Genomic DNA, 72,089 nt, shown 5'->3' with positions numbered 1-72,089 from the left:
ATGTCAAATGAATATCCATCTACTGTGCACTTCATGGCTCAGTCACACTAGAGTAACTACAGGACAACAACCTCCTTGTGTCTCCGACAAACTGGTGGTTACTCAGTGATTTTACCGAATTTGGAGCAACCAATCAGATGCCCACACACTAAGCTTGCAACACCATCAATACGCTTAACTGCACATGTCGCATGACGCAAGGCAACGTGTAGTGGGCCTCACTGCTTCAAACAATAGTGGGCTGACTTGGGACAGTCTAAGTTGGGGACTTGAGTCAGACGGTTGTATTCTGGTTATGTTTCTTTGCAACCGCAAGGCTGCTAAGCTCTTATGTTGCTTTGCAGTTAAATCACTGCTCTGCAGCAGTTACGTCACTGTTTGTGGAGAAATGTATGTTTCAGTTTTATGAGGTTCTGTCTGGATTTTTACATACCGTCAGCGTTGCATTATTTTGAAATGTGTTACTGTAATCACATTACATTTTTCAGTAAGACAGTAGTGTAACATGCTACTGTAATAAATTCAGTAATCACATTACAGTTACAATTAAATTATGACTTGCTTAAAAGGTTCTTCAGTCATCTGAACAGGTGAAGAGAATGAACCACTGTTTTCCCTTGTGTAACTGCAGCGTTACTCTTTTTACCCACTGAGCAGAAAAATATACTAATTGTAATGTAATCAGCAGTGGTTTCAGGGTATATTAATCTATCAGAGAAACTACACGTGAATTTACATCAATGTAAATGTGCCATAGATTTGGCAAAATACCTTTTTTTTTTTTCATCTTGGGTCATCATCCTTCTTCAGTGTTTGGTCACATTCATAGACAACATTGGTGTCTATGAATGTGGCATGAATGTACCATTGGTTTAATGGTAGACACATTTTGATTTACACCAATATTTTTTGATAGCCACAGTTAGCATCCTTACAATGTCACAGTGAAATAAGCTTCCTAAATGAGCTCACTGTCAAGCACTAGCATTAGCTGATTGCCCCCATTTTTCAAACTGGTTCATGTCAAAAACACCAAGCTTAAAGAAGTGTGTATAGTATCCTCACAGCATCACTTAGGCAGATGATAAGCACCTGGTACCTCCTGAGGTAATAAATGTTTCATCAGCTAAATACTTTCTGCTTTACCATCTTTTTATAGTAAATTTATTGTCACGATCCTGGGTCTTTTGACCCAGCGTTTTGAGTTTTAGTTTATGGATATTCATGGTTATGTTTTAGCTCATTGGGTTTTCTAAGTTCATTTGTTTATTAGTTTCCCCTTGTGTTTTCAACTCCTGTGTTAAGTCTCCCTTGTCCTTATGTGTTTCATGTCTGCATGTCTTTTGTTAAGTTCATGTTGTCATGTCTGCGTGTCATTATGTTTCCTGTTTTATTTTGAAAGAGGTCCAGTGTTCCTGTTTTCATTGTGTTTAGTTTTACACTTTAGTTTTACACGTCCCCCATGTGTTGCCACTTCTCCTGATCACCTCGTGTGTATTTAAGTCCTCAGTCTTCCTGTGTTCAGTGTCGTGTCATCCCTCATATATGTCTGTGTGTTTTGTTTGCCAAGCCTGCCAAGTTTATTTTGTATCGCCAAATTTAGTTTATTTTCTCCAGTGTTCAGCAATAAAGCTACCATTTTGAGTTTCAACTTGGCCTCTGCAAACTTCTAAGTGTCACGGCTAGACATTTTAAAAACTCTCTGTTCTTCATCACAGCACTTCAGAAAGAAAAACCTTCATATGTATCTTGTGTTTGGTCCTCATAATATAGCATAGAGGAAAAGTCCTTTATCTGAATGTGTGCAGTTTGTTTTTTCAGTTACTCCCCTTTGGTGAGATCATCACTCTGCGTCAGGTTGGCGGTGAGTTGGGTGCTGTCCCACAGCTGTGCAGCATCAGGCTGGAAATCCCCGCATCCTCAGTCCAGAGCCTTGAAGAGTGTGCATACATAAGCAATAGCATAAGCATTCACTATGTGGGGTGGTGTGTGTGTGTGTGTGTGTGTGTGTGTGTGTGTGTGTGTGTGTGTGTGTGTGTGTAAGGGACCGAGATAGAATGGCTGGTTGTGCCTGTGGAGTTTGGCTGCTGGTGTGTGTATTTAGGTGCTGTTTTGTGTGTCCGTGTGCTGTTATGTTTGTGTGTAGGTGGATGGTTTGAATCCTGGATTCTTGCAGCACATGTGGGCCCAGCATGTGGTTGTGTGTGGCCTGCTTGGAGGAGGCGTGTGGCATGTGTTAAGTGGAGAGAAAGAGGGACATAAAGAACAGAAAGCCAGTTTGTGGTAACTTTCAAAACTGTTATCTTCTTTAGCCTTCCTGTGTCTGTGTGTACTTGTTTATACATCTTTGTGAGGATCAAAAGTTGCCATGCCACTATACCTGTGGGGACCAAATGACATCATCACAAAAATTAAGTCATTTTTTTATGCTCAAAATGTGGTTTTAAGATTAGGGTTACAGTTAGGTTATGGTTAGGTTCAGGGTAAGGGTTGGAGCTAGGCATTCTTTTCTGATGGCTAGGATTAAGGTAATAAGCTAGGGAATGCATTATGTCAGTTTTTGTCCTCACAAAGGTATGAAAACCAGTGTGTCTGTGTGTGTGTGTGTGAGCTAGAGCAAGAGAGGGGAGTGGGCAGAGAAACTAAGGACAAGGCCTGTTTATAAAAGAAACACTGCTAACTTTCCTTTTCCTTCCTTCCCTTCATATTCTTATCATTGTCGAATTCACCCTGGTGCCCCTGCACACATTCATACACTGGCTCAATATTTACACTTAGATCTACGGAGCCAGTTTTCCCCCTCCTTTTTTGTTCCTACCTCCTGCTTTAATGCCCCCTCTCCATCTCTCTCTCACACTTTTGCCCTCGTTTTCTAAACTTTGCTGCACTCCCCTGGAAAGCCTTCCTGCTCCCCTCGAGCTCCAACGCCCACACTTTCCCCACTGCTTGTTCACATAAGAAACTCCACACACGCTCTCACATATACTCATGACAAGTACCATTTGCCTCTAGTTAGTGTTGCGTTTTTGGCTTTTCTGCAGCTTTTAGTCAAACACCTCTCTCTGTGTGATTCGGAGCCTCAGATAATTGGTTAACAGTGACAAAGTACAACTAAACTAAGAGGTTCTACAGGATGTGGCCTTTCAAATTCAAATTAGCTTTTAAAGTGGTAATACACAATAGGCTAGTTTTGCCATTTAATGCCCAATTTTTCTTGCCAATCTCTCTAATTAGTCAAACACTTGTCAATCAAACACTGTGGGTGGTAACGGGAAATGTTGTTCTTTTTTTAGGCGAGAAAAAGCCATCAGCGTGAAAAATGTGAAATTCTTAAATAAAGTGGGAAAATTTACAAGCCGCTACAGTGAACCCTTGCTTATTGGTCCTTTGTTATTCAGCGCGGTGCCATGGTGGTTAGCACTGTTGCCTCACAGCAAGAATGTCTTGGGTTCAAAGGGCCTTTTTGTGTGGAGTTTGCATGTTCTCCCCATATCTGCGTGGGTTCTATGCAGGCACTCCGTCTTCCTCGAACCGTCCAAAATGCTGTCACAGACATTAAGGTTAGAGTTCCTTTTATGCAAAGCTGTGGAAAGGGTCATGAAGTTTGGGGGTGCTAGTGTGTGTGGGTCCATGCCGCCCAGTCATATGGCTTGAAGATAAACACTGACAAGACAAAGGTGTTGACAACAGATGGGTTGCCTGACAACGTCCACCTCGAAGGCATCCAGATAGAGCAAGTTCAGCAGTTCAAATACCTGGGCTCACTGATCGAGCAGAAGAAAGTCGCGTCCACAGGGGATATCCACAGTAGAATAGACCAAGCAACCGCAGCATTTGCTTCTCTAAATGGTCCTTGTAGAAGCTAACCAATATTTCCATCTTGACCAAAATCTGCCTTTTCCGGACGCTGATCCTGCCGATTCTACTCTATAGATCTGAAATGTGGATGGTGCTCAAAGTGGACCTCAACAAACTCGAAGTTTTCCCTTCGTCAGATATTACGAGTATCACTTCAAGACCACCTTTGAAATGAGGACATCCGACGGAGTTGTGACAACCAACCGCCAATCGAGGAGCAAATTCAAAAACGTTGATTGCGATGGTTTGGCCACGTGTGCTAAATGGACGCGCGCCGACTACCATACCAAATCCTCTGGTGTAAACACCACCCAGTGGAGAATCCAACAAACGGCACAGAAGAAAACATGGCTAAAACAGGTCGAGGATGACATCAGAGATCGCAGAATAAATCTCGACGAGGCCAGGACAATTGCGAACGATCGCAATGCATGGAAACGAGTTGTGAAGGAAATTTGACAACCATTGGCACCCACAGCAGCGTATGGGCTTAGGAGTTGATCCAGGCCTAACACCAGCTAGGGATCAAAGAAGAAGAAGAGGAAGAAGTGTGTCTATGTTTGCATATATGTAAGACAAGAACCAAATTGTGCGTATTATACTTAGCTTAAAAGACAAATTTGCAGTCAAGTTCCAAGTTGCACCGAAAGTTTGCTTAATGAGAAAACATTACCTTCATCTGCATGCTATGATACTCCAAATGTGACTTGGCACTGAGAGGTTTCTTCATGACGGGTTCAAAATGTCTCTGAGAGCATTTATCAGGGACAGGTCTGTGAGTCTTTTTTGTGCTCAACCACAATTTTAATCACAAGTTGGAGAATGATTATTTGGATGAGGCCAACATGGGGAACATGTCCATGAAGTGGGATGAATCTCCTTATTGTGCTGGTCTCCTCCTGTCCTCTTTTTATACACTGGCAGTATTCAACTGATTAAAAATAATAAAAATGTTTTTGTCTTACTACTATGGCTTATGATAAGACTAACGCAATGGGTCATTTTGAAAAATGCATGACTTTTAACTATCAGATTACTTTGTTACATCATTTAACTATAATAATTAAAATGTCATTATTTGGTGTAATTCTTTTATTTTGCATTTGGCAGGGATTTTTATGATATTCAGCTTTTGTGACAGGGATGGCTGCAGCACCTCCCAGCACATCTACTTCCAACTGCCTCGTTTTTATGATTTTCTTAAATTTCATATTCAGCGTTAGTTTCATATTTAAAGGCTACACAAACTATAATGTAACCGTGAAATCATTGAGAATACATCAGCAAACATAAAGTTTGTGTGAGAGGCTTTTCAACTGTCTGTTAGGGTAGGTTTTGACACAAAAATTACTTTATCAAAGTTAGAGAAAGATCATGGTTTGGATTAGTCTTGCATTTTGATTAGGCCATGGGTTTCCCACTCTTATAAAGTCTTCACTTCGAATAATTTCAACATGAATAAGTACTTGATGACAGTAGTGAGGAAAAACTCATTTTTAACCAGATAAAAAACCTCTGAAAAAAACATTTACATCAGCATTTTGCAAACTGTTCCAAGCCAATAAGTGTGCTTGCAGTGCAATCTGATGATAAAGCAAGAGCTAATATTAGAAGAAGTACTTTTTTTGAATAATTGCAGGACAGTTTTATAGATTTTTTCCCACTGGCACTCAGAGATACTTCCATTATTGGAAAAATAATTTACAGCTGTAACATATCCTTCCACTTTCTTACCAATGGCTCTAAATAGTTAAAACATTTTCAATCCAAAATGAATAAACACCTGGTATTTTATTATTCAGGAGAGGGCCAACCGCATTTTTCTGCCAGTGAAAAGTGAAACGTGTTTTGGATTCCGTTCAGCTACTTGGAAACTGCACTGTATACAGATAGAAATCTATATGCGCAACATGGACGTGACTCATTCATTTCCTTCTCAGGGCCTTTTAATTGGAAACAGCACTCCACACTTCCTCGCATCCCCCCGCCCCCTCATTTCTGTCCTCATTATTTCCATATCTCTCTTTCTCTCACTTTTAACTACACCCCCACTAAAGTTTCCTGCTGAAAAAGCCTTGCAGCCAAGAATCGTGACTTACTTTTTGACAAGTAATCACAAAGAGAAATGAATCTTTCTCTCTCACATTTCTCACACTGGAGCTTTAACCTCTGGGCTGATGCAATGCTATGCCGAGCATCTTGCTTGAGGACATTGCAGCAGGATGATGTGTTGCTGTCATGGATGCCAGAAAAGTCTCATTTGGAATGAACTTAGTCATTAAACCTCTGTGGAGTCAGTACTTGACCTCCAAAATACTATAGAGAACAGTGCTGCACGCTGAGCTGGCTGATGATCTTTTGATGAGCATCCCGGAGGAAGCTGGGAAACCAAGTAATAGTGAAACTTCTTCCTGCATTTCCTCTTGACTCTCAGCTGAATGCATTATTCCCTATAGTGTGTGTGTGTGTGTGTGTGTGTGTGTGTGTGTGTGTGTGTGTGTGTGTGTGTGTGTGTGTGTGTGTGTGTGTGTGTGTGGGTGGGCAAGAGAAGCGGGATGCTTGTAAAATAATCCATACTGCTATACATTTAAAAGAAAACAAGCAAGACCTTCAAAAAAGTCTTTGACAGTTGATGTCAATCTGACTATTGACTTTTTCCTGCTATTCCTACTATAAGGCCCCTCCATCTGACCCTTCTTTATCTGGATCTAAATGTGGAGTTGATTGCGATTGGATGGTTTTCTGCATTTTGCGGTGTTTGAATTGGTTAACTCTACTATCTTATCTTGTTTTATTTATCTGTTTATTTTTCTTTTCAGTCAGGGGTATCTTCCCACGATCTGGCTGGGATGGAGCCAGAAATAGGGAGATCCTCGGCAGCCAGAGGGGAGGCAAGAGGAGGACAAGTGTCGCTAATCGTTGTCTCCCTTTAACCCTAATACCACACACAGACAGATAGCAACATTCCCATCAGTTACTAGGACATGAAATCGACTTAGTCACTTAACACTTCCTGGATATTTATCCTAAGCCCAACCCTACTCTAACCTTAAACCACATATCCACTCTAAACTTTAGTTATCTACATAATCAGGACTTTCTGTCCCCCAAAAAGTGGAGTGTTCTCACAATTTGACTGTATAAACAGATTTAGGTCCCCATGGCTAATACAACCGCACACTTTGCACACTTGTAAATCCCCATGATACTGACAGTAAGCCACATTCATCTCTGAGCCAAGTCCCAACTGGCTCCAACTCATCACCCCATTCACATTATGACTGATAAGACTTCAACTGTGTGACACTGGTAAGAAAGAGTAATGATCCCTCAAAAAGAGAAAAAAAAGGTCAGGCCAAGAAGACATTAGTGTTTATCTAGTATTTTCATTCCTTAGCCACAACATCAGTGATGTAGCAGTGATGATACAAATGACAATTAAAGACACTTTGGGTTAAGACCCATTAGGTGATCGTTGTGTGCAAGCTTGATCAGATTTCTTTCCTTATTGCCCAACCCCCCTAAAAATTATATTTTTTTAAAAAAAGATCTTCTTATTGTGTTTACAAACACTGCCTAATTTCTTCTTCTTTTTTTTTCTTTTCGCCTGTCCCGTTTGGTTCTTTTGCCAACAGAATTATTGTCTAAAGGTAAAGAAAGATGCCCAACGGATTTACACTGCCTAATTTCATGCCAAAATGGAGTACAGTAGTTCACATGACTAATACAGTAACATGTTAGGCATCCTTGAGGTACCAAGCAATTCTTCTGAATAATAAAGTCTAAACACAGTTTATTTGTCTTGCAGGAGACCTCAGGGTGACCTTCGGCTTCCTATTCATATGACACGGTCCATGGAGGAAACACTTGGATATTTACTGAGCCAGACAGGTTAAGTGCTTCTCTCAGTCCAGTAGCTAAAAGTGGGATTGTCTAAAGGGCCAAGACGCAAACCACTGGAAAGTGCCTAAATTTCTCCAAAACTTTTATTGCTTTTGGAACATGAAACCCATGTTGCCAGCTGAGCAACAGAAAAAGAAGTGAGCTGACTGTTGTGCAGTTCAAATCAGAATCAAGCTGTTGAACTCTTAAGAAGTCAGTCAGTGGCATTTTATTCATTTGTGCCATCATTCTTTTATCAAAATGTGAATTAAAACCTTTCAAACACACATTAGGCTGGGCCAATGCAAAGACTTGTTACCATTAGTGTGCTGAATGTTAGCCAGAGTTAAATACACAAACTCTTGCCATTAAAAAATAAAATCTGTGTGATATACTACTACCAAAACTTGCTAACACTCGCATCACTTTTAAATAAACTTGTGTCACACTTCTGGTCAAGCTGAGTAATTCATCTGTTGGCATTGTTTATAGATCAGTGAGGGAAAAACAGTGGAAAGTATGGGAAAACTGGGTGGAGAGGATTGCGTGGGTGGGTGGAAGGGGCTCCCAAATCCAGAGAGGAGATTTATCATAAACCTGGACAACATTCAGGAGTAAAGAAGAGGATGAGGGAAAGTCCCAAAAGGTGGAGATGAAGTGAGAGAGGAGCAGGCAGGAAGGAGTGAGTCAAAGCCTGGCCTTGTTTTCATTGGAAAAGATTGGGAGGAAAATGAGTTGCAGAGTTTATATGAGTGTGGTGATGCATATGAATAACGTTGTCTCATGGATCTACTTGGGATCTACTTTCCCCAGACATCTGTTGGTACAAGTACAACTGAAAACTAAATACTGGCAATGTGGCATCACAAAGTGTTTGGCATTTCATTAAATAGAAACCACCTTTCGACGAGAAGATTGATACCACTCTTGGGACTTTACAGTAGATGTAAAGCTATAAAAACATTAAGGGAGATTTTTGTGGTATATTTGAACTGTGTTTGCACCTAGCAAAAACAGGACATGTATCCCTAGTAACATCTGGCCTTTCCTTTATCTAATTAAGTATAATCTGTTGTGTCAGAAGAAGAAAAATGTGGTTTTGGAAGAATTCAAAATCTATGTCTCCAATGAATCTCTGATATACTAGTAGCCAATACAAATATCGATCATGAATTTTAACATCAGCAAGACGCTTCAGTTTAATGTTGCTGGAAACTTACAAATGTGTTTTTGATTAATAAATCAAGATAGGCAAGTTACACAGATTCAAAGTTAGTGCTTGGATTCAGTGGGTGCATAAAGAGATCGGGGACGGATCAAGCCAGGGAACAACACTGAGCAATCAAGCATGCTGAGGTAAGATCCCGGCTGTACTTCTCCCTAAGCTGCTAAAAATACCTGTTCGTATGAGAGTGGGCGGTCTGGCTGAGCCCGGTGGTCTCCTCTGCTGATACAGTGGCTGTGCCAGAGCTGCTTTCTCACCAGTGTTGTCTTTCAACTGTTGGCACAGAGTCCCAAATAGACCACTGGTCTCAAACTGCTGAATCACTGTAGTACTGCTAGATGTCTTAAATTTAATTGCTGATGTTTACGGAGAAAGTGGTGGGAGAAACAAAGCTGGTCGTAAAGTAGAAGATAAGCTATCTGGTCATCACGAAGATGAGTAAGTTATAGATTACCTGTATTATAGCTAAGGATGCCAATTTTTTAAGAAGCATTTTGTTTTATAGCTCTTAAAATTCCCAGTGGCAATCAGTAAATAAAATTCGCAAGCAATTTTATCTACTTACAGCAGTTTGAAGATACCCTTACAGCCTTATTTATACTCACTGGCGACCCCATGGCAACCACTGACCAGACTGATTCAGGTCTATTCCTCAACCTGATGGCAGTTGCTGGGAAATTGGCTTCAAAGAAGTATACAGTGTTGTAACAAAACCTCTCGGTAATTGCATTGGTCACAATGCAATGAACAACTGCCAACACTTGCCAACTACTCTCTGAGCAGTACCTTCTTCGCAGCCAGTTTCACCTAGCAACAGCCATCAACCTCAAGCAACCACTCGCAAACCAGTTGGGAAATACATTTTTTTCCTAGTGACTTGTGGTTGCCAGGGGGTCACTGACTGGTCTCTAGGTCTGTGTGACTGGGGTCTAACCTTAAACCTTCTGCCCATGTACTCATTATACACGATCAGAGAGTTCCAAAAGGCTGGACAAAAACTTGCTAAAACCATAAATGGCAGTGAATGTTAGGCCAAGAATTTCCACTTCCATCCATACAGTACCTATAATGACTACCAATAAAATCCTCACCCTTTTGCAGTTGGGGTGAGAGCTGCGTACTTGGAAAGTAGTTCCTGCACCTTGCTAAGGTTCCAAGTGGTTACCTTGGATAAGCGTAGCCTACAGCTAATCCAAAATGCTTCAGGAAAAATACTTAAAGGAGACTTAAAAGAGAGAGCATTTTTCTACTGGTTTCTCTTCATTGTTTTAAAATCCTTCTTGTCACATACAAGGAGCTCTTCCTGTTAAATGAGTTTTTCCTTCCCACTGTTGCCAAAGTGCTTGCTCATAGGGGGGGTCATCTGATTGTTTTGGATTTTTCTGTTTTTGCTATATAAATAAAATCAACTGAAGTGAATTACACTGGTTCCAGTGCACATTTCAGTTTAAAATGCATCACTACACAGAGGTGGTAGGGAACACGAGGTTATCCAAATGGGAGTAAGGCCAAGACTTGGGGGTCTGTGTTAAGTTCAAAGCCTGTCTCGTAGGGCAACAACTGGTTTCTGCAATTCAGAGCCTTTAACAGTTGGAGGTTTTCAAATGAGGGCAATGAAAGCCCCAGGCAGCAGTCGATCCAGGACTCATGCACAGAAGCCACAAAGAAAAAAAAACTGCAACAAAATGACAACTCGAATAACACAAACATACTGTGCTTAATTTTTCAAGCTTACGGACTTGACTTTCAGTCTGTCTTATTCTTGCTGATTTCACATCAATGTTTTCTTGTCTCTCCTATTTCACAAGCTTATTCATTTTTAAGAGTTGGTAACCTTGCTGAAACAAAAAACCATTTCATCATGCTCCTGTGTAAATTAAGAAGTAGGGCATTGATTATGCCAGACATGCAAATTTATCATTTTAAGCTCCTTGGTAATTAAAAATGTTACACTTCATTACATTTTCTATTTCCCAAGCAACATGAGAAAAACAATAGCCAAGCAAACTATTTAAAATTAAGAGGAAACCCACTAAAGGCAGGGAGGAGGAAAAGCACAGAAGAGAGTCAAATAATAGAAGTTGAAGAGAAAGAAAGGGCGTTCTCATGTTTGATTCCAGCAAACAAAACCTCAACAAGATCCAAATGGAAATTAAATGAATTAAAGTCATTAGAGGTCTTTCAGCTCTTTGCAAAGGAGACCACTGACTGACACTGGGGACTTTGGCCTACAGTATGTTACATAACTATGGTACCAAAAAACTTGCTGATCTGTTGGTATTGGTGTGATGGCATGCTAGCTCGGCTGATTTTGTCTTAATTCTTGAAGCAGATGGTGTGCATTTTTAGAGGAGATACAGACTTTCCCAGGAAAATAGCAAGTGCATTTCTTCATCTGTTTAGTTATACAATTACACTCTCAGGAACTCTACAGCACAGAAACCACAGCTACACAATAACCTATATAACATATCTTTCCCCAAACAAACCTTGGGCTTTGTATAATAAGTGTAAAATACACTTTTTTGTTCATCAAACAAGGTTAGAAATAACACCACAATGCAGGAATTTCTGTCAAATAAGGTTATACAGAGTCACTGCTTCAACTGTACATGCATGAGCTAGACTTTGATGTGACTCCCCCAAAACCCTATTCCTGTTTTACAGGACTATTTGCCCAGTCCTGAACAACATCTGTTGTTGTGATTTGGTGCTATTGTTATTGCAAATCAGGATGCACTGATCCAATGTTTGGATCGGACATTGGTCCACGGCTGACCCAACTAGATCAGATATTGATGACAATCAACCAGTACACCAACCGATTCATTTTCTTCACTCCTACATTTTTCGGTGTTTGCTTTGCCACTTGATAGTAGCAGTAGCTAGCAACAGAGCTAACATAGCGAGAAGGAAGCTAATCAAAGCTAAGCACCAGTTTGGCTATTTCATGGCTGCTGTAACAGCAAGGTTTTGTTTCTACAGTGGGACAAAAAAGTACAGTGGAACCCCGACTTACGAAATTAATTTGTTCCCGAGGGTCTTTCATAAGTCGAAAATTTTCGTAAGTCAAAGCACCCATCGCGCCTTTTGAGTGAACAATAGGCTATAGGCTAATTGCTAACTGCAACAACAATACGTCGTTCAAATGGAACAGCGAAGCGCAAGTACGAAAGCCAATGGGTTGTCACATGATTCGGAAGGCATTGTGGGCTCAGCCAATCAGAGCCAGCGGATTTCGTTACGCGGGCATTTTGCCATAACACGGGCAGAAATATTGCCGTTTCATTAAATGGGGTGTTCGTAAGTCGGGGTTCCACTGTATTTAGTCAGCCACCAAGTGTGCAAGTTCTCCCACTTAAAAAGATGAGAGAGACCTGTAGTGTTTCTCATAGTTATAGCTCAACTATGAGATACAAAATGAGAAAAAAAAATCAGAAAATCACACTGTTTGATTTTAAAGAATTTATTTGTAAATTATGGTGGAAAATAAGTATCTGGTCACCTACAAAAAAAGCTATATTTCTGGCTCACACAGACCTGTAACTTCTTCTGTAAGGGGCTCCTCTGTCCTCCACTCGTTACCGGTGTTAATGGCACTTGCTTGAACTTGTTATTAGTATAAAAGACACCTGTTCACAAACTCAAACAGTCACACTCCAACACTCCAAACACCTCTCTCTGGGAGAACTTACACAACTTGTAGCTGACTAAATACTTTTTTGCCCCACTGTATGTTAACAAGTTTTCTTATTTTCACCCGCAAATTATGATCAAAGTGAATGGACATAACTTTGCTTTCACTCTCAATATGTTCAGTTAAAGGCACATAATAGAAGGTAGAGGAGCATTTGGTTTAATACTCGTTGGAAAGCTTTTTTTCCCCACATACAGTAACATAAGGTGTTTCTCAGAAAATAAATTCACAGTCAACCATTATGCACACACACACACACACACACACACACACACACACACACACACACACACACACACACACACACACACACACACACACACGTAACAAAGAAAGATGGATCATATGCAAAATGTTAGTCTGCAAAACTTCCACAAAGGATGGAGTAGCTGGAAGCTGATTAGTATTTCAAAAGAAAACCTGACTCATGTAGAAACTTCTTAATCTCACAAACAGCTGCAAAACTTTGTATATACAAAGTGAATATTGGATGTATATAAACTGAGGTTTCCTTCTTAGACTGGCTTTTGTCACATTTGAATGAGCATTTCCTATTGTTTAGAAACACTTTTATTTTGTAATTTGCCCTGAAAGAATAATGTAATCCATTGAAAATCCCATTTAAAATAAAATCAAAACAAACCATCACTTCACCAAATACTGAACATTTTGCATCAGCAGCTCCACGCAGTTCTCATGACATGGATGTGTTTAGATTCTGTGTTCTGATAAACCTTACACACAAACAGAACAAATGTGTAAACACACACATAAAGGCCCTCATTTACTAATATTTGCCTGAGAACATTCTGGAAACACATGTTCCTCCAGGTGAAGTCAAAAAAGTGGTGAAGTTAGACAACTTGGCAAGAAAATGAAAACATAAGAATTTTAAGCCGTGCAGTTCGCTTCTCAAAGCAGCAGGAAACTGATCTGCACGCCTGCATCCTGTCTGATCAGTTATCCAAAACCAGCTTCTCATCTGGATTTTCCAGAAGCAACAAGCACAATGTACATTTTAAAGTATGTTATTTACTTTAGAAATTGTTTTTATATTATTATATATATTAGAGGCTTTAAAGATTTAAAGAACTTAAATGAACGAAATGAAAGATTTTTTTTTCTAATAAATTATTGAGTTTGTCATTTGATATTCAACTACTCATCGTTAGAGGCGCTGAGGTAAGTCTTGGCTGGCCTGAATTGGAGCCATCCCGTGAAGTTCCCCATTTGGTTCCCCATCTCGAGGCCAAAAGTGGTGGGTACTTTCTGGCCAGCGGGCCACAAAGTTGAGAGTCTGGCAACTCAGTCACAGAACCTGAACATTAATTGAGTGGTAATTTTTACAGTTCATATACTAAATGAAGCTTTGATGCATACATGGGTACAGCCTGTTGCTTCAATAGTGTTTTGGCATTCCAGCAATGCCTAACACTAGAGGAATCCTTCTTTTTATTTTGCTCTGAAATTATTGAAAAAGACCAAAATATATAAATTTAATGCTTATTTTTAACTAACTGGCTACGCTGCAAGTGTGCATATACATGATTTACACATAGATTTGTACAAATACACTGCTTGTAAGTGAGTAGCAGCGTGTCTGTTCCTGCCAGTTGATAGAGAGTGAGTCTTTACAGGGGAAATTAGTTGGATTGGTCACAGCAACATGTATGTTACCATGAGAAAGTGTAAACACCCCAACACCGCACACACAAACAAACACACACAGCTGATTTACACACACATTTCTGTCACTATCCATGACTGAGCTATGACATACAGACTATTATTTGGGGTAAATGTGTGATTGTATTGGCCCCTATATTGTATGTTACACATTCTGTCTGTCATGAAACTTTTGAGGATGATTGAACTTGGCAAGAAAGGTTAATATGGGGGAAAAGTGATGAGAGAGTGAAAGTCAAAGAGGGTTTGCCAAAGAAGGGAAGAAAGATGGGTAGAATGAAAGAAAGAACGAGATGAACAGTGGTGAAGGCCAACGGTCACATCTGGCAGGAGTTAGTTTCTAAGAGTAAAACCAATGGGCCAACAGAAGGTCTTTCACATACATGCACATAAGTGCGTTTATTACAATAAATGTCTCTGTTCCCTCTAATTTTCAGAAACTTTAACTAACTGAGGAAAAAAAAACGTATATTCAGTGTTTAATCTGCACTCCATTACAATGAATAATGAAATGTTGTCATTACAAGTCATTCACCACGTGGTCCAGTATGCTCATAGCCAGTCCCAGAGGATATCTCAGTTCACCAGGAGTTCACAGGCAGAGCGAGGTCATGTCTTTTTATATATATTCCAGGAAATACTGAAACCAACCTCTAAATTAGTTGAAACTTATGAGAAATGCTTGATCTTTTTTAAGGTCTACACACATTTTGGAGTGGAAAGGCATGAAAGCACACACTCACACACATGCACACGAACAAAAATCCGAAATAAAAGCCATATATTAAAGAAATGTATTTATACTTTTAGGGCATAGGACACATTCTGATCCCTTCTGGTTTTCCAGTTAAATTATACATTGTGAAATTTGCTGAGATGAGCCATGAATCACAAAATTGTCAACTCTTTGATGGTTAATGACTTTGTTAAAATCCAGTGAAGTTAAAACTCGAGTTAAAAGTCTGATCCAACTTGTGTCACAATGAGTCTGAGTAATGTTTATGGCCCAGAGGGTTTCAGTTGGATTCAGATGTGGGGAATGTAAAGGCCAGTCACTAGAATCAATGCCTTTGTCTACAAGGCCATAAAATCTGACAGTGGGTCAATTTATTTTCAATTTTATTTATTATTTTCCCTAGGCTAACACGTGGAGGTCTGTGTGACCCTCCAAATATACTCCTCCGCAGACCATCAGTGACCCAGTGTCAAAGGGGTCATGCTGCACGATGCTGCAGGAAGCATAACGTTTGCCCCTCCAGACTGTTTCATGTCTGTCACATGTGCTTTGCGAGAGCCTCCTTTCAACTGTGAAGAGAACAGGGCACCAGTTTTTGTGCTGCCAGTTGTCAGGTGTTCTCTGGCAAATGTCAGTCAATTGTGAGCACACTTCCCACTAAAGGAGGACAGGCCTTAATGCCACCATCATGCAGACTGTTTTTGACACTTTGGTCAGGAACCTCACTGGAGGTCGTTTTGTACGGCTCTGTCAGTGCTCCCTGCCAAGCGGAGAGGCTTGCTCCTAAAAAAAATTGGGATTTTTTTTCCCACTGTTGCCAAGTAGTTGTTCATAAGGGGTTGTGTGATTGTTGGACAATGTATTATTGTAGGCTCATTTCAAACACAAAGCACTTTTTACTAGTTCCTCTTTCCAACTTTGACAGTCCCACATGTTGATGAACCAGCCAGCTTCCTCCTGTTTACCTGCATGCCAAATTGTGCACAGAGCAAACACCTGTAAATCCTAAGAAGTGAATCATAAAATGAATCCCACCCGTGTGTGGTCTGGCAACAAATGAAACCTGGATTAAGTGGTCTCAGCAAACAGGAGGATAGCTTGGTAAACAGAAGAGAGGTGTCATAAACTCTTCAGCATACTGGGCTCTGGTTTAAAGCTGTGAGAACTGTTTTCACTCACTGTTTACAGATTACTGGAAAGAGGAAGGACGGATGTTCATCTCACAAACAGGAGAAAAAGGTGGGCAGTAAATCTGTTTGGTTTGGTCACTACAGAAACAGTCAGTGTGCTAAGCTGTCTCTGTGAAGACCATATATTCATTAATTGTGAAAAAACAAGTCACACCATATCTATCTTTCTATATGATCTTCTATAGTTAAAACAAATCCCTTAAGCTTTTCCTTTATTTACTGTCATCATTCGCGTCCACTTATCCTCTTTGAGGGTCGCAGAGGGGCTTGAGCCTATCCCAGCTGTCTTAGGGTGAGAGGCAGGGCACACACTGGACAGGTCATCAGTCTGTCGCAGGACTAATACATAGACAGAGACAAACAGTCACACTCACATTCATGCCTATGGGCAATTTAGAGTTTCCAATTAACCTAACCTAACAAACTGCATGTCTTTGGACTGTGGGAGAAAGCCAGAGTACCCAGAGAGAGCCCACGCAAACACGGGGAGAACATGCAAACTCCACACAGAAAGTCCCCAGCCTGATGGTGGAACTGAACTCAGGTCTTTCTTGCTTTGAGGCAACAGCGCCAACCACCATGCCACTATGCTGCAGACTTAAACATATATGAATGAATTTGAACCATTGTTGCCACCAGCATAACCATTGTTACGTTTGCAAAGCCAAGGGCAAATCAGAATGAAAGCTAAGAGAAGGGGCCTTAAGAAAGAGTACTAAAATAGTCTTTATTAATTAGTGAATAAACCGAGGGTTTTCATCAAGGCTCAGTATACTAATATGTTGAGCCTCAAAAAATAGGAATCATGTAGAGTCAAGAATGAAAATACAGTGGAAATCTGTCTAGCAGTTCCACTTTAAGAAAAAAACATGATTACTATTTCATTTGGCAATCTTTATCACGCACAACTGTTTCTCATACAAGATCAACTGAGTCTTGTAAGTATAATGATGCGTGAAGCAGCAGGCCTTTTGGAGAAACAAAATACACAAGAGTCAGCATTGCGCATGCTAGGGAAAAAATCAGAGAAAAATAGCAGCATGTGCCAAATCTCCTGTTGCTTTCCAAAAGTGGAAAGGTACTACGTGTCCAAAGAGTTGCGTTATGACCTCGGACAAAAGTCCAACCAAATCTCACATTCACATCTCTTGATTGCGGCACAAAACCTTTATCCAAGTCCAAAGCAGCATTTGGCAACAGTCCTTGCAGTGTGAGCTGAGACTGATTTGAGTGTAAATGGACAGGACAGCTTTTCATCAGGTTTGCAGGTCGTGGGGGAGCGGGTTCATACTGACTTAAAACTTTCCTTCCTTCTGTCTTTCCCTTATTACTGTTATTACCGCTTGTTTTCCGTCTTGCTTTCTGTCATCACAGTGAGTAATTAACATGTATCCTCTGCACACTCAATTTACAAAGCCAAAACCTTCCACTGCTGGGACTCAGTGGAATGTGCACTGCATAAACAAACTGTAAACAGTGTATTTCTTTCCTCATGAGCCGTCATGCTAATCAGAACCTCTAGCATATAGAGACCCGGTGCAGCAAGATGTTAATATGTGGTGATGACTCTCTTTCTGCTTGACCACAGCTGTAACAACACAAGGGAAATAAACCTCCCTCTGTTTCTGCTATGCAGCACATTTTTTCTCCTGTCATTTGCTATTTTTTTTTCTTTTTCACATCTCTATGCTCATTTAGAACTGCTGTTTTCTTTTTGTGTGCCTCACACATATATATGTTTATTCATACCGATTGTATATTTTCAAATTTGCACAGATAAAAGCTTGTACAGAGGATGATACATTTTACAACGCTCACAATCATCATTACTTTTCTTGTCCATGATTCTCCTACCACTGCTGTCAAATCTAAAATGCAAGTACTTCAATTTGCATTAGTGAAATGAGCAATTAAAGCGAACAGAGAACATTCTGGGTCTGTATAACTAATTTGTTTAGCTTAGTCAGCCAAGAAATAGTTTGGCACATAATTCTGCACAATGTGTATCTTTCATGGTTCTGATTTTGAATTGATTGACTAAATGGAACACAATATAACAATTACTGAGCTCTAAAAACTTGTCCAAAAAGACGTTGCTACCTTTGTACAAAGCTAGTCTGGTTTTCCTTCTCCATTTCTTTATTTGTGCTAATTAAGCTAAGTGACTTCTAAGTCAGTACAGTATAAGTCCATACAGACAATAAATGCAGACAATAAAAAATAAATTATTTATGAAAGTACATAACAAAGCATAAAGTTCCCATAATGCTCAAAGGTAGGAGGGGACTCCCCCTCTAACTGATCAGGATAAGGTGGAGATAGGATGGAGGTGGGATGAAAAGCAGAATGATAGAGTAACCCTAAGATTGAAAGCACATGGAATACATAAAGTACAGGATGATTTGCTCAGGAAAGAAAATTACTGTGGAAGAGTGATGATAACAGAATTATGTTTGACAGCATGGTAAAGTGGAAGAGATGTAAAGAACATATTACAACTGTGCCCTTAGAGAAAAGGAGTAAGCGCCATTGAATTAGGTTGATACTCAGATTCTTGAAGTGAACACTGGTAACAACAAGCACAAATCCACAGAGAAAGAGAAAAGGAAATGGACTGTACAAAAATCAGACGCAAGAGTTTATTGGGTGCTGCTTATTGGGTAATGTCCAGTTATGTTTAAATTTGAAATTATCATTGTTGTATCATTGTATCATGGTTTAAAATTACAGCATTTTGATTCTGTTTGTGGACTGTTATCTGGGAACCTAGTGCAATCTCAGAAACAAGTGCAAACCTATGTGTCTGATTATTATAAGCAAGTTGAGTGGTTTTGCAAATTACATGAGTTTGCCTAAAGAGCAGATATACCAGAATCTGTAAACATGTATGAACTCTTAAGTTCTATATAGGTGATGAAGACTGTTGAAACACGCTTTCCTTTGTCCATACAATACTAATCTACTTTCTTTCTTCACAAATCTCACACTCCTACTCAGCTAGTCACTCATGAGCTGTCACATTTTTCTTATCTTACCCACCTACTCCACGTTCTCCTCTTTCACTTAACAATCCCTAAAGCAGAGCAGCAGAGGCGGTGGGGAAATGTTGAAACATCAGGCCATTTCCAGAACTTTTTCTCTGGCCGCCTGCCTCCCCTCACCCTCTGTTGTCCAAGAACAGGCTCTATCCCTCCTGCCAGCAAAGCATCAAAGCTATGAGGAGTGTTTCAAGCAGACTCCGCATAACTTGAACACATGCACACTCTCACACTGCAGCTAAGCAGATTCTCATGCATGCATGTGTAGGGTAATCTGTGATAATTTTATGTGTTAACAATACAAATGAAAACACATAAAAGTTTATGTACAGCATAAACAGGATGAAAATAACCCCTTTTTTTCTCTCCTTGAGGAAGCACTGTTGGACTGAGATCGCTATCATAAGTTTTATGCCATAAAGCAGTGCCAGTGCTCACCAGTCTCATTTGTTTGAGGAAAATGTGGCAATGCCTGCTGTTCTCATTTCACAATAGCAGCACTTGTAAATGAAACAGTGAGATGGTGAAATTAGAAACAGAAAGTCAGCTGCAGAGTTCTGGTAAAAAACCTATCGCCTCTTGAGGCCCAGTGTCATATTGTTAAGAACCATTTTATGTAGCACTGCTGCTTATTCTCATTGTCTTTGTTCTTTCTCCTCAGGCTGTGGTCATTCCTGTAAGGTTCCAGTCTTTATCTCCTCTTCATCAGTCTTGTTTGAAAAAAGAGGTGAAAGTGCTTCTCTGAATGAGAAACTGTCTCTCTGTCACATATTCATGGCCTGTGGATACTTCTTTAAGACACTGCAGTTTGACTGCCACACCCCATCACTTATAAAGCACATATGCACATCTCCAAGCAGCACAGTGTAATTGTAGGTTTTCTATAATATCAAGACTATCTCTCCACCTCATTATTGATTCCATGTGTATGGGTTGCACACCTCAGGTGCAGATGGTGCAGCCCAGTAGGGCTGAAGGGTTGTCAGACTAAAAAATGCAAGGCTGGAGTCAATGAAGATTCTGCAAGATGCAAGGACAAAATCTGAATTGAAAGACTGCTCTGATATGTCCACAAGAGGCTAAAAAACCTGAAGATAATGCCCAGTTGGATTTAACCGAGACACACCCAGCAGCTGCTCTTCAAAGGACAGGCTGACTGCAGTATTAAGTGAGAGGAGTCTGGAAAAGGGGGACACAAATGACCATGTCACATCTGCACAAATGACAGAAGATCATTGACTGATCTTACGTTTCTACCAAAAGCAATCAGATGTTCAAATAATATAAATAAATGAATGTGTTTAGAAGTAACATGAAAAACAAACACTCTATTCTGCCTTAATGGCTTAATCCATAGGAAAGTTTTGTATATACAACAACTATAAATATCAATGGTAAAGTTTAAAAATAGAAGCTAAAATGACACAGCCTTTGAAACCTAATTTGAAGACCCTAAGCAAGACAGGCGTATACTAAACAGTTGGGAACCAATTCACTGGTCAGCAAGGAAAAATGAGTATATATTTATGAGTGGTTACTGATCTTTATGAAAATGCTAACGCCTCAGTTGTACAGGTCAGTGACCCACTGGTAACCATTCCCTGTCAGGGAAAAATATATATTCCTGTTTGGTTGGTGAGTAGTTGATTTTTTTTGCCAGTAGGAACTGCTGTAGGTGAAACCAAGTACAAAGAAGTAAACAACAGTGTATCAAAACTTCTTTAAATTTGCCTTTTGTTGGCTTCAGGGTAAGGCACAACATTTACTTTGAAGTAACTTCTCACAGTTTCACTAATGCTGGGTGATTATTTAGCAGGTGTTTGCAGAAAAACCTCCAGCGACCGCTTGCCAACTGGTTGTGAAATATCCTTTTTTTATAATGAACGAAGCTTGTTACAGGGTTGCTGTCTTTAGGCCTGTGAGAATGAAGCCTAAGCATTTAGTGTATTTATTTTTTCTTTTTTAAGCATCACAAGCAAAGACTGGCTCTAACTTATACACTTAATTTCAAGGTATGTTCACTCTTAAGCATATCTGTATAGTCATCTCTTTTACTCCAAATGGAGTCAATATTTAGAGTAGCAATGTCATGTATATTAAATAAGACCTAGTAACATAAGACCTAGTAAGTAAGACAGTAACTTTTGCAATTATTAGGCAAGTCTTTATTACAGTTATAGCACAAGTAAGCAGTTGTTTAATTTTCTGATAGATCTCTCTGTATTCTATCAGACAGTTTATGGTTCAGCAAGAATCTTTTTTAAAATATTACAAGTACCAATTACTTACCTTTTTATTTCAACCAAAACAAAACCTTACTAGAGATTTTGATATGATAATTGAATCATAATCACAAAAAATTAAAATACATTTTCCCATTAAGGGTCATGTCAGTGTAATTAAGACTAAGAGGAAAAAGTAACAATTACAATAAGACTTATTATTTTGGCATCTGGTGGAAGGAAATATCCCGTGTAAGCAATGTGGAAACTATACAAGAACAAAATATTAAAAAAACAAAACAAAACATGTTTGCCCATTTTGCAAAAAAAAGCTAACTTGTATAGCTGTAGCCAAAACACCAGGCATAACTGGAAAAAATGGCTGTGCATTTCCACATCACTATTAAAATGCACTCATTGTTCTGGTTTTTTTTTTTGCTTAACTTAAAATGAAATTAAAATTGAATTTCTGCTCTTTTCTTGCAAGCAGCTCTTATTCTGTTCTTTGTCAGTCAAGCAACATGTCACGGCGGGGTGTGCCGATAAGTTTAGTTTACAGGACCCAGAAGCAGACACTGAAAGGCGGAGTTGCTGGCTGAACAGAAGATGATCCTTTATTTGGATGTTGGCACATGAAAAAACATGAAGCTATGAAAACTAAGAAAACTGTGAACACTCAGAAAACTAAAGGACTAAGAAACTCAGTGAAAATACTATGACAAAACTATGAACACTGAGTAAACTATGACGAAATACTATGGGGATGCAAACAGACGACCTGACAACGAAACATAGAAAACAGAGGACTTAAATACACACATGAGGTGATCAGGGGAAGTCGAGACACATGAGGAAACAGCTGACAAGGATGAACATAACAATGCACAGGAAACGTAAAGTCAAACACAATGACATGAAAACTGGACTTTCAAAATAAACAGGAAAGAATGATGAGGCAGACCAAACAACATGGGCTTGACACATGAGACACGAAACACAGAGGGCAGGTGGGACCAAAGCCCAGGGAAAGGGGAAATGAGGGGATCCAATAACAGAACTAAGGCTGAACCACTTAGGGGTTTTACGGGAGCTAGATGAGCTAAACCCAAACGATAAATGGCAAAACATGAAGCCTCAAGTTCTAACTAATAATACAAAACAAGAACTTAACATTACCCCATACTAATAAAAGAAATAAACAATATATCATGAACTCAAAATGCTGGGTCACAGACCCAGCCCATGACACAACATTAATTACAGTATGATCTTGTTCGAAGTTGTTCTAAGAGAAGAACCAAGTGCACAAGAAAAATGAGCCTTTAATCACCTGAAAGGAGATTTATACAAAACAAGCTGTCAGAGGCAAGGCAATACAAGTGGGTAAAGGCGCTAATGCAAAAATAAGCCAAAGCAGGACAAGAGGGAGACGTGCTCAAGGTAAACTCAAACCTGGAACTAAAACCCAACAAATGGAATAAAAAAATCACCACTAGACTCACCAAACTCAGTAACATCAGAAGAACTAAAACCCAGTGTCTCTACCAACAAGACAACAAAATTAAGTTTGGAGCTACAACTCAAAAATACCACAAGCACTAAAACAACTATCTAAAATTGTTATTACGACACCAAACTATGAGTTTATAGAAGTTTATAGAACCCGTGATGGGGATCTGCTGACTCAGTATCTTACCCTCTGACTTTTTTAATAGCTAAGGTCCATTTCCCCTTGAACAAGGCACTTAAAGTTCAAAAACTGTGGAGTGGAGTGGCTCATTTGGCCACAGTAGTATAGTAGCTCCCAGGTGTGAATTGGTTTAGCTACAAATGTGAAGCATGTCTGTACACTCAGTTTTAACTGAAGCACACAAAGTCTCTCACAGCTCACCAGCTCGTCTCCATCACAGGACCTCATCTTGATCCTCGGTTTTAGCTGTGTTTACACCACGGTGTCAACATCTGTGTATGGATCACCCAAACAAAATCTGTGCAAGCGCTCTGCAGAGCAGGGATAAACGCAGACGTCTTCTGTAAAGCTGACAGGAGAGGAGAAGGAGAGCAGGACCCTCTTGACCTCAACTCATACTGCACAGACAGAAACGCACTCTTTGTCGAAGTCAACAGTGGGACGCCTACAACCTGGAAACACTCACACCCTCCATTTAAGCCACTGACATGTTAAGTGGACTTAAGTAAGAATCTCACACACATGCCTACACAAACATACACACACACTCTATTTTAAACAACAAAGCCACAAGTGTTTGTGTTTTCTGTGGCACAGTTACTAAAGAGGCGATGATGCACCAGCAGTTACACCAGTCTAAACAGTCATGGAAGGCAGATGCCAAAAAATAGCCTCATGGCATTTTAGCATTTAATGTCTGATTTATTTATCCCAAAGTGGAATGTAGAGATACAGTAAGGTTTGAGTCACAAAGTTTTTTTATGATTTTATTTTTTGATGATATCCTTCATGTGAATGGATAATACACAACAGACAATTGCTGTTACACTTAAATTGAGCTTCGGGTCAATCCTGAGAATAAAGCATAAATAAATTGTTTATAAAAGTTGTCCCTGTAGCCTTGTACAGACGTACTTGTGAGTAGATTGTAATGATTTTAAGTTTTGATTGTCAATAGATGGAAAAACAATAAAAGGATCCAGTAAATAATGAACATCCCTGTTTTGTGGTATGTGAGATAACATAAAACAGGAATTCTTCTTGAGTAATAGCTACAGGAAAACAAAATGGAGATTTCTGGTAAAACTTCACAAAGTTTCAAGGTGCATGGAGAAGCGCATGAGTCTAAAGCTCCACCAACACTTGTAATGTAAAGAACACCTTTATTACCTGACCAACACATTTTGGAGTGTCGCTTAATCAGATTTAACAAAATGTTGAAGACAGTACTTTAAATAGAATATGTGTTTGAGTAGAAAAAAAAAGAGTATAAACAACCAATCATATGCATCCAGTAGATTTATCCACAATGAAGCACTTACGGCATGGTTGGGCAACTCCAGGCCTCGAGGGCCGGCGTCCTGCAGGTTTTAGATGTGTTTGATCCAACACAGCTGTTTCAAATGGCTAAATGACTTCCTCAACATGTCCTGAAGTTCTCCAGGTAACGAACTAATCACATGATTCAGGTGTGCTGACCCAGGGTGACATCTAAAACCTGCAGGGCACTGGCCCTCGAGGCCTGGAGTTGCCCACCCCTGACTTACTGGTTCTCCATTGGTGGATAAATGTACTGACCATACAAGGCCAGTTGGGCAGTGACTAATGTCAGACATACATATGCAGTGTATATATAAGACTAAAACTATACATATTAAGAAATTAATATATTATGCACCTTGAGGCAGCTGTGATTTGGGGCTGTATAGATAAAATTAAATTTAAATGAAGAAAATAGGAAATTAATTGTATCATGACAATAAACTGATTTTCCCCCCTACTCTGTCCCTGATGAAGATCATATGTTGAAATGCGCTGAAGTAATAAAGCTGTTCTTTATACTACAAGTGTTGCTGGAGATTTGACATTAATAATTCACAGCTGTATAAAAAAACAGGCCATGGAAAGGTTTGGGCCTACAGATTTAGGCAGTTTGCTCATACAACTAACACATAAAACAGTTTTTAGGCCTTTGGTGTATTTAAACAACAAATTAAAATGAAATAAAAAAGAAATCATCACTCCTAATGAAAGGGTAAGTACACCTTTATATTGATCATAACTCCTGAAATCATTTCACAGTTGGGTGGTAGGTGGGTGATGAAACCATTCCACAGGGTTCTGTTAGGACCAATTCCATTTACATTATACATGCTTTCCCTAGGCATAGCATACATTTTCCCTGCTATGCTCAGCGTCACCCAGGCTTGCTTACTGTAATTTGTAATTATCAGGATGTCCTAAAGACTCCCTGAAAAGTGTTCAGTTGATCCAAAATGCTGCAGTAAGAGTACTGACAGGGCCTACAAAGAGAGAGCATATTTCTCCTATATTGACTTCTCATCATTGGCTCCCTGTTAAATTCAGAATTTAATTTAAAATCCTCCTCCTCAAATACAAGGTTGTTAATAATCAGCCCCCATCTTAATCTTAATGACCTTATATTATCATATTGCCCTAATAGAGCACTTCCCATTCATATTACAGGCTTACTTAGGGTTCAATCCTGCAATAGGTCAAGGCTGCTGGGGATTCCCATGAATCATTGACTGTCTCTTCTTCAGTCACCTTTTTCACTCACAATATGTTTATACACCTCTCTGCATTTAATTATTAGTTATTATTCATCTCTGGCTCTCTTCCACAGCATGTCTTTTAGCCTGTCTTCCTCCTCTAACCACAACCAGTTATGGCAGATGCCTCCCTGAGCCTTGTTCTCAGGGGCGTAATTTCCAGGGGGGTTAGGGGGGTTATGACCCCCCAATAATCAGACCCAACCAATATAACCCCCAATAAAATTATGAATTATCTTGCATAAATAGGCAGTTGATTTTCTTTACTCATTTCAGGTATTACCAGCAAAATAGTTGCATCTTTAATCATCTGGGAATTTACCCAGATTTATTTATTTATTTAGACAGAGATCTTTTCCACTAACTACAGTCCATGATGTATGACTATTAAAGACACCACAAGTCAGAGGTAAGAGGTCATTTTAGGGTCCCAAGGTTGTCCCAGGCCACACTGTCCTGTTATATCATGTATAATTCCCACGGCCATGAACGCTACACTTTATTCAAATCTAATCCAAAATGTGAGAACGTTGAATACAAATAAATTGGAGACATGGGCACAACTTTCTTATATAAAGAAGCAGTGCTGTAAGTGTTGAAGGTATAATATGTTTATTAAGAAAGAAACGTATTTGAGAATCAATAAAATAGAAAAATGGTGGTCATTTTTGCACTTTAGAAGAGAGATAATTTAAGAGCTGAGACACAGAGATTTAGCCAAAATCACGGTTACTGTATGAGCTAAAAGCTGCACACTTCCCGAAACTGTGTTGACAAATTGAATCTGTGTCTGCGTCTCTGTCAGCAACTTAAACATTTATACATGCCTGACCACCAAATGACAGAGTTTAGACACCAAAATGAGAAAGTAGGAGAAGTGTATTTTGACTAGGCATTCTGACACCTTTGTCTTAAGTAATCTATTCACAATAACACAGCGTGACTCTATTTCTGTCTCAAGTAATTATAGGCCACTTGTCTCTTTGTGCTTGCGTGTTCCTGTAATTAAAACAAAGTGAGGGCAAATTGAGAAAGATTCCCATCCGTTCTGAATCCAAGGCAGCAAAGTGTTGGTTAAACTGGCACACTACTTCACTCTAAATCCAATAATTATCACAAGGAAATGGAGTAAACCCAAAACAGAGCGATGTTTTTACTGAAATAGACAGAGATGGCTTTCTTTTTTTGAAAAACATGGCTTTTGAGTGTTTTCTTTCGAGCTCTGCACAGTTTCTAAGAACTCCCAGGCTCTATATTAAGGTAATATTCAAATCTGTGCTGGAATCTTACTCAAAACTGTAACAGATGGTCTCTGTTTATGCTAATCATTTTCTATAGCTATAGCTTGCCATATTATCAGGCATATAAACACTGGAGACTACATAATATATCTTCACTGATCAAAGTCTAAACATGAAATAACATTTTAAAAAAAAATCATATACTCTAATGCATAGTGTTTGGTTAGATGGCTATTCCAGAGCAAGTGTTACAAATCTACATGGAGGTAAATATTAGATGAAAATCTTGTGTTGACCTGGTCTCATGTTGCACTGCTGGAGTTGAGTGTTCCACTTCACCACTGATGACGAATATTTAAAAAAATTGAAGTAACGCTTAATTTTCATGAGGTAACATTTAACTTTTAATCTGAAAATGCAGTCAAAGTTAGGAGCAACACAGTGATGTTTATCCAGCTTCTGAAACACACCAGCTATCTAACCACTCTAGGATATTTGAGAGGGAATTTGGGTTGCCCAATAAGTCTACATGTGTTTTACAGATTTGGAGAAGGCATCCATCCATATCCCTTGAGGTGTCCAGTGGGGAGTGCTTACAAAGTATGGGGTATCAGGCCCATTGTTGTGGTCTATTCTGTCTATTCTGTACAACGATAATAAGAGCTTGATTTGCAACACCAACAGTCTTGTTTCCTGTTGGTGTTTGACTAAACTGGGCTATGCTTTGTCACTGATTTTGTGGCGAAATTGTATGGACATTAGTTTCTAGGGGTAGCCAAGGGATGGTGGGCAGAGGATCTCTGCTTTTTACAGATGATGGAGTTCACTGAGTTGAAGCAGTTCGATCTTCTGACCAGGATGGGTCCAAGGCTAGGTGTTTTTGGCATGCCCTTCTGTGAGGAGAAGAGATAGCATAATGACATAATGCAGAAGAGATTATGCTTATCAGTTGACTTGGGAATGCCCCAGTGTCCCCCTGGAGGAGCTGGGCATTTTTGCTTAGATTGCTTCTCCCACTATAAAGATGAGAAGTGGAAACTGGATGGATGGAATCAGAGTCACAGTTCTAAATGAAATATTTTCCCATAAACCATCAACAATACTGCTGCTGGAGACATAGTTGTCACAACAGTCTGATATCAAATTTGTTCATTTCAGTGAACATAAACTCAAAGCAGACTACATTATTTTCCCCCCTTTTAAAAAAATTCCATTCCATTTTGGCAAATAAATAAAAACAAGCATCTGTATCTGAAAATAAGAAAGAAAAAAAAATAACTTTTTGTTCTGTGTTGTGTTTTTGATTGAAAAGTGTTACTGTTGTTATTTATTTTTTATTTTTTTGCTCCCTTGTCCTCACTACTCCAGGAAATGTCGTTGCTTCCTGCCAGTCGATTATTATAAAAAATGTCTTTTTAATGGACTTTCCTGGTTTAATAAAGGCAATTTACTCGCACTGTTCAGTGACACTTTAATGGAACCACACCTGCAGCATGGGGATAGTTATACCGGGTGGGGCTGTGTTTCTACCCCAACAGAGCAGTTCTGGCTCATTGCAGAGAGAATAACTCATACAGACCCCACCTGCCAAGTCACAACATTTATTGGCATTTTTTTGTATCTGGCATAGGCAGCTGCCAAAAGACATTTAGAGCTTGTCTATCTGCTTGAATTAAGATGTTTGTATGTAGCCAGAGCAATAAACAAAGTAAACTTATATGCTCATAAAAAACATTCTGAGCGCTTATAGAGTTTCACAGAGCATAAACAGAACTTCATGTAAGCATTGAACTGTGGACGTGGGGAATTTCTTGATCTGCTTGGATAGGAGGTGTGCATTAGTCGCAAATAAATATTCTGCTGACAGCTGGGTCTATGGAGGGCCACAAATGCCAAAACAAATTAATAATAACAAAAGACGTTTTTAATGAATAAAAATTGGAAATAAATACTTTTTGAAAATGTTTTACATGAAATCAATTGATGTTAAATTATTTATATATTTAATTAAGTAATTATTATACAATTATAATTATTTATTCATTAATGACAGAGTTATTTAACCCTGTGGGGTCGCTGGACAGACAGCGCTAGCAAACACTCTCCCTCTGCAAGTGAAAAAAGAAAAAGAAAAAACACCCCTTCCCTATTGGTGTTAGAGTTTAACATGTCAGCCAATCAAAAAAATGATATGGCAACATGTGACACCTGGTTGTTTAGGGAGAAGGGGAAGTTTTTAGGAGTGACACCTGCGACGGAAAGCGGGCGAGCGAAAGAAAGAGAGAGAGCGAGTTTTCATATGTGAGACATTAGTGATGTTTAGCGTGTTTGGAGGCTTTAGTTAGTTTGTTGTGTAGTTATTGTTTTGTATTGTGTGTCAGTTAGACTGCTGACTTTCATATTTTCTCCAAAAAAAGCCGTCAAAGGCAGATTCCAGTGTAAACACTGTTCCCACATGGAAAACAGGACTGATACACCTCCTGTTGTCAGACCTGCAGGGTTTAGTCCTGTGGTGTTCTCCTCTGTCTTATACTGAACACAAACTACATTTTTTGGACTGGCACAAATAATTTGTGTGCCTTCTTATTTGATGCAGCACACCTGATTGTTCTGTAAATAGATTTAAATGGTTATATAAAAAACGCCTGAGGTCTTTGCTGCATTTTTAGGTAAATAGTACCATATAACTTTGTTGTTTGCAAAACTTGTGCATAATTTTTAGAAATGTACAATTTCTATTTGCATTTCAAGTTATGAAAATGATTCGTTAAATATGTTTGTGAGTTTTACAGTAAAAAAATTTTGTCTGAATTTAGATCAACTGTGCTAATATAGTATACCAAAATGAAAAAATAACTCAAATTTCAGATATTTGAGGTTGTGCTGAAAATAATGGTACCAAACAAGGCAAGAAAAACATATTTTAAAGGTGAAATATAGAGGTAAAATCAAAAGTAGTCAAAAACAGCCAATTATACCCTGGACCCCAGAGGGTTAAGTATGTAACGATGGATTTAGTCAAGTCAGTTTGGCATTTGTGGCCCTCCATACTCATCTGCTGAGTCTTTTATCTATTTGTAATGCACACAGTATGCTGACTTAAAATGGATGTGTTGCAATTTCACCTCAAATGACTAGGCTTGAGATCCTGGAATATGAACCTTGATCAAATAGTTCTCTGACTGCGTCCAAAGAAAGCAAAAACCAGACCTAATGTAGTTTGTCTGTTATCTCGTTCAAATATTTTTTTCCACTGCTTTTAGCCCTCCTGCTACTTTTCGATGACTCAATGGAAGTAATGTTTACCACTCTGAAATCCCTGAGATAATTAAAAATGGTGGCCTTTCAACTTGAATTTTAGGTGGGGGTAAGGAGCCAACCTGGAGAAAAAGAGTGAGCAAATGTTGTGTTGGAGGGCACAAAAACCCAAAAAACGTTTAGTGTTGTAAGCAGATGTACAATGGTGTGATGGTTCACAGGTAGTTAAAGGTTTTGGCAGTGGCACCATTGGTGGGGTCAGCCCTTGGCGTAGTTGGATGCTGAGTTATTGAGTCACTGATTTTTCAGAATTAAAAATCAAAGGAAATTCATATTCATATAGTCTGATATGGCTCATCTGCTTTCTGTGTGAGAATTGAAAAGCCTAATGGCTGTGAATGACTTTCTGCATCTCCTTTTTACAACAAAGCGAGTCTTCCTGTTCCATAACAACTACTACTTCTTGTAATATGTTAACCAAGTACTGACACTTGGCACCTGTATCTATATTTTATTCAAACATGCAGGTGCTCTCAGTGGAATCCCATACCAGTTTTACTTACCATGAAGAATGGGGAAAAGTAGAAAAAAAGGTAAAAATATGACATAACTAAATTTGAAATTGAACAGGTGAGTATGATGGAGTAAATAAAAGCATAAAGATTGTACTGCTAAAAAATTAATGGAAATTGGATATGTATAAACTTCATTAAATTAAAACTCAAAAGTCACGGACTGATTATTAACAAGGATAAATATTATATGTCTCTATGGGACACTTTTTATTTCTCGAACAGAACTCATTACTTTCCAAACGAACGTTTTGAGAACATTTAAATATTTGATAAGACTGCACATATGAGAGTATTTGTGACTTGAACCTGTCCTCTGTTCTGTCCCTGTTTCTTCAAACACACATGGAAACTTCTAAACACAATCACCCGAACGACACACTTCCTACATTTAACATAAGTGGCTGCAGTTAGTAATTGTGCTTCATGCTGTGCTGGTTGCTGACCACACTGCTAAAACAGTGTGATTTATAGCTGGGGTTGTTTGCCATGAGGCAGACACAACCCGCCAGAGGAGCCTGACTGGAGGAGCAAGTGTGTGGGAGAGACGGCAGGGGAGACTTTCCTTAACAGAATGATTGGTGTGTGTGATGCAATGAAATCTGGTCAGCTTCTCTCAGGCACTGTAAGCCTGATGATATTTAGGTCCTGGCAGATGTAGAGATACATGCAGAACCATTTATGCACACGTGAAAGCATTTTAAAAAAGCATGCACTTAAAAAATTCACCTTACTCCTAACATTCATCTGTAGTCTTTGACAGCTATAATTTGCACAAAAGATCATTAGTTTTCTGCTATTCTTTGTGTATTGGAAGTAATTCATATATATTTAAAGATTGCAAAAATCAACTGGCATGTATTTAGTAAAATAATAGACATGTACATATAAAATGCAGGGATGTGGTACATACGTAAGGACGGGTACATTATGGCCACTAAGATACAAAAACAAAAGTAAGGTTTATTAGCTCAGACTGATTAGATGAATCTGAATTTTAGTGGATGAAATAGAAAAAAATAGGCAAACTTTTGAAAGTTCTGTACTTCAAAGCAGAAGCAGTTTCATTTAAATCACTGCAGTTAAACACACTTTAAATGCTTTGATGTTTCCTCCTTTCTAATGTGTGCTCGAAACATTCATGGAGGAAATCTACTGCATTCAATTCTCTTCAATTTACAAATTCTGTGAAAATCCTCCATACTTAACACTAAAATGAACCCATCTAAATCTGTAGGGTCTAATATTGAAAGTAGCCATCAAAAATGAGAGGACTGTAATTTGTGGAGCTGAAAGCTACACTCATATTTCAATTTAAGTAACAAAAAGCAGTTGCATCACTCTTGTATTTAGAGTTAATTGTAGGTATACAAGTGTGTATGTAGTGGTGATAGGGTAGACTGAGCACACACACACACACACACACACACACGCAGCTGCTCCGATCCAGTTCCAAATCATTTCAGCACATTGTGTTTTTGGCTAAACGCATCGTCTCCCAGAGGCTGTCTGACTTAAAGGGGCCAATGGTTTTTCTGTAATAATCAGCCAACCACGGGAAACCTGTGATTTCTCCAGATATCCCTCTTTTGACAGCAAGAATGTAAATCAACCAAAAACCTCAAAATGTATGTTATTTGTCATTCAGGCAAATTGGTAGTTGGGTTGAAAGCAAACAGGCTGCTCAGTCATCATTACAAATCCGAGACAAATCTCTGAAAAACATTACCAGTCATGAGGTCATCCATTTGTGTGCTATATGTCACCGTGCTGCTGGAGTTGGGTGAGAGCGGGAGGACCGGGGCCAGGTTTGGACTGATATTGAAAGACCATGTGGAAAACATTTGGCAATCTGGTAATCTGATACTAAATCTGGAGTCACCCTTTTAGTAGTTGGAGAAGTAAGGAACATCTCCTTGACCCCTTGAGATGGACATAAATATACATGCGTGCGCAGGCGTACACACACACATGTGGTAGTGATCTGGAACCCTAATTAGCTGAGTATGGGGGTGGAAGGAAAGGGAGGGTGAAATTGGATGAGAGGTTCCTCTGATTGAGGGGGAAATGGGAAACAGGCTGGAACCAAAGTTACCCTTTAGCTTCCACACGCTTGCACACATGCGCATATTTACACACATACGCACTCCCAGAGAAGGATTGTTACTAAAACAGTGATGAAATATCTTTGAGTTGGCCCACTACTTGGTGTAGATCCATCCCTGGTGATTATGGGCTCCAGTCCCTTGATGCCAATATGTCTGAAAACAAAAAAAATTGGAGTTTGGAGGCGGTTATTATGAATCAGCGACTAATCTGATTTGGATTACTCACTCTCGCTGCTGCTTTTGCAATCCAAAAGCATGCTGATGACTCGTGTCATAAGCCAGATCCTGGACTTTGGCAGAATTTAGGAGCTGCCACTTTTATACAGAGAATTACCACAAATAAGGAGGGAGAGGTCAGGCCTTAATATGGCAGAAGAATGGCAGTGAGGTCTTTTGATGGTGAGCATAACCAGGTTCAAGTTCCATATACATAATCATCCATCGCAATGAAGCGTCCTTGTGCATTACAGAGATGCCTCCCAGCGCTGCTCATGTTGCTCTGCAGTTGGCCTGTGCGCCGAGATAGGGCAAAAGCATAACATATGTACAAATCCATCATAAGTCGGACATTTGTGAGTAACTCATAACTTTGGTCACCACTGCATCTGAACTGCTTTGCATATTTTATCACTACAGAAAGCTGATTTTGAAAACAAAAAATAAAAAAGATGTAAACTTCCGAAAACTCTGGCAACCTGCTGTCACTAGGAGGTTTTTGATACAGCACTACATATCTCTTTGTGGACACTAGTGACAACCAGCAACCTCCAGGAATGACTTGCCAACTAGTTGTGAAATTCATGCTTTTCCAAGTGACTGGTGGTTGTCAAATGGTTTATAGGGATGGCTATTTGCTCAGGAGGTAGAGCAGGCCATCTCCACTTGATGAAGGTTGATGGTTTGATCCAAAGTATCGTTGGGCAAAGCAATGAACCCTGAGTTGTTTTTTTTGGAGTGCGAATGTTAAATAGAAAACTCTACATACACAAAAAAAAGTTATTGTGGCGTGTTGTATAAAGCACTTTGAGTGATCAAGTAGAGTAGAAAAGCAGTAAGTAAGAACCAGTCCAAACACCATTTAGGGGTTTGTGACAGATTTTGAAAACTAGGAGAAGACACAAACCCAGACTCAGTGGGTCACAAGCTAGTGCGCTCCAAGGTTAAAAATGCTAAACACATGTGGAAAATCCAACTTACTTCCATGTTATAAAGTCAAAGTGGGGTTTGAAGGATGTAATGCTGTTTATCTATTCAGCAAGCACCATCCACCTGTTATACACTACCTTACTTTCTTCCAGTGACAAGGAGCTGGCTCCATGCATCTATAACCTGGAGGGTCATCTTCAAGCTTGAATGAACCAGCTAGGAACAAAATAGACAAATCCCCACTTTAATCCTCTCCACATAAAACAAAACCCACTTCCCAGTGGACAGACCAGCAGCAGCATAATCCTGGTAAACCAGGGTTAGGATGGGTCGCTTCCAGGCACGGCGCGCACTAAATCTCACAAAATGTCACCAGCTGGGAGGTAAACTCTCGTATACATTTATGCCGTCTAATCCAGACAGGGCTTTCTTATCATAAATAGGCAGCATTAATGTGCACGCAGCCACCATCTTCATGCCCACACACAGTCAGCATTGTTGTGTTGTAAATATAATTACCCATCAGCCTGCAAATAGCAGGACAAGAGGACCCTAAAACTCCAATTACCCACCGCACTCTGCTTTTGACCTTTTTGTATTGCCCCGTGAGAAGATGTGAAGGTGTTTTTTACTGCAATGCTAGAGGGAAGAAGTCAATTAAGACTCCCTGTGATGCATTTTTACTTTTCCCATTTACTCCCAGCAGCCACATGTCAGTCATACATGATTGGCAGACTGGAGCTTTTATCTGTTTGTATAGCTAAAAGGTTGTATAGCTTTTGGCCTTTTTAGATGGACTCTAGACAAGGTCAAATAATGTCTGTAATTTGGTAACTCTGTCCAACATTTAATTGCCTTTTACTGACTTTTGTGAGGTCTGGCTGTATGGGACAAAATCTGTCACTTAACCGTGTTGTAAAGGGCTTTTTTGTCTGCATGTTGCTATTCAACATTCAACATAATATATAGCTGTGGATCTGAATACCAAGCGACTGAGTGAAAGCTTTGTGTCCACTAACTGTCAGCCTTTTGGGAACTTGTTTGGAGCTTGGCGCAAATCTTCGTTTTGAAAGCCTGAAAAATGTCAGAGGCTATTTATTTATTCAGAAAAAAAACATCCATTCAGTTAAATAAGCAATGAAATGCGTATAACGGTTTTAAAGAGCTTAATGTCATATTTATTTTATAGGTATTAAGTACATATTAGTACAAAGTAATATTATATTTGTCTATCAGTGTTTTCTTTTATTTTTAAAATGTTTACCCATGCCAGTGAAAATAAAAATCATTAATAGTTATGTTGCAGAACAAAACCTGAATGTAAAAACACTGCAGTACTCCTTTAACTCAATATGACACATATTTGAAATATAGGCATAATTTCAAACTATGTTTTAAACTCATGAACATTTTCTGTATAGTTTGAGGAGTGCTTATTGTGTTCTGTATCTTAGGTTAGTTTTAGGTTATACAAACATTGGTTAGTTTGTATTTATTTCGTATTAATGTCTAATCTGTAGATAGAAGAAAAGAAAGAAAAATCAGCAGAGGGTAAAGGAGGAAGAGATTTTTTCTCCCTCAAGAAAGATGAGTAAGACGGAAAAGAGCAACCGATTTATTGCAACATGCTGTAAATGAGTGAGCCAGGGTTGATTTACTGTTATAATGACATCATAATTACTGGGAACGGTGGTAAATTACAAGCTCTTAAAAATCCCTTTAAAGGGAAGGAGGAAGTTCAGTGCTTACACAAATGTTACATGTACTTACCTTTTTCTAGAGCTTTACGAGGCTTATGGCTTTCTTTAAAGGCTTGTCCTCAAATCTCTGCATCAAACTATAGATGGTTTCAAGGCTTCCAAGATTTCTAAGATTTTTCATAAATATTAAAGCTTTTGACACTCTGGCCACAATCATCTTTCAAAAATTTATAAACTCAGCAAGTGAACATCATGTACTGGGGAAACTGAACTACAGCTTTAATGTGAATTAGCAAAGTACAGTTTATAGCGGGCAAAGTGAAAGTTAATGTTATCCAATGATTCACACTGGATTATTATTAAATGTGTGACTGTATGAGCCTCAGACATACACTGAGTTTGCTTGTCTTACCAAACATCTTTGCAGACAGGACTTGCTGCAGGATCTGCTGCCTCAGGTTAGCGCCAGATACCTCTGCAGTCCGTACAGAGCTCATGTTCTCATCGAGAACTGTTATAGCAACACGAGGGCATCCTACACAACATTAAGCTGGTTGATTTAGATGTTGTGGCTTATCAATGCACAATACATACACACACTGGGTAGATTAATTCAATTTATGTGTTGGTTTTATTTCAACAAAATCTAGCCAGGCCCCTGAATACATGATGTATATACATCTTGATGCATGCTCAATCATCTGGGTAAGTAAATGCCAAAAGGCAGATTCTGTTCATCTGGACTGAAGAAGTCACTTGGATGAGTGACAAAACGTTTCTCCCACTGAAAATGCTATGTTCTGATGAACAGAATCAACCTTTTGGGATGATGTGTATAGGTTTGCAGGTATCTAGATATCATGAAAAGAGCCCCAAAAGCATTTCCCAAAAGGCATTAAGACACAAGGAATCAGATTTTGGGGAATCAATAAAGATCTCAGAGTTTTGTCAGCCAGTTGCAACAGTAGGACCCAACAGTCTTGCTTCAGTACATGAGGTTTGATAGTTAAACTGAATCTGTCCACATCAATGTATGTGAAAGAGAAGTTGTGTAACATGTTCTGTAGAACAAATTGCCCTTTATGATATGATCTACTGACTCCAACAAGCTCAGGATGCAGCACCTGATTGGTTTTAGCACACAGAACATCACTGTAATCCTATCTATTAGCTGCCTTTTGGTTTTATATTAGATTTGAAGAATCTTTTAAAGCACGTCTGGGTCTGACCACATAAGTCAGCGTGCAGCCTTTGAACCTCGATTGAAGCCCTTCTTGATTAAAAAGAAAATCTACTTTTGACATCAGTGCCCTTTAACTTTGGAACAAACTGAGAAGAAAAAAAAGACTTACAATTATATAATTTTTCAAAATTATTTTCACCCTTGTGTCCTTTGTACCATCTTTTAAACATTCATTTATCGTTATAGCAACCTGCTTTGGTAAGCATTTAAATCCATGCATCTATAAGCTGGATATTTAACCGCACAAAAGTATGCTATCACATGGATGTATGCAGAACACACTCACCAGCTTGTCCTGCATGTATCTGTGACTTCATATTATATCATACATTTCACTGGGAAGGCACCACCACCAGTCCTGTTTGTGAGGACTGACCACTGAGACCGAGCACAGCTGGAAAGCCCCTGTCTGAAGCCAACGTCCCTGATGACCCTCACAAAAGCTTCTGTTCAGACACTGCCCGTGGTGATGAAGTGGGTGGCTGAACACATCAAACAAAGCTGAGAGCGCCTGTGTCAAAGCAGATCTTTCAGCATTGCTGTGAGAGCATTTCTTCATTTAATTACCTATCACCGCTGCCATTTGCTGCTGTTTCAGGGTATTACAATCTCAACATTTAAATTTCAAAAAGAAAGAAAAACAGTTTCCAACATTAAATCTTTATTTAAATTAGTGTTGTTGCCAGACACGGGCACAACTAACCAGGATGAGAGCATAACTTAATTAGGCCTTTGGTTAGGCCTGGTCCACATTTATTTCTTGCTAAACATCTGAAAAATATTCTTATAATTTTGATTCAAGAATATTTAATATCTTGTCAATGTGACAGCATGAAAATACAAAATGAACAAAACCCCCCAAAACTTTTACGTTAAATAAGACAAAAATAGGGATTAAATTCTGAGACAATACAGATAAAACACATGCTTATATTTTTTATAAGGTATCAGCAAATTGTAAAAGTTAACCTATTTTTATTTAATAGAACAAATCAGAAATTAAAAGTTAACTTGCAGGAAGATCTCTTTAACAGGTCAATGTATATCAATTTAAACCTGTTCTTAGCCTGTATCAGTGTATGGAAATTATATGGAAATGCAGTGGAAAGTCCGGGTGTAACACTGATTGAAGTGAATGTTTTCACCTCAGTAAATCTTGCATTCATCTGCTGATCACCAGCTTACTGCAGTCGCAATAGCTGCATTTCCTTTTATTACACTGCCTAAAATTTCAATATAACTAGATTCAAACTTCAGACTTTGCTTTACCAAGAATTTACAGCCATGCTTCATTTTTAAGGACATTGGAAGTTGATGGGAACCTTTTAGCTGTCATATAGCATCACGTAGGTCATGACATAATTCCAATGTGAAAAATCCATGTCAATCTTTATCCAGTTGCAATCCTTTTAACATCGTTTTACTTGTAACACATTCACATTCAAAGGGTTGTCTTACACAATTTGATAGAATTCCTGTCTGTGGAGCGCTGCCTCATCGATAGGGATGGGTATCGAAAACCGGTTCTTGTTGAGAACCGGTTCCCACTGTTTCAATTCCTTGGAATTGTTTGCCATTTTTGCAAACGATTCCCTTATCGATTCCAGTCGCCCCGAATGACGTCACCACGTTGCGAAGCGTCATTTACCTGGCAGGAAACATGGCAGCTCAAACACTAAAGTTTGGTTATACTTTACGAGAACGGATGACAACAGGGCAACTTGCAATACTTGCAAAGTAGATATTTCATTTAAGGGAGGAAACACTTGCTCCCTAAACGCGCGATAACCTCAAATGAATGTCGTGTTTTTAATTCCGCTCCGGACTCGTGAATCTCAACCCAGCAGCAGCGGTAACGTCTGCACGTCCTCTCCCGTTAATGCGGCAGGTAAATAATCAACTAACAGTGCATATTATGTTAGTGCGATCTGCCTTATTACAAAACCTGCCATTACTGTGCATTTAGGTGACCATGATGAGAGAGACAGACAGAGTCTGGCTGGCTCAGATGCTGGCAGTTGTCGCTGCAGTCTACCGGTAGCGTCTCCTTTCAGGCCAGGATAGACGAATGTCACCGAGCAGTGACTAAGTTTGTGGTAAAAGGCTTGCACCCATTTGCCACAGCAGATGCCCCCGATTTTCGGTAAGTGAATGTGTTTAATTGTAGGCAGGGAGATTACTGGATATTCTGGTGTAATTGCTACAGAATAATTTATGTTATACTTTGTTATTGCTACAGGAGAATATTTATTTTATTGTTTTACATTTACAATTTTTTTCCCCGGGGACCCTGTGACACCCCATTGAAGAGCCGTAGGCTGTGGATATCTTAAGATCTCACTGTTGGGTTTGTAAGGCCATGCTACTCCTAAATTTCTATCTTGTTCAAAGAGAAGATATAAAACAAAGTTCTAAGCTAATCGACCTTAGTGTTCTCCTTTTTGTTAAAAAAGAATTGATAAGAGAATCGATAAAGAATCGACTCGTTAAACAGAATCGAAAATGGAATCGGAATCGTGAAAATCTTATCAATACCCATCCCTACTCATCGAGCAGCTTCAAAGACAATAAGGAGGATGAGAGGTAACAGAAAATAAGCAAAAATCACTTTCTGGTTTATTTGTGAGCGCATCAAGAAATTCTCCGCCGAGCACCTGTCTGTGCTTGTGGTTAAATTTCGTCATGTGGGTGGCCCTGACTCGTTCTCCATCTCCAAGTTCAACAATGTGTGACTGTGTCAACACAAATGCCACTGTGCTTCTCTCTTCCTTCTACTCCTGGCTGGATTTTTAAAGCAAGAGGAGACGGCGTGGAGGACCAGTGTGTAGATTCTTTCATCTTCCTTTACCGTATTGTTTTGCTTGCTTCTTTTTTTTTACCTGAAATTTTAAAAAAAAAGTGGTTACGACAAAATATAGCCACACTGCAGATTAAGACTGGTTAATAAATATCTGTTGTGTTCAACATTTAGCTCTCTATTAGGGATGGTAGGAGATGCTTAAAGCTCCAACCTGCAGTCTCAGTGTCAGCTAAACATTTTCTTTAGTTTGGAAAAGAAGCCTCCCTCCTCCTCTTTCTCCTTCTGCTTGTCCTGTCCCTCTTCTGATGTGGTTGACTTTGTGCTGGTGGCTGAAGTACTGCTGCCCCCTCCTGGACAAAAACATGCACTTCATCAGGTGAGTGCAGAAGGGCTGGACTACCTATCTCTATGGATGTGTCTGCGCATTATTATGAAATCATGTTTTGACTCTATGATGGAGCTGAGCTTTAGTTCTGACCTCCTGAAGGACTGACGCCGCTGACAGTCCCCTGAACCTCCGTCTCTTCCTCTGCATAACTCAGTAGAAGAGAGCGCTGCCTCCGAGTCAACTTCCTGCAGGAAAGTGAAGAGAATCATGTGATTATTACCAATTTATCTCAGAAAATTGAAAAAAAAAATGAATCCTATAAGATGTAACAACAAAACATGCATAAATAAAAATATATATAAATCTCTTATAGACCCTTTATACAAATTTATTGCATTATTTAAAATTTTTTGTGGGTCTAAATAAAGTTAAACTTTTTCAAAACATTTTTCTTAAAATTTAAATGTTGCAGTCACATTATCATGTTTCTGTAATAACAATTAAATAATAAATAAATATTCTGCCCAAAAATGTCTGGTTGTAGGACGATCAGACTAACTTACTTGGGCACTTTGATCTTAATGTGAACATAATGATCTCCGTAGCTGTAGCTGTTTATCCTCCGAATGCCTTTCCCCTGCAGCCTGATGATCTGATCAGCCTGGCAGCCGGCAGGAATCTGAAAACACGACCAACACATTTTGAAATAGAGGTTTCCTCCACTGAAACTCCCTGTGAGGTATCTGAGAGAGGCAGCTAGAAATACTACAGGCACCGCTCTTTATTCCGGTGTAAAACTTTACACTCAGTCTTTAATAATTTGCAGAAATAAAAAGAAAAAAAAATCTAAAACACAACACAAAAACTATAAATATCAAACACTTGCTCACTGAGGTTACCTAAAAACACATTTTATCAGCCTAAGCAGAGATTCTCAAAGTCAAGAGTGCTGTGCCCCCCTTTAAAGACCAGAAAGCCCCATGGGGCTCACCCAATCTGAAATCTTCACTCTAATCAAAACAGAAGAGAAATTTTCTTGAGCTTTTCCATGAAATCTTTATTGAAAAACATTAAAATTTGCAGGCTGTTGACTGTAACCTGCTAAAGCTACACAATCATGTGCTAAGTGTTTAGGCCAACGTGTAACAACTGCCACTGGGACACAAACCTCAATACAAGAGCAGTAAATTTAGAGTATTATCACACACTGAGCACCTCCTATTACTCACTTTGTTTACAAACAAGTAAAATTCTATACATATGTAACCGTACATATATGTAAATAATTTCAAACTGAATTTCTGTTATTCCTGTAACCCAACTGCAGTATCATGGTGACCCACTAGGATAATTGAAAATGACTGGCCTTCTGAATATTACTGTCAACACACACTCACCACAATACTGATGGTTTCATAGAGGCCCTGTGTGGTGGCTGTGCCTCCCAGGATGGCCTGCGCTATTGAGATGAAGGCATCAGAGTGGATGTCTACTCCATTACGTCTGAACACCGGGCTCCTCTGAACCTGCACAGAACAAACACGACGCATCAAACCTCTGCACTGCTCTCTTACAAGTAAAATAAGGAGTAACTGAATTTGAGCGACCAAAACTTACTCTGAATGTAATGAGGATTTCTTTAGTTCCTACTGACATTCGCACCGTCTGACCATTGTCCACTCCTGGAATATATGCAGTTGTCTATTTTAAAACCGACTATTAAACGCAATCTTCAGAGGTTATTCGTTTTAAGCAGCAGTAGCTACAAACACTAGAGGTAAACTCTCGCATTAAAAACATTGATGGATTTGAGAACCCAGGATGGAAACCTACCGGCAGGTACGGGCACAGTGACTGTCTGCCTCTTCTTAGTCTGGCCTGAACCTCTGCACAGGGCGCAGGGCGTGTTTATGATGGATCCTTTCCCACCACAGCGCCGGCACGTTGAGCGCATCATGAAGGGTCCTGTGCTGATCGACTCCTGCAAGGGGCGACACAGACAAGCTGACGAGTGCAGTCAGGTGCTGAGAGAAGCCTGCTGCCGAGCGTCGGTCGGAAACTCACCATCCCTGTGCCATTGCAGTAGTGACAGTGAGACACCTTAGTCCCCGGCTCGTTGCCCCTCCCGTCACACCTCTGGCACGTGTCGTCAATGTTCACATTCAGCTCCTTATTCACGCCCTTTGCCGCCTCCGAAAACGTAAGCTCCATCACAAACTAGGAAAAGACGGGAACATTTAAAAACCAGTGTTCAATTCTCACATCTGTATGTTAAACTGAATCTTAACTAAACACATCAAATTAACATTACATATCTAAAAAGATCGATGCTATGGCGTCTTCAGCGACCTCTTACTTCAGGCCTTTCTTCAAACATGCTGTTGATGTTTCCGAAGCCCATGCTTCCTGTAAACTCTCCAAAGATCTTCCTGAAGAGCTCCTCGGGATCTATAGTGGCGCCCCCAGCCCTGTAGTACTGCTGCTGGCCAGCACCAGCACGGTTCGGGTCAAAGCCCGACGCGCCGTACGTGTCATACTGCTTCCTCTTCACCTCGTCACTCAGCACCTGCACACAGAAGCAAGAGAGCAGATAAATATCAGGCTAAATGTGCTTCTGGAATGAACTTACGTTGGATGCTTGTATTTATATAAGCGTTTTGCTTTGAGGTTTTTTTTTGTTTTTGTTTTTTACCTCATATGCTTCAGCTAGCTTTGCAAACTTCTCTTTGGCCTCTGGGTCATTTGGGTTGGTGTCTGGGTGGTACTTCTTTGCCAGCTGGACAAGCAAAAAGGAAAAGCTTGCATTCAAAGCAAAAGAAAACTGCATGTTTTACTCATTTTACTGGAATGACACATATAACAAGTCTAACAAGAGCATGTTAAGAGACCTGGTAGTAAGCCTTCTTGATGTCCTTCTGTGAGGCAGTGCGGGAGATACCCAGGACTTCATACAAGTCCTGCTTGTTTACTAGTCTGCTGCTGCAGTGGAAAGAGCAGCAGCTAATCCCATAGGGACATCTCACCCCTGCAGAGGAAGAGGATATTATGGTGACATTAGAGTTGCATATTCTTTTTCTTTTTTACAAATATCTCTGAGGAGTTTTCTAAATGTGTGTGAACCCCTATGTGTGTGTGTGTGTGTGTGTGTGTGTGTGTGTATATAATCAGACTTTAAAACTGCACATAAATGCAGTAATTCGTTTTTTTTTTAATTTTAGGTTTACATCCAAGAGGAGAACTAATACAGTGTATAACTGTATAGTTTATTTTGCTACAGCTAAAATGAATACTTCTAATTAATTATTTTTTGTACATGTAGTCCTAAGTGGTTAAAAATGTTAAGTAATTATTTAATTATTGAAACTTTTGACCATTAATTTCCTTTGACTGAGTATATTTGGTAGTCACTGCAGCTATCATTATATATTTGTTTGTTAAATTAGATACACCATTCTTGACTTACTGACCACTTTGCAGGAACATCTGTTTATTCATGAAATGTGTGAAGTGTAAAACTGTTCAAATACAGGTCATCAGTTAATGTCCAGATTAAAGAACACAGACAAGATGTTAAGTTAAATGAGAAGAATATCTAGAAGTGTTGCTGCTGAGCATGCGCATCCCTTTAAGACCATCTTCTAACGCGAGCTACCGGCATGACAGCATACCACGTGACAAAGCAAAGGCTCCGTCTAACAACACAATGAGATCAGTGGTCAGCAGATCTGGAACCAGCTGGTCAGCCCAGACATGTCATTAAACACAGGATCTGCAGCCTGAAGGTGCTGCTGATAAATGCACAGACAATATCCTGCCATCATGTCAACACAGAGGAGTCCCTAAGAGAGAAGTTCAAACTTTTGTCGAGTTCATCCAATGATAAAGTGAAGTTGCTACCTGATATTACTAACGTTGTCCTGGGAGTATCTAGTCCTGATGAAGCACATTTAAAAATGAACAGTCACCATTTATTCTAAACACGGGGATGGAGAACTAAGTGATGCTGCCATACAGGCGGTCTGATCCGTAGGAAGGTGGGTATGGGTGCAGAGTGTCACTGGTGCATTCACACTGCACTGACTGCTACTGGTTGCATCATTCTCACAGGAAGGCTAACGAACTGTGGAGAACTATGGCAGCATTTCAATGTCGCTCACTCTCTCAGCCTCACAAAGCTCTGTTAACTGGACCTTCAGACAGGCTGCTGGATATCGCATTTAGAATACGTGCTGATATAAAACAGGTTTTGCGACACTTAGCTAACTTATCTCACCTGTCAGTCCTCTCAATGTCACGGCATTTCCTCGTGTCCAGGAGCTCAGGCTAACCGCTGTCCCTGCCCGGTGTGTCTGTGATATGGTCGCTGGACAAACTCCTCCATTCCCGGCGGAAATAATGAGAAAACGGCCGCTACGATATCCAGAAGAAACTGATGCTGTTAACCAGCGTGTAGTCAGCCGGGCAGCGGAGGACGCCATTTTCACGTCACTACCGGCTTCTTCTTCTTCTCTGGTGTTTAAAGGCAGCTCACATCCATTTGTGTTGTATTACTGCCTCCTTCACTTCCTTCATGGGGCCAGTCCTGGCAGAATTTCCAAGGAGTCACATTCTGGAGAAAAGTCCTGTGCAAAAAAGCGATCGTCTGCCAAAAAAAGCAATCTCCTATGTTTCTGTGTATTTTTATTGTGTAATGGCTTTGCTTATATTGGTAAATAGAGTGCAGTGAAGATGATTTATGGGTTAGATATATATAAAATAAAGAATATACCTGTTTTTGTAAGTCTGCATTTTTGTACCTACATGATAATGAATCAATTTTTTCGGCCACTTAAAATATCTTTATAGAACGGTGATGTTTTTGATGGTGTCTTGGCCATATCTCTTAAAAAAAGACTTTTTTATTGTCAATGAGACTTTTTAGCTGGATAAATAAAGGACACGAATGTTGTTTGTGGCTCAAAATGACTTGCTGTCATTTGTGAACGAAATTTTCATCATTTTTAGCTAGATAGTCACTGAAAGAAGCTAAATAACATTTGTCTCTCTTGTACTGAAGTTTCAAATGTTCCTTATTCAATTATATCATTTATAGCATTTTTACCCAAGGGTTAAAATAATCCACACTGAATACAGATATCTGTAAGTTGTGGTGACAGTACTTCCTCTTCTATCTAGCACTACTGAAGATGAGCAAGCATAACGAGAGTAACACTTTTTAACTCCTAAGATTTTTTAAGGCCGGTAACTTCAAATACAATGTTTCTATCTAACACCAGCAAACACACAATCTGTTTGTGTTCAGTCTGTTGCTGACTGTGTTTGCTAGTCCTTGCAGGTATTTCCCAGAGAGAGAAAGGAGGTTGTGACAACTGCACTCAGAGATGGAGAAAGATATAAGAAAGACAGAAGAGGAGAGGAAGAAGAGAGATAACATTTAAAGGTACGGACTACTCAGTGATGCTTGATAAACTGCAGATTTAAAGATTTCATGGAATGTCATCATTATGTATTTTCATATTGTGAAACATGCTGCAAAACAAACTAAGGTATACCTACTTTGTTTTATTCAAATGTTTCATGAAAATACTGGGGAGTTTATGCAGTAGATAAAGACACGGTTGTTGTACTGTGATGGATTGATAGTAAAGCACTGTGTTGGTTGTGGTGCTCATGGTCAGTGGTGGGTTCCATCAAGTTCAGTTCAGCTTCAGTTTCAGTTATATTTGTCATATGCAAGTTAGCACAGGGTCAACATCGCAATGAAATGTACTTGACGAGCAGAAGACAAATCACTCAGCAGTATACCGCAGACATGAGCGAGACAGATAAATATGAAGGCATGCCGGCTCGGACGTCGCCCGGATCAACAAGGTCCGCGTCAGGTGTTGAGGAACCAGGGCAACCTGACGACAAGTGGGCTACTGGAACAAGAAGGCATCGGTGGGCAAGAGATGAAAACAGGGCGTTGTTGGAATGCTACTATGCAAGTAACCCTGGCGGAAGGGGTTACATGAAGAGATTGGGTACATAGCCCCAAGTGCGATAGAAGAAGGATCGTTGAGTGCGAGAGGAACTGACCTGAAAGATAGGATCATGGCCAAGCTTGAAACCTGGATCCCCCGTAGCCGGTTACCAAGATTACGTGAAGTACCCTCAGAAGGTCTGCTAGATGATGTTAATGCAGCACTACGGATGACACCTACAACCACGATTACCGACACTAACAAGCTGATCTACACTACGGCAGCAGTGATCAGTGAGATGCTTGGCTACAAGTTGAACAGCCACAAGGGGCAGTACCCTCCATGGAGAAGGAGGCTAGAGGGCAAGATCAAAGTAGCACGAAGGGAGGTTAGCCAACTAACGGAGTTTCAGATAGGCGCGACAAAGACGGTGCATAAGAAATACAGCAAGCTGTCCATACCTGAGGCCTTGGAAACTGCCAAGCAAAGACTCACAGCCAGAGAGATAGAAGGCAGGAGAATAAACCAGCTGTTCTCCACAGAACCAGTAAAGGTGTACTCTCAGTGGCAAGGGAACAATAAGAGAACAGCACCACCAAGGCTGGAGACAGAGCAATACTGGAAGAGCATATGGGAGAAGGACGCAACCCATAACGGCAATGCTCAGTGGCTAGTGGATCTGAGGGCAGACCATAGCGACCTCCCTGAACAGGGTCCAGTAACCATCACAGTGGCAGATATCCAAGAAAGGGTCTCCAGTATGAAGAGTTGGAGAGCACCAGGGCCCGACATGGTTCACGCCTACTGGCTGAAGAAGCTGACTGCACTCCACGAGCGTCTGGCAGCACAAATGAACCAGCTGCTAGTTAACGAGAGACACCCGGAATGGCTAACCAAAGGTCGGACGGTCCTGATCCCCAAGGACCCCAAGAAGGGACCGGTCCCATCCAACTACCGACCAATAACCTGCCTCAGTACTACATGGAAGCTCCTGTCAGGCATCATATCGGCTAAGATGAACAGGCACATGGGTCAATACATGAGCGGGGCACAGAAAGGGATTGGCAAGAATACCAGAGGCGCAAAACACCAGCAAACAACACCAACAACAAATGTTTCTGTTTTATGTCTATTCAGTTCTAAAAATTTTCAAGAGATTCCTGACATTTATGCGCATCACAGCATTCAAGTAACTTAATTTTCATCTATGGAAATATCTGCCTTGCTATTGAAAGGAGATCTAGATCACACATACAGTTCAGGTTTTATATTTATTCTTGGTGGTTAACTGCAAAAGGAAGTAGGAACTAAACATAATAAGCAGGGGACTTACCATCGCATTCAAACTTAACATCAGACTACCCGCACACAAACATACACGAATTCTTCCTTTTGATTCTTTTACAATTCAGATAAATAGAACATATCTTTACCAGAAAAGACAGAAAAAAGCAATATGTGAAAGGTTGCTTAACATATGAAACAAAAAATAGTCAAAGAAGCTTAAAGCTTAAAACTCATATCTGTATAATAATATTAAATATCAAATGTTGAGAGGGATACAGAAAACCCAGTGTCTATGTTTTGCCTCCCATCAAAAACCTTCACGTTCTTTGCTAAGCACGTTTTCTTTGATTGACTGGTTGAACTTGCTGAATAGTGAATGTTTGCATGCATAATATTTGCGTAAAATATTAGTAAATTATAGTGCAATCAAACAAAAGTGGAAATTGTGCAAATGAAGTCACTTAAGTCACTAAGAGATGACACGTTTTAGATATCTGGGAGTATCATTAATAACTGCAAACACTAAAGCTGTACTAAATGACAATTTAGAAATACATTTCAGAAACACTAAACAACCACTATGTGTTGAAGATAAGCAGATGTAAAGATAGCATTTCAATTTCACAGTTCAGTTTTTTTTTCTTCCTTCTGGGAATTTCCCCCCTCTTTGTGGAAGACTTCTCCATCAGGCTGCTCTCTCCACTTCAGAGTGACTCCACTCACTCCAGTCTCATTCAGTTTGTCCTGCAGCTAGGAGATATAAACAGTAGATACTTTAAAACTGCCTTTCTAGGAATAAGTACTCTGAGAACTACAAAGGTCAGGGGGCATGTAGATTAGAGCAAAGGCCCATGTGAAAAAAAATAGAATAACATGTAATTTTATTAAAAACTATCTGCATATTTTCCCTGTGTAAACTGATCATTTGAATAACTCACAAGAACAGGTGCTCTCCTTTATTGAAACCAGCAAGCTTTGACGAAAACCAAGAAGCTGAACTTAATTAGAAGAATTTCACATGTTGTTGTGGGTTATTTAAGAAGCAGACTTTCGCATCACACTCAGACATTTCTCTTGCCGTCTGACTATTCAAGCTGAGTAGTACATACTTAGTCACTTCTTTAAATGAAACTAATGGGAATGACATACATACACCTCAGAACATACTGTAACATGTTCTTACCTTTTTGTGTTTGACATAATAGACACGGTCCACAGTCCACGTTAGTATTCACATATACACAAATGTACACAGCAGGACTTTTACTTGAGAACTGTTTTCTAACACTGCCTGGGCAGCGAATGGCACATTTAAAATATAAAAACTATAAAAATGTTGAACGAGAACAAATAGTCAGTATGTCTGATCTAAAAGACTGAAATATTGACATAGCTAAATTCTGTAATGTTGAAATTGCAAAATAATTTTGAACACATTGCTGAGAACTATTCTGTTTTGTGAAATGTTCAGGTTGACACTGAAGCTCCTAACAATGCAACACTTCTTTAAATTTAACTGTATACAATGAAAGTCATAGCTACTAAACCTAAAAAAATCAAAATGTCATAAAATGGAAATCTAAGGTTGGATTTTTGAGACTTGCCTTTTTTAAAAGGTCTGCTTTCACAGCTGAGTCACTCACATTCAGAGAGGCGTCATCTATTTTCAACTTCAGGGTCATTACTGAGACACAGAGGATGAAAAACAAAATATCTAAAGATCTAAATGTTTGCAGTTGTATTGATTTAGGATCATGAAAATACAAAAACATACCTTTTTGTTTAACTTCCTTTTCTACATCATTGCTTTGCAGGTTACTGTAGCAAGCAAATGGTAGCTTTGTTTCACAGGGAAGTAACCTCCATTTTCCCAATCTCCGCAAATCTGCAACACCACACAACTCGTATTCTGAATCAAATGTCTGCGGAAAATCATCCCAGTATCCAAAACTAGTTCTCCAGTAATTGTGCACATGTCCAATCGCGTCAACCCATGCTTCAGTTCCATTTGGCACCAATGACTGCACGTCTTTGTTCCATGTGCGAGTTAGTTCTGTGAAATTCTCTCTGCAATACTTCAGAGCTCTGAAAAAGTCCATGCTTTCATTCACAAAAACATATTCAGGACCCAAGGGGTTTGTACCTGCAGAGAGAATTGTGGACAAATGGTTGAAGATTCGTCACATTGAATTTAAAACTTAAAAAAAAAAAACAACAACAAAAAACTTTATGACAATAACACGAGTGCTTATGTGCATGCTCACCGTTATAACAGATGAATGGATGTTCCACTGAGCAATTGTTATTCCACCTCATTCCATTCAACGAAATGCTTAGACAGAAAAAACGAACAAAGAAAGGTGCCATTTCTATTTTCTGATTTTCTCTGATGAAGGAGTCACTGTAGTCATTTGCGGGAAAGTAGTGGATATAAGTGTACAGATTCATCCAGACTGCAGACTTGTAACCAGCAGAAGAAACTCTCTTTTTAAGTTGGTTCATTTCATTCATGTCTTCAGTAACAGCCAGTCCTGTGTATTGAGTACTGCAATAAGTATCAGCTTCACGCCAAGTCAAAGGTTGACCGACAAAGTGGTACTGACGGCATTTGCAGAGGATGAGCCAGCCTATGACAAAATTATGACCATGTGAGGTGGACATATCACAGCAATAAGCACTGCTAAAGGTTGAATATTCACTCACCTGAGACATACAAGACACCCAGCAGGATCTTCTCCATCATGATTCTGCTCCGTGGACTGCAAACGTAAACTCTGACTAAAGGGGTTTAGTTTTTGTTTCCTGAGAAATATCATCGGTCTGTTGGCCTCTTCATGCAAAAACGTTACAGTGACTGATTTTATGGAAATATATGTGTATAACAGATTGTCCAGGGTAAATGGTTTCACAACTCAACTTTAAGTTATAGTATTATTTTAAAATTTGATCAGTATTGTACCCGGCTGTACTCTACTTTATTTTATATAGTATGTATATCAAATATACCAGTGCTGAGTGAGGACAGAAGTGGCATGCCTAAAAACTATCTGAAACAGATGAACAGTTACTTAAAGTCAAAATCTTAAGAGACAGGTAAAAACAAAACTCCAGAAAAGACCTGGCACCCAGCTCTTCATCTAAGGTTTTCTAAACCATAGGCGATTTTACCCTATATTTTTGCCAGCTCCTCTACTGGAGACAGGAGAGAGTGGAAACTGTCCAGTGTTGGTGATGTCATGATGTTACAGTGCACTCATACAGAGGTGTTGCTGCTTCAGCAGCAGGTTTCTCATTAATAGCCTGAATAAGACTTTAGTTGAAGCAGAAATAAGATGAAGAAATTTCATTATACAAATCAGTGATGCAGATTTAAAAGACATTTTAACTGAAGTATTGTAAAATTACAACCTGTTCTGATAATGCAGGGACATTGCTGTGATTTATAAAGTGTCTGCTTACTTTCATTTGTTCTCTAAACAGCATCAAAAATGTTAACTAACGTAGCCTAAATCATTAGAGATTATTAGCCAATTTTACCTTTCTGAATCACTAGTCTGCTGGTATATCAGGAGCTGATGTGTGTTATTATTTTAGTTTGTTAAAGATTATTATTCCTGTTCTTGGGATCATTGTTTTACCGTAGAGCTCCAGATCCAGGTGACAGCAAGTCAAAAGGATGTTACCTGTCTGTGTCCAGCAGCAGCCTGTATTCAGTTTGAATATTATTATAAAATGATATGGATCAGTTAATGCCTTTGTTTGTAAATTCAGTTTTACCATTTAACTTTTGCGAGATGGCACAAAGACTGAGAGAGGAGGACAGAGACAGACAGAAGGGGAAAGAGCAGGATAAACAGGTAAGAGTGAACATGAATATGATAAATAGAGTGTAGCTTCTGTTTTGCCCATGTTTATTGATGAATATGACAACATATTTACTGATGTGAATAGCAGCATCAGACAGGATTCCTATCACTCTAAACATGGCTTGAGCAGGATGGCTTCCACTCTATTAATGTGATGAACTACAAATCTATTCTCCACTTTTGGGTTTGGGATGTGCTTAGTCTGCAAAACTAACAGAGAGTTTGCATGAATCAAAAACCTTTAATGTAAAAGCTGCTCTCTTACCAGTTTGCTTCTGGTCAAGGTGTATTGAAAGAGACTGAAACAATCTTGCGCTTGCTTCTTCTTTCCTTTCACAAATTGTTATTTAACTTATTTTTAAACATTCTGGTCAACGTGATTGAGCCTTTGCCTCAGATTTGATAATTAATGTCTCAATCCTAAAACTGGTGTATTATATTAAAAACGGGGATTATTTGTTCTGAACTGTTCTTAGACACTGCAATAGGTCATCCAGCTATTTGTGTTGCTCTTGAAGGTAACATTATAGCATGTAACCATATGAAATCAGGTTTGTAAATGTGAAAAGAGTTGACTGCAAGTAGCATATTCTGTTAATACTAATTACAAGGCACTGTACGCATGACATTATAAGTGGGAGCTGAGCACCCCTAAAACTTTGAATCATTTGAAAATGTTTGGGTCACATTGTTATCAATATATACAGGGAAGGTCAGGAGAAATACAGTAATGAGTGTCTACAGCCAAACAAGGTGGAGGTTCTGTCATGGTTTGTGGCTGCATTTCAGCCAGTGGTGTTGGGGATTTTGTCAAAATAATGGAATTATGAACACAGAAAAGTATGTAGAAAAGTAGCATTGGATTTAGATTTACTATGCACCATCTGTAAATCATCTGATTGTGTCACAATCCCTCTGTCCTCTGTGGTCGACTCACCATTCTGTATCTTTCTCTCCTTGTGCCACTCTCTGTCTTGTGTGTGTGTGTGTGTATTTTGGTTTTAGTGAAGAAGGGGTTCCTGCCTTCTGCCTCGACACACTGGGTCCAATCACACACATGTTCCGGGTGACTTCGTTGTGGCCTCTTTTTAAGGGACTGGCAGATCTTCAGTCCCCATCTTCAGTTTTCAAGTTTGAGTAGAGAGCGGTGAGCAGTATTTGTCTGTGGAGAGTCTGGTATCATCACAGCTGTTCAGATCTTTTTGAAACTATTAGTATTGAAATTTTGGGGGTGGGAAAATCTTCATCTTAAACAGCTAGAAGTTTATAATACTTCAGTACATCACTCGTCACACTTTAATACTATGAAATACAGATGGGGTGAGTTCAGCTACACTCTGTAAATTTTTTTTCAAGTAATATCTACTCTCAACAGGTGTAAAACTAACTTCATTTCCTTTAACAAAAATTATAAAAATGGTGCAATGACCACTACACAAAGGTCAAATGTCCTCTAGTATAGTACTATAATGGTTATGATCTTTAAATTAAAATTTATAATTTATAATTTATCATTCTGATGTATATACAGTTATCCGACTACCCTGATGTATTTTTTAGGACCCTCAAATTTGCAAGTTAGACACAGTAGATGGCATCACTGAGCTAAAAATGTCTTAAATGCGTTTTGGGAAGTTTTTTGTGTTATTTGCATTCAGTTCAGAGAGTGATTTCTTTTTGATTAGTGATTGTAAAAGATAAAATAAAACAATAAACTTTTTTATGGCTCAGTAAATAAAAATAACTTTTCATTCTATGGTTTTGCTATTATTATTTACATTTCATTGAAGTTATAAGCCTGAGTACCATCAATAAAATAATAATTTTAGATTCAGTGATAACAAACATAATGGAATTTATATAAATGCCATTAGAAAGGTATCTAATATAAGTATATTATTTACATTAAATATATGACAGCTGTCACTATTCTTTCCACATTTATTTAACAACACCAATCACAGACAGCTGTCTTCTGATGTGACAGGATGGTGTGACAGACAAACGGTGTGGTCAGAGATTCATGTCTCAGTACTTTATATATTTTATGAGGTGGACATGTTGAATGCATGTCGGTAACCCAATGAAAGAGAGGCTCACATTTGTCCTCTTTCCTCCAGTCGTCTCATTCTCCATCATCACCGAGGTGACCTGCAAATCAGCATCCCAGCTGTGTGCATATGTGAGGAATATATTTCTAGAGGAGGCCGATATTTGCCACACAGTAACATAAATATCACTCAGCAGCAACTCTTAACTCAGTAAAGATGCTCTGACTTCTTCTATTCGTCCTGGTGTACGCATGTGAGTGTTGACAGGTCAAACATGCTCAATGAAGGCTTTATGTTCACATCTTCAGGGTGTTTGAATACTTGAATAGCTTTAGGCACTGTGGCTTATTATCTAATAATTCTTTGCTTTTTAATCTCCTCTCTGTGGAGGCGGCAGGTCTAAGGTCAAGGCAGCCAATCAGTTAGAGGTGTGGCAGTGGTGTCAGTCTTTACTCAGCTGCGTATGATCCTCCTCCACTCCTACACACACAAACCCCATCTTTGTTGTCATAAAGTGCAAGGTTAAAGGCGGTAGCACTCGTTGCAAGTCTGTGGTTGTAATTAGTGTGTTTGAGTTATGAATGATGATAATAGAGCTCCATATATCAGCAGCGCTGTCAGGCACCTCGGGCCAAAACACAGACACATGCAGGAAAACAACCGGACTGACCCAGATCTTTAGCAGCTGCTGAAGACTGATAGTTGATAGTAATGTGGAACTAATGTCCATCTGTTGCAGCTACACAATATCAGTGTCAACTAGGCTCATCACTATATTAAAGAATATACTGATTATTATATTGCACCTATTGCTTATAATAAGGTGTGATCGAGCAGTTTGGAGACGAAGTTAGAAAGGCAAGGTTAGACGGCTGGTACGAGCATATATAAGGATAAAGTAAAGGACGACGTGCAGACGGTTGGTGCAACAGAGGAGGATTCTAAGGACGGGGTCAAATTAAAGCACATGATCGGCTGTGGCGGCCCCTAAAAGGAGCAGCTGAAAGAAGAAGACTGTCGCAATTGAAACTAGATGGACAGACTTGGTGGGATTTCTATCCTGTAGTGCTCTGCATATTTCAGGGTTTGAAGCTTAGAACAGGGTTAAAGCATCAAAGTCATTTGACCAATTCAGATAAATACAGATTGAGTTGTGAAAAATGTAAAAAAAAAAAAAAACTTTATGAACTTCATGTTTTTCAACCAAAGAATGGCCATGGAAGAAGTGAGATAATGTTTGTAATTCTGCAGAAATGCTGTGAAAACGTTGAAGTGAGCAGGTTAATGTTAGGATACCCACAAACATACAGGAATTGAAGCTGTTCTGAGCGACACCACTCATGATTGACAGCTAATAGTAAATGTTTAGTGTTTTTTTTCTTCTTTTGGCTGCTCCCTTTAGGGGTCAACAAAGTGGATCATATGCTTCCATCTCAACCTATCCCTGTGATCCTCCTCCATCAACCCCAGAATATTTTCAATTCATTTCAGGTCAGTTCAATTCAATTTTATTCATATAGTGCAAAATCACAATAACAGTTGCTTTAACTGTAAGGTAAAGACCCTACAATAATACAAAGAAAACAGAGAAAACCCCAACAATCATATGACCATCTATGAGCAAGCGCTTTGGCGACATTGGGAAGGAAAAACTCCCTTTTAACAGGAAGAAACGTCCAGTAGAACCAGGCTCAGGGTGAGGTGGTTATCTGCTGTGACCAATTACGGATATGGAAGAAAGACAAGAATAACACGGTGTGGAAGACTGCCAGAGATCAATAATAACTAATAATCTAATAATCTAATACTAATAATCAAAAGGAGAGAGATGTATAAACAGATAGTGAGTGAAAATGGTGACTGAAGAAGAGACACTCAGTGCATCATGGGAGATACTGCAGCATAACTAAGGGAGGACTCAGGGTCACCTGATCCAACCCTAACTATTTTCAGCTTGTCGCATTTATTGTGTTGACAAAACTATCAAACTAAATGGTCCAGAATACAAAACTGTAGTCACACAGAAATTGTCATCTAAAACTGCAGATGCTCAGGATCACATACTGATCACAAACACATATTTTCCCAAACACATTGTTAAGAGGGACAAATAAAAGATGATGTAACTGTCATGTAAGAACAAGATAGTTACATGACTGGTTTTATTATAAAGTCTGTAAAAGTGCCTAATTTAATACATGGTGCTGGTTTTGCCTTCAAATGTGTGGTCTGTGTGTGGTCTGTGTTGTTGTTTGGATCTTTCTTAAGTTCCCCAAGGTTCCATCTTGGGACCCCTTCTGTTTAACATTTACATGCTCCCACTGGCACAGATTATAAAGAACAACAAAATAAACTATCATAGCTACGCAGATGACACACAAATATATATCACAATGTCACCAGGAGACCGAGGCCCTGTACAGGCTCTTGGTAAATGCATTGAGGAAATTAATGACTGGTTGTGCCACAATTTTCTCCAGCTAAACAAAAACAAAACTGAAGTAATAGTCTTTGGTGCCAAAGAAAAACGATTACAGGTCACCAGAGAACTTCAATCTATACACCTAAAAACCACCAACCAGGCGAGAAATTTGGGTGTAGTGATGGATGCAGACCTAAACTTAGAAAAACACATTAAGACAATAACAAAATCAGCTTACTATCACCTCAAGAATATTTCAAGGATAAAAGATCTGATGTCTCAACAGGACCTGGAAAAACTAGTCCATGCATTCATCTTTAGCAGGCTTGATTACTGTAACAGCATCTTTACAGGTCTACCTAAAAAATCAGTCAGACAACTACAGTTCATTCAGAACTCTGCTGCTCGAGTCCTCACTAAGACCAAAAAAGTGGACCGCATCAGTCCAGCTCTGAGGTCTTTACACTGGCTGCCTGTCCGTCAGAGGATAGACTTTAAAGTTCTGATGCTGGTCTATAAAGCTCTGAATGGTTTAGGACCAAAATACATCAGTGACCTCCTGACCCAGTATGAACCTTCCAGATCCCTCAGGTCATCTGGATCCGGTTTTTTATCAGTTCCCAGAGTCAGAACCAAACACGGAGAAGCTGCATTCAGCTTTTATGCTCCATATATCTGGAACAAACTCCCAGAAAGCCTCAGATCAGCTGAAACACTCAGTTTATTTAAATCCAGGTTGAAGACTCACCTGTTCTCAGCTGCTTTTGAATAAAGCACCAAATCCACACTTTTAAGTTTAAATTTCAAAACTTACATTTTAACTACTGACTTTATCTACTGTTCTGATTTTATCTATTGTTCTGATTTTATCTACTGTTTTGTTTGTTTGTTTGTTTGTTTGTTTGTTTGTTTGTTTGCTTGTCTTAATCAATTTTAAATCGTGCTTTTTATTTGTTTTTGTTTTTAATGTCTCTGTAAAGCACTTTGAATCACCTTGTTGTTGAATTGTGCTATATAAATAAACTTGCCTTGCCTTGCCTAAGTCCAAAAAATGATTTTAAAAACACAAAATGATTTTATGTGTTTATTGTGCTGTCATTTCCTGTATAAGTTTAAATGTTCATATCAATGTTCATATACTAAAAGATACATTTTATTACTAAAAAAGTAGAAAGCCTTTATATAACCTTTCACTTGTACCTGCATGGAGTAAGTGCCTCCTGCACGCATGTATCTCACATCAGAGAGAAGTCGGGGAGGGGTTGGTGAATCAACTCAACATCTCATATTCTCATCTCATAGTCTTTCAGAAACATGCAGCTGCTGCTCGAGGCCTGAGAGTGTATCAGCAGCACGAGAGAGTAGAAGTCAAACTACATCCAGCAGAGCACTCAGTGCTGCTACTCTGCTATTGAGATGATGCAACTATTATGGTTACAGACTTTACTGATTAATGGCACTTACAGTATCAAAACCTTCATTAAAAAATTCCAGTTGCAAAGTTTGAAAGGCCTTAAAGGAAATGCATTTTAAACATGTATTTCTTTATGGCAGTAGCCAGCTCCACAGGAATCGGAGCTGGCTACTGGAACATGGGAACATAAATGACCTTTCTTTTTAATACAAATAACCACAAGTAAGTGTTCACTATTAAAAACCATTCCTTAACAAAATACACATCCAACAGCTTGAGATATCTTCAAAAAACAAGAACAATTTAAACAAAACATTTTGTGAATTTCAGCCACACTGAATCTTTTTTTTGCACCTAAACAAAACTATTATTTTTTTCTTTACAGTGGAATTAAAATGTAAGAAAATATAAAGATTGAGAAATACTTTGTAGTAATGCTGGTAATATTCAATCTTATTGAAAACTGAAACTTGTACTAATGTTGCAGCGGTTTTCACAATCACAGCTGGCCTTGCTGCACACTTTGTGTGGACCAGTTCTGGCCTTGCTGACCACATGTTTATTCTATGCCATAATACAACAGACCCTAACAGCTGCTTTAAACTTTTGAATTAATCATGATCCTTTAGCGTACCTATCATGACTGTGTGAGGACCCCCGGGTCTGTTCTCTGTTTTCTGATTTTTGGAGATTTGAAGGTTGATGTTTGATTGTTTTGTCTTTGAGATTTTTGTTGTTGCTTTATTTCTAGTTCTTAGTTACTTGTTTTATTTGTCAGTGCTTCGTGTCCTGGTTGTCTTGGTCTCATCTGTGTGTTTTCCTGAGTCATCTGTGTCTCTCTCTCTCTTTGCCCCTCGCTCTCCCTCTCGCTGTGTTGTCAGTCTCGTCTCAGTGTTGTTTCCCTGTCTTGTTGGTCAGATTATGTCCAATCGTGCTCCCCAGGTGTCTCCTCTCTGCCTGATTCCCTCATGTGTTTATATTGTGTCAGTCTCCCTTTTGTCCCTTGTCAGAGTCTCTGTTCTTCTACCCCTGTGTCACTCAGGTTCTGTGGTTTCCTTGTGTTTCCTGTTTAGTTCCTTGTTCCAGTTTAATTTCATTTTGTATTATGCCTGATCAGCCAGAATAAAGAGCTCGCTTTCAGTTCAAACCTCCTTGTCCTCATCACACTCACGACACAACATACTGGCTCACTTTTCAAGCCTAGAGATGATTTGTGTTTTTGGTGCCTTATCACATTTTTTCATTACTTCATATCCTTTTCACTTCCTTCAGTGTCACAATATCAGTCATTTTCTGAAAACTGACAGGCTGTGTCCTAATTGTTAGATTTTTTTTAGGGTAGAATAGTTATCCAACTACAACTATTCCATCTTCCCATCTGCATGTAGGTGGTCTGCTTCTTCATTAGATATCTTGTTCACTGATATAAATCCTTTTCCTTCAGGGAGTACTTGGATTACACATTCCTGTTCCAGTCCTCTATCTTTTCCTTAATCACGTCATATGCATCTGGCTGCCTAAGCCCAGCATATAATGCTAATCAACCACTGATGACTTCATGTGCTGAATCATAACATGAAATTACAGGACAAGAGCAACACAAGTGTGCAAGCAAACATGCTCTGAAACAAAAAACAAGACTTATGTAGATGCCTTGGGTTTCATGCTTTGTCATCTGTCATTATGAAAGATAGTAGTTATGCAGTCGTGCTTGAATCAGCAGTAAACAATGGTGTTATGCCTTGTGCTGGAGGAATCTTAATTACCCTTGGTTGGGAAAATGTCTACGAGACTTCACGAGTCAGCTGACCAGCCAGCAGTACCTTACAAACATGAGGGAAATATGTAAGAGAAGAAACTTTTTCAGATCCTATCTGAAAAATGCGGTAAGGTTTGCATTTTTAGGGTACACATTTCGCTTATGAACATGATTAAAGTTTAAAAAACCATGCTGTGGTGACAGATAATGAAAGAAAATAAATTATGCAACTGCTGTGGTTAGTCTTCTGCTTATTCCCTGGGTGGATTGAAGAGAAAGGCAGTCTTTGTGTTGTTATATTAAGCCACTAATCTGTGGAGTCAACAAACGGAGGGTTTCTCTGCCCTTGCAGTTCTGTGGCAGCAGTCCTGTTCTGGGTGATGGCTGCCATGGGACTGCTCATGAATGTCTTTGTGGTTGCCTCTAATTCTCTGCTTCCCAGTCTCAAGCCAGCGGGTGTGCATGTGCATGTGCATGTGTGTCTGTTTTTACTTTTACAACTATCTATGTGAGGACCAGTTTGAGTTTTAGTCCTTCTGATAAACCTTCAAAGGGTAGTTTGAGCATTAAGACGTAGTCAGGTGAAAAATTAATAATAAATAGTGAGCGATTTGTTTCTTATATAGTGCTTTTCTACTCTTTGAGCACTCAAAGAACTTTATTCAACAAACGTCTCTCACCTCTTCACACTTTTTTTTTCCGTTTAAGTGCTTCGTTCTAACATTCACACACGTTCACACTTCAACAAACAGATCAGGAGCAACTCAGGGTTCAGCATCTTACTTCCGAGTAGCAGATGAACTGCTATATCCCCTGAGCTACAGCCTACCCCAACTGGGTTCAGAATAGGAAGAGGACAGTTAGGGGAAATCCACACATATAGGGGTATTTTTTTACACTTTCATTTAGAAAAAAAATAAGTGATTTCATGAGTATACAAAAGCAAAAAGGCTGCAATATAGCCCTAAATGTACATAAGTGTTTGCCAATCAAAAGCCTACAAGCAACATTACAACACACAGTCTGATGTCACAAAAGAAGATAAAGGCACATTTTTGAAAATGTTTAAAAATTTAGTTGACTAATGGAGTTTTTTCAAAGTAATGGCTCCAGATAAATAAACATAAATTTTGGCATTTGTATCCATTTTTGAATGATAGGTTTAGTTTTCTGCTTCGTTATATCCACACATAAAGGCAGAAAAACAAGTTTCTGGACATTGACGTTTTTTAAACGGTTACGTTTTCAGTGACCTGCATGCTGTAGACATGTTGACCAAAGGTCAAAATACACAGAGAAATTAAGTTTACTGCCTTAACTTTGAGATATCTATGACATGATGTAACGTGTCATAGTAGTGACGTCCGTACATTTGGAGTGATGTTTCTGTCCACGAGTATCCAACAATACATACTTTCTTCTGTGTGGTTCTCCAGTTACACCTGTGGGAAGTACCCGACTCTGTAGCTGCTAAATGCTCCACTGCATTTGTAAGTTCATCTTTTACTTTATCTGCCTTTTCAGTGCTGGGTCAGTAGTGTACAGTAGTTTCTAGAGCTTTCTTGCTGTTGCTGTTGTTGGGGTGGGAGTGATATTGGTACATTTTTCATATACAAAGGTATCTTGTTAATGTTTGTATTTTTGCTGCTTTAAAACATTTGTAACGACCAGTTCCTGTAAAGGGCTTTGTTGACAGTTAAACAGCTTTTTAAACACACATATATATATTTCTCCTTAATTTAAAAAAGAGAACAAAACTACAATAACTGTCTCTACAATGAATGAGCCCTTTGTGCTGTTTTTATGGAAACTCATTTGTGTGTGTGTGTGTGTGTGTTAAATATCCAGCCCAGCTCCATTCTTCCTTGTTTCCGTTTTTACCCCTATATCACTCCACCAAACCTTATCCCTCTCTAAATCTAAACCCTAAAACCATTTTAAACGGCACTGTGACGTCTTGTGGTTGATTGTTCAAAGAGTTTGCCAGTTGGGTTTTCTTTCAGAGGAGAATTTTTGCGGTTGACCAACTGGTGGTTTCCACAGGGAAAACATTTTCATATTAACTGATAGAAATTCTCAATAAGTGGAACACACTGTATTTTGATTTTCTTGTATACTTTCTGTGTGTGAGAGAGAGTACATCAATGCACAAAGGAGATGCATGGTATATGAAACTATATGCAGATCTGGATTAGGCCACCCACTCACAAACTGTAGACTGGGTTGTTCCCTGGACTCTTACACAGCAGGCCAAACGTATCTGGGCCAATTTGGACAGCTCCATCATGACCTGGGAACACTGTGTACCTGCACTAAAGTGTTTTCTCAAGTTGTTTTTCTCAAGTTCTAACACTGGCTTATTGACTTCGTCAAATACTTAATTTACTAAGTACAGAAAACTCACATTGGCACCTTGTTTATTTTCAGCCCCACATTGCTTTGTAGTCATGCATTTTTCAACATGGAGCTGCAGCTGCAGCTGCTCTGCTAGAGTTGCTGTTCTTTCCCCCTCTTTACTGCACAATACATGTCCTTTAAACTGCATTAAGTATGTCATGTAAGCCTTGTGTGAGTGGGACACAAAGCAGCCTCTAAGAAGCAGGACTCCATGAAAGTGAAAGATATGCATCAGCAGAATCAAAGGCTACTCATCAGCATTTGACATTTTGACAATACTGTATATACATGTTGTCTTCAAAGTTGATGTTCCAGAAGCAGGAAAAATGAGCACGAATAATGATTTGAGTGAGTTTGACAAGGGCCAAATTGTGATTGCTAGACAACTGGGTCAGAACTATCTATCAAATGTGGTCCAAGGAAGGAACCACCAACAGGTTTATGGGAGGCCAAGGCTTAGTGATGCATGTGGGGAGTGAAGGTTGGCCTGTGTTAACGCTGTGGTCATTTTATGCTGGTTCTGAATATAAGGTGTCAAAAACACTGTGCATTGCAGTTTGTTGTGTATGGGGCTACATAGCTGCAGAACAGTTAGGATGCCCATGCTGACCCCTCTACACTGCCAAAAGTGCCAAAAATGGGCTTGTGATTATTATAACTGGACCATGGATCAAGAAAAGAAGGTGGCTGGTCTGATGAATCAGTTTTGTTTTGTTTTTTTTACATCATGTGGATCGGCGGGTGCGTGTGCATTCTTACCTGGGGAACACCTGGCACCAGAATGCACTATGGGAAGAAGGCAAGCTGGCAGAGGCAGTGTAATGCTTTGAGCAATGGAAACCTTGGGTCAGAAAACACAGCGCATCCCCACAGGGGTCCTGCAGGTGGAGGTGATGATAATGTGGATGTTACTTTGACACGTAGCAGCTGCTCCGTGCATTGTTGCAGACTCTGTACACCCTTTCACTGAAATGGCATTCCCTTATGGCTTTGGCCTCTTTCAGCAGGATAATGCTCTGTACCACAAAGCAAAAGGTTTGCGGAGCACAACAAGAAGTTTGAGGTGTTGACTTGACTCTAAATTTCCCAGATCTTAATCCAATCAAACTTCTGTGAGATGTGCTGGACAAACAAATCCAATCCATGAAGGCCCCTTCTCACAACTTAAAGGACTTTAAGGATCTGTTGCTAACATCTTCAAGCAGATACCACAGCCCACCTTCAGGACTTGAGTCAAAAATTGTTTTGTTAGCAAAGGGGGGGGGGGGGGGGGGGGGGGGGGGGGGCAACACAATATTGGGCAGGTGATCATAATTTTATGATTATGATTGGTGTATGGGTAGGAGAAATTCAATTTGGGGATGCCTAAGAAATTTTGATTAAATTTCCCTCCCACTGAAAACTTTAAACAACAGTTAAAGTTGTTAAAGCTAAAAGTAAGAATTTAAACTCATATGACAGTTAAGGGCAGTATAGATACCTGTACCGTGTGCAATTTACGAACTATAGCAAGCTATGATTGATTGGAGTGCAACTTAGAGACTGCATCTCTTTTAGACAAGTCACGGCAAGAATTTCTAACCAGGCTTTGCTGTCTCTCTGTCTCTGTACCACAAAGTGCTGACTTCCATCACAGGATACCCATCCCATCGAAGCTGTTGGTGTTGTATTTAAATGCACCATACAAGCATAATTTCTCACTGTGCAGGTTCATGTGAAGCAGGATATTTTAACTCAAACAACAATCCATTCTTAAAGCTAGTGCTGATGTTTCTAGCCTAAATCTAATCAAGCAGCAAGTGAAAGGAAAAGTGCAAAAAGGTTTTGCTCTCAAACTGAGCATGGCAATCTTGGGCCTTCCTCAAAAACAGGCCTACATGTTGCTAATTTTTGTCATGAACATTACAACAAGATATCAGTGGCAAAGGACAGCTTGGGCATGTTTCTGGAACTCTGATGGCATCAGACAGAAACAATTAAACAATTTCCAAACTAATCCAGTTTAAACCCCCTTTTGAAGAGTTTCATTATCTGATTTTTCTTTTGAAGAGTATTTGTAATTTGATGTTTATATGGCTTTTTACATTGTATACCAAGGTCTCATTAATATGGGATATAGCACTGACACAGAAGCATTAGTGTTTTAACTACTTTTCTGCATGGGAACCCAAGTGTCAGCTTAACCCATTTCCTTCTGAGTCATTGGAGCCATTAGTGTTATGTGAGGATCACCTACTACCACCCTCTCTGATTTGTAAGTGTGTGTGTGTTATTGCCGCACAGAGAGATCACTCTTGTGCTTCTAACTTGTACCCATTTCCCAGGAAATTGCTATCTGCCCTGTCAGCTTTCCAACAAAGAGCTGGTCGTTCACACCAAAGGTTTGCCTGAAGCTCTTAGGACTGAGGTGTGGTCAAGCCCATCGCTCCTCACTTCCCTTCACCTCAGGTGACAATTGAACCATGCAGTGCAGAAACCCACCTGAGCCTTTTGGCTATATGTCATTGACCACCACATTGCTGACAGGGGAAGGCCTCCCTCAGGTCATGCCAAATTTATGATCTTCCCTGAACAAAAACCTTGAAAAGTAATAAACAGAGAGACAAAGAGACAAATTGCAACAATGAAGTATGCAGAGCTGAAGTATGCAACTGTATCTGGGTATTCGTGTCGTCTCCGTTTCTCTCTTTTCTTCTCCCCCACCACACCTCACAGCAGAGACCACCAAAGCTCCTTTCATCTTTGGGAGCGACGTCTGACTTTGACAAGTTCACTTGAGCCTCATACCGAGTCAAGCGAGGCTCCATTAAACGTGGGAGCTGGAGAGGGATGAAAGATGTTTGCAGAGGGGAGGAAGGTGGGAGGGCAAACATGGTTGAAAACACAGGACTTGGCAGGATGTTACTTTCTCTGAGCTGTTTTGTCAACAGGTGAAGATGTAATTGCACACTTGACTTGTATTGTTCTTGTCACAGTCCTCTCCCGGCTCCACGGCCACTGTGTGGAGCGGAAACTTTAGAGAGAAAAGAAAAGGAGGCTGTCAGGGCTCGCGATTGTGTGTTGATGTGAAAACATTTTCCCCTGTCAATTTGAATTGTTTCTGTGACAAGTTTCAAACAAACTTGTACAATTCCTAATGTTTGACCAACTGTGAAAAAAGAGTAAGCGAGACTCTTTTCATTTGCCCAACACCCACTTCTTTTAAAACAGAGCCACGTAGCAACTGGATGCTATTAAAGATACTAGAGTGGGCAATCTCAATCCCCAGGATACCTCGGGTTAAATTGCACCTTAATATTGCATAAAATAATGCTAATAAGGTCATGTGGATTTCTTGACATTTTAGTCGTACCTCTCCATGCTTTGGCAGCTTATTGTGCTGATCAGTCTGCTCCTTACGTCACACAGCTATGTCTTTGCTAGAAGGCTGGATGAAAAAGTCTGTACACCCAACCATAGAGCAGGAAAACACAAATTCAGAGAGGGGAGCATGAGACTTGCATTTGTCAGTCTTGCGAACCACCAGTGCACCTGAATCAAACACCTTTTCCTCTGCACTGCTGTTTTTTATAAAGTATTTACAACATTACGGTTAGCTTCCTTTTCAGTGCAGCTAGCCCGCGACAAAAAACAGCTTGTCGCTGAGACCACACAATTTTCTTTGTTTTAGTTTGGCTATTTTCCATTAGGCTACCATTACTAAGTTCTGTCACTAGTTAGCTTACACAAACTAATGTATGGCGATTATAAGCAACCAGTTATTTATGGTTGAGATAAAACACTTTTGGAAGGAAGGAAGGAATGTGAAGGATGAGAGGAGATCTGTAGATATAGGCAATGTAACTGAGCTATAGAGACTAGGACAGTAACCACTGTCTTGGAAACTGCTGAGTTGTACATGTATGAGAATAGTATTTTCTTCTTTAACTAAAGAAGAGCACATACTGATTTTGCCACTTTGACCAAAGCCAAACCTATGCTGGTCAAACAAACTATAAAAAAAGGATGATTTCATGAGCTAAATTGATAAATGGTAAAATAAAAAGTGTTAGTTCTTATCCAGAGGAAAACTTTTAATAAGCCTTACCAACATGTGTTGTTGTCTTTTACAGTGATCAGAACAGTGAATTTCACAGGCTCCTGCAGTTAAATGCTTTAGGACACTTGCAACAGCCATTCTCCAGCTCATAGCTGTAGTAAAATTTCCTGTGTGTTACCCTCCTTTTATTGGTTTATTTCTACACCTGCAGGCCAATCTGCCACCTTCATGTGCAGAGAAGGAACGGAGAGGGGAGCACAGAAAGGAGTCTCTCATATGGCTCTGATCCCAGGCTCACATCTGTGCAGGACTTACTCTGCCAGAAACGGTAGCGTCTGAATGCACAACAAGTCATAACCCAGCATAATCATACTTCACTCACATAATCTGCTGGAAATCCCAGCAAAGCCCTTCATATAATAACCTGTCATCTTCGCAGAATTATCTTCTGCTGTCTTTGTTTTTCTTAGCTAAACCCCCTCATTGTTCATTTATCTGTAGTGCTTCAGATTTCCTTCAGCTAAAATACATGTGTTTCTACTCTGCAGAAGAACAGGTTCCAACAAAAAAATCAATTTTTAAAAGAGGCCATAAATTGGATGTCAACTATTGTCATTTCACACATTAATAGTTGGAGAACTATAAGGCTGTGGGAACAAAATCACCTCTGGCTGCTCTTCAGCTTGAACGTTAGCTAAAATTTAACAATGTATTATGCAGTTAGATATACATAACTGCCAACAACTGCCAAATTTATCCCAAGTAGTCCGTAATAATTAACGACTCATATCACAACCATCATATCTTCTTGGTGGGGAGGACTGTGTGTTTATTTTTCACTTTATGTAACTGATAACACCACCTGCCTAGTGGATTTACAGCCAAATAATATATTATGGAGCAGTATAAAACATCCCTATTAAAAACAAAACATTCAGTTTCAGATTTTCATTGTGTGATTTTCATGTACAATTGTGGTCAGTAATACAATCCAAATACTTAGGCAGGTGGTTAGTTTTCAGCTTCAACCCCCTTTGCAAAGATCTTCAGGTGATTAGTCAAAAACCTATTGTATTTTAAAATCTATTACAACTTGAGCTGTCAGAATTTAACATCAACTTTGCTTGAGTTAAAAAGCTAAGAACTCAAGGGTTTTTACTACTGAAGAGGATTAGCATTAGATGATTGTGTCATCTGCATAAAACAGAACAAAGCATTTGGTAGATTATCATAAAGATTATTTACTTATATATTTACTTCTGCTTATGGCTCTACTGTGGCTATAGCCCTGAGATAATCCTTTTGATATCTGGAAGAAAAAGGAATAAGTAGTCAAGTAGACTGCTTAGCTTCTATCTGGCAAGTAATTCAACACCCAGTTTATATAGAGTCAGGATGAGTCAGTGTTGTGCAGTTTTTTTCACCCATGTGACCTGGTCAACTTATAAGCCTTAGATAAATCATCATAAATAGTAACACAAAAGTTCTCATTCTAGTAACTTAATTGTCTTGTTTACCATTTGAACGGCTTAAGTTATTGCACTTTATTGATTGTAAAACCTTACTTATATAGTTAGAAATTGTTTTAGCTGTTTACTGAAAAGCTAAAACAATCTACAGCTAGAAATATAGCCATTAGCATCTAAGTGATTTTCTTTAAATAATGGGAGAACGCAAGCAGATCGTCATACATACAAAACTAGTTTGTTTTATTAAAGGCTCCATCCATCCATCCATCCATCCATCCATCCATCCATCCGTGAAGATCCTGGTTTTGAATCCAGGCTAGGACCTTTCTGTGTGGAGGTTTACACCTATTTTCTAATTAATATGAGGATTGATACCATTTTATTAAACAGGTGAGAATTTTTATTATACCAAAAATATAGAATAGGCTGAACAATAACACCCTCCAAAATATGTACAACTTTAGGACTTACTTAGATAATAGTATAACAAAAATTATAGCATAGAACAAGGACTGCTGTTATTGTAAATTATATTAACATTTAAAAAAGATATGAAGCTTTTAGTACTCTTGAACATTTGGTTTTAGCAAAGATTGATGCAACTTAAAAATCAGACCCTTAATATCCTAATATAAGACCTCTGAATCGAAACTGCCGTTTTTCCGACTTGCTTTCAGATACATTCCTTCTCTTTTGCTTTACCAGTGTCCTCATTGTCCCTTTCTCCTTCATCTTTGTCTCTCTCGTTCTCTGCACCCTGTGGGCATGAACACAGTTTATGACTGTTCCTCAGAAGTCTTCTGGCCTTAATCCTCACAAAGCTTAGGAGACAGAGAGACACTTTGCTCTTTACTTCCCTGCTGTTTGATCCCACATATTGTGTTCTTCTGGTCGGCAGGGAAGAAAAGGGTACGGCCGAGTGAGAGTGTAAGGTAGAGAAAAGAAATAGATGCAGGGCAGAGGGGACAAAGAACAAAGCAGAAGAGAAACAAAGTGCACTGTGGCTTTGCCAATATGAAAACAAGACATAAACTCACCATTGCCAAGATAGATATCTTTTGGTTTTGAAGTCGGGGAAGATTTGCTTCAATCCCTGGACTGAAGCATTGATGCCGTTATTATGTATTGCGCTGAGAGAAAGCTGGAGAACAGAGGGAGGGAGGAGAGTTTGATATGAATTCCTGTTCAGGTGGACAGCCATATCAAAGCCAGTGGGCAACTACGATTTGTGATGAACCCTGCAAAATATTCATGATATCTCTGCATGAGAGAGGTGGTGCTTTGATCTCAGTTATGAGTTGTTGACAAGACGCCCAGAAGATGTAACAAATCAATGAGAAGGGAAAAAGGGAGGTGAAGGACTTCATATTTCCTTCCAAATGTTTTGATATGTTTGTCAGAAGCATGTCATAAATTCCCTAGAGATTGCCCCATCGTGCCAGGGGAGAAATGTGAAATTTAATGGGAGAAGGAAAAGCACAGACAAAAAATGAAAACCATGCATGAGTGTAAAGTGATGGGCGATTTTTCTTTTTGTCCAGGAGAGACAATACTATACCTCCTCAAAAGAGAGCGTGTTGAAGGAATTCTGATCTCAGCAGAAGGCAAGCTGGCACCTGACGGATGGACAAAGCCGAGGTCAAGAGGTTTTTAGTCAAAGGTCAGGAGTAAGGCCTGATGTGCAAGCAGGAAAGTGACTAGTGAATTACCTCAGATCATTTTTGTCTACTTCTTATTAACTGGCTACTGGCTCGGGAGAGAGGCAAGCAGCTGCTTCTCTCTTTTTGGGGAAAGGTGTGAAAGATTTATGCAGCAGCCTGTGGCTTCATAGAAATCGCTTGTTTGCATATTTCGCTCTTCACAGGTCTCCTTTGCAAGTTACATTTTTAACAGGCTTTGGAGAATTTTAGCCACTTTGGTTTCATGGATCTGACTATGAAAGTACAGGGCACTCCTACGGTCACAAGAAAACCATGCCTTAAAATGTACATTGTTTTATCTTTCTTCTGGATCACAATGGATACCATAATTTTCATAGTCAGCGTCATGTTGATCAAAAACCATAAAGTCACCACTTTCCTCTTAGACTTTCATACAACCAGACGTGTTTTTTTGCAACCACATTTTTCACAACCTGCTGCCCATTTTAAACAATCAAGATTTAACACAATTTCATATCTCTTTTTTCAAATTACAGACTTGGAGTATTTATATAAAGTTTATGCTCTGTACTTTGAGAATTTTGTACTAACCTATTTCATTTCAAGTTAGAGTAAGCTGCTTCACTTAATTTACTTGAAAGCTGAACAGTTTTTTCAGCTCAATTCAATTCAATCAATCCCCACTGAGCAAGCCCTTGGTGACAGTGGAAAGGAAAATTTCCCTTTTAATAGGAAGAAATCTCTTCCTGCTCAGGGAGGCTCAGAGAGGGGCAGCTATCTGCCTCAATCGGTTGAGGGTGGTGAGGTGAAGAAGACAGGACAAAAGACACTGTGGAAGAGAGCCAGAGATTAATAATAACTGATGTTTAAATGCAGATGGGCATATAAACACACAGGTTTTAAATATTCACACAAAAAAATTTCACTGAACTGCATACAGCACAGTTTTCACCTATGAGATAATAGTTATAAATATAAAAAAAATGTATATATTCATAGATAAAGGGGCAGCCTATATTTTTTTTAATAAACATCTACAGATTATTAGTGAACGATGCACATATCAGGTGTCAGTGTTTTCATTCCCAGGGCACAATTTTGTTTGATACAGTTAAGGTGTCGTCTGGCATCTGCAAATGTCTGTTTCTGCAATATATCCAGTGTTGCAGTATTCACTCTGTTAATTCATGTTCCTAAACCTGTTCCTTTGTTAACATGAAAACATTTTTTCATCAGTGCACATCTCACATCTTACAGATCTGTGTCCAGCTTTAAAGACCAAAACAGTCTGCATTTGGAGGCTGGAGCTGTTGGAGATGATGTAACTGCAAGTCAAACTAATGTCAAAAAACAAAAACAAAATAACATGAAATCACATTTTGTGCAGCAGTAACTTGTACAAGGCACTGTTTAAAATGCAATAAATGAAATAACAAAAGCATGAAAATCAGACCAAATGTTTTTTAAAATAAATTTCATTTGTTGTCATATATATTTTTAAATCAGAGATCCCATGCTTCCCTCTGACTAGTTCTGTTCCCCCTTTGCCACCCCATTAAAAAAGAAAAAAATCCTGGAAACGCCTCTGCTTCACATTCAGAGAACTGAAAAGAGCGGTTTATGGGTCATAAAGAGGGAAGTCACTGCAGTCTTCGATGGGTCACTGCGTGGCTTTCTCCCTCTCTAACAGGCTTGAATGACACACATTTATCAGCTTTTGTCATGTGATGGTCATTTATTTCGTTTTTCCGTCTTTTGTGTCTTCCAGAGTCAACAAAACCCAAGTGGCTGTGATGTCAGGACACGCTGCTCTTCCTGTTGTGGTGCTTTAAATACTTCTTTACAGTGCTTAAACACTGATGTCTTAATTTCTTTTGAAGAGGATATTCTTGTTCTTAGCAGAGGTACCCAGGTTAAACAAAGAACAAATTTTGATTAGGTCGCACATCAGTGGTTTGGAAAATCATCAAACTGTCAGACTGTAGAATGGTCCTAAGTCCTTGCTTGTGAAAATCTGCTGGTCCATTCACTTAAGCATGTGTCTGTTCATTCAATAATAAAACCAGATTTACTATCAGCCCGGTGGCCCCATCCAGCTTTGTCTACATCCACCTCTCAGTGAGACCATTTTTTCTCTCTTTTCCTCTTTCAGCCCATTGATGTCTTTCTCTCTTTTCTCTGTGCTGACAGGAGTTTTAGTATCTGCTCAGAGAGCTCCATAATTCAACTGAGCTCAGTTCAGAAGAGTGAAAAACCTTTACCGGATGGCCGTACAACACTGACACTGAAACACACATTAAAAATGGTGGTGATGTTATAAAATATTAGCCAACTGTGATAAATTTGGCTTTTCCATATATTAGTTTACCTTTTCCTCCCCCTATTATAGGAATTATTTGATATTAAAACATTTTATACAAGATCAAGCTGACAAAATTAGTAAAATTATTTATTTATTTTGTGTAAGTTATTTTAACCATAACACATATTTTGGAGGACAAGGGGAACTGGAATGTTTGAACCATTGTTTTTATGGCCACAATGAAAGTAACAGGGATACATGGGCTCCCTGTTATATTGATATGAAAATTCTTTAAAAGTCAACCTGTCATTGTTTTTTCTTTAGAAAGTTTCATCTTTTCAACCACTTGCAGCATCTCCCTTTGTATAATCTGACAATCTCTCAGCTCCTGTACTGGTATCACTTATACCAGTGGTCCCCAACCCCCGGGCCACGGACCGGTACCAGTCCATGAGTCGTTTGGTACTGGGCTGTGAGAGTTGAGGCTCAGGTGTGAAATTTATGGTTTTCAGGGTTTTTATCGTTAACTCGGGTCATTTGCTGTGTTCTAGATGTGTATCTTATTTTGAAAGAAATATTTACACATTACCATAGCGACCAGAGAGCATTAAGAGGCAGAGAGGAGGATGTTACTCTCAATCTTGTTGCCGCATTTCAGGAGGATGCTGCTAATAAAGTTACACAATTACGCAGTGAATTTATCATTTATCGTTTATTATTATATTTACAAAATACCACAGTTTTTGTCTTGGTCATATCATTTTATTTTGATGTATTTATCCACGGCACCTTAAAGGCCGGTCCGTGAAAATATTGTCATTAAACCAATCCGTGGCGCAAAAAAGGTTGGGGACTGTTGACTTATTACGGTATGGTACGGAGCCCCGCAAGTGACATGGGAGAAAAAAAAATTACGATGTACTTTTACGATGCAAAAGTTTTGCGAGATCCCGAGTTTGTTTTGCGAGATCTCGCAAAAGTTTTGCGAGATCCCGAGTTAGTTTTGCGAGATCTCGCAAAAGTTCATCTTAATTTTTTTTTCTCCCATGTCACTTGCGGGGCTCCGTAAACTTATACCATTAAAATGGCAGTAAAAACTTGCTCTTCGACTTGGCCATGCTAGCTGGCCTCAAAAACTGAGAGGTGAATGACGCCAAAGGTGGTGCATCAAAAGTGGTGCATCACAGTTGTCAGCACTTCTGATCACTCTTGTTCTCACTTACTTAGAAAAAAACAATCTGGTGTAATATTAATAAACCTGAATTT

General features: G+C 39.3%; 1 protein-coding gene and 1 long non-coding RNA gene across 3 annotated transcripts; both read right to left on the bottom strand.

The window, feature by feature from the left end:
* Positions 1–38,944: 38,944 nt before the first annotated feature.
* LOC134628964 (dnaJ homolog subfamily A member 3, mitochondrial-like) lies at positions 38,945–44,703 on the bottom strand. Of its 2 annotated transcripts, XM_063475820.1 has the most exons (12): positions 44,467–44,703; positions 43,082–43,218; positions 42,886–42,969; positions 42,550–42,759; positions 42,258–42,410; positions 42,027–42,174; positions 41,811–41,875; positions 41,591–41,719; positions 40,757–40,872; positions 40,344–40,438; positions 40,077–40,215; positions 38,945–39,944 (listed from the first exon to the last, which is right to left on the bottom strand). In XM_063475820.1, exons 1-11 carry the CDS (start codon positions 44,669–44,671, stop codon positions 40,091–40,093), a joined length of 1,467 nt encoding a protein of 488 aa, XP_063331890.1. In that variant the 5' UTR covers positions 44,672–44,703; the 3' UTR covers positions 38,945–39,944; positions 40,077–40,090. The 2 variants fall into 2 exon arrangements, with proteins under 2 accessions (XP_063331890.1, XP_063331891.1); XM_063475821.1 differs by lacking the exon at positions 38,945–39,944 and having other exon boundaries at positions 40,075–40,215.
* Positions 44,704–47,413: 2,710 nt separating this feature from the next.
* Positions 47,414–49,481, bottom strand: LOC134629676 (uncharacterized). The gene is made up of 3 exons (XR_010573694.1): positions 49,218–49,481; positions 49,048–49,127; positions 47,414–48,193 (listed from the first exon to the last, which is right to left on the bottom strand). It is a non-coding gene; the product is annotated as an uncharacterized LOC134629676 (long non-coding RNA).
* Between the last annotated feature and the right edge of the window lie 22,608 nt (positions 49,482–72,089).

The sequence above is a fragment of the Pelmatolapia mariae genome, linkage group LG6 (assembly GCF_036321145.2).
Source record: "Pelmatolapia mariae isolate MD_Pm_ZW linkage group LG6, Pm_UMD_F_2, whole genome shotgun sequence".
Lineage (NCBI taxonomy): Eukaryota > Metazoa > Chordata > Actinopteri > Cichliformes > Cichlidae > Pelmatolapia > Pelmatolapia mariae.
Note: the sequence above shows the minus strand (reverse complement) of the source record. Positions and strands in the feature narration are given on the sequence as shown.

Excerpts from the sequence above, each read along its gene's own strand:
- LOC134628964 (XM_063475820.1), bottom strand. The coding sequence starts at position 44,671 with ATGGCGTCCTCCGCTGCCCGGCTGACTACACGCTGGTTAACAGCATCA. Across the intron at positions 42,970-43,081 it reads TCAAGAAGGCTTACTACCAG|CTGGCAAAGAAGTACCACCC; the intron begins GTCTCTTAACAT and ends TTGCTTGTCCAG. Across the intron at positions 41,876-42,026 it reads CACTGTGCCCGTACCTGCCG|GAGTGGACAATGGTCAGACG; the intron begins GTAGGTTTCCAT and ends CATATATTCCAG.